Source organism: Poromitra crassiceps (genome assembly GCF_964638095.1).
Source record: "Poromitra crassiceps genome assembly, contig: HAP1_SCAFFOLD_600, whole genome shotgun sequence".
In the NCBI taxonomy this organism is placed as follows: Eukaryota; Metazoa; Chordata; class Actinopteri; order Beryciformes; family Melamphaidae; genus Poromitra; species Poromitra crassiceps.
In genome coordinates, this window is record NW_028151808.1 from 1 (window position 1) to 72089 (window position 72089).

A 72089-nucleotide genomic window follows, 5' to 3' on the forward strand; every position below is an offset into this window, starting at 1 on the left:
ACAGAATTCTTTTTGCAAACACTGAATATCTTAAAAGAAAGAAGGGATCATCTACTTTCAAAGAAAAAAAGTTTGATTCTACCTTCATCCGTTCTTTAGTTATTGACACTTGAATGTAGGTAGTGTTCACTGGTAGTGTTCACTAGGTAGTGTTCACTGAAAACATCTGTCTGTCCCCAAAAAGCTGAGAAAAACTTATTTTTGTAAATGAAGTCATCTTCACAGGTCCTCCTGAACCGAATAAATATCTTTGATGGCGGATACTGGCCGGTGTTGCACTCAACTATGAACCCCATAATGATTTGGTTTCCCTTTCCGGCCAAACATGCCCGAGGTCACCGCTTTTACCGTAGCACCGGTGCGAGGGAGAAATTCACCCCACTCTAGAGTTCTCCTTTTCAGCCCGAGCTCGACGGGAACCGACCCAGCCTGACGGGCTTGGGCGGGGCTGACAATTTATGATAATTGGTCGGGTCGGGCTCGGGCTGTGCAAAAAAAGAAAAGAAAAAGGAAACTGTCCTTCCAGTAAACTAGATTGATACTCTTTGTATTCTCCTTCTCTGCCATGCTACACATGCACACACACACACACACACACACACACACACACACACACACACACACACACACACACACATGCACACACACACACACACACGCACACACACACACACACACACACACACACACATGCACATACACAGCTTAGAATTCTGAGGTTCAGTCTGAGCCCGATGAGACCCGACCAAGCCCGACGGGCTCGGGCCGACAACTTTTGTTGTCCTTTAATCATTTTTCTTACTTCTTTATCTCTGAACATTGAGATGGCACTTACACTGCATTCAAACACTAAGACAAATTCCTCTTTAATGTAATTTGTATATTGTGACAATAAAAGGGATTCTGAGTGATGTCATCAGTGATGCAAAGTTGAGCAATGCCAGTAGAGCAGGCGAGGCCACGCAGCAGCCGAGCTGTGTCACTCACAATTCTGACTCAAACGCAGAACTCAAATACACTTTTCACGTCTGGCCCTAATCCTCTAACGTGTGTTGTGGTGCAAAAAATAAATAAAATTGGAAATGTCAGGCGACACTACTTGGTTGTGAAGCACTGCACTAGAGGCTTACAGCAGACCTGCTTCATGAATCTATGCTGACCTCTGACCTGTGTATTTCTTCCAGAGGACAACCAGTGGTACAGAGCTAAAGTGCTGGCCTATTCCTCAGAGGAACGTGTTTGTGTCGGCTACATTGATTTTGGAAACTCTGAGGAGGTGGAGCTCAGTCGCCTACGGCCCCTGAGTGGCCCGCTGCTGGCCCTGCCCATGCAGACCTTCCCCTGTGCTCTTGCAGGTAATATCCCCATTACTGTCCTTTCAATGTCCTTTCAATGGTTAGAGGTTGTATTGGACAGTAGTGTAGTATAATGTAATGGTTAGAGGTTGTATTGGACAGTACTGTAGTATAATTTAATGGTTAGAGGTTGTATTGGAGAGTACTGTAGTATCATTTTCTCCTGAACGTCTGAACTTTAGCTTTCCTTGCATTACTGTATCTGCTTTAAACTCCTGCCTAAGTTGATTAAAACTGACTTAATATTAGGGATGTCACGATACCAAAATTATGAGTTCGATACCGATACCTGCCTAAGTATCTCGATACCGATACTGAAACGATACCACGGCAAAAAACTAAAACATCAGGAAAAGTATTGGAATAAATAGAGGGGACAAAACATGGAACTTAAAACTTATTTTATTGATTTAACAAGGTAATGCACAGCCATGTAGTCATTTTACTACATGCTGGTAGTACTGCCACCACGTGTGGCGCTGAACATGCTAGAACTTTTATTATCTAGTGTAAAATTAACATAATCTCTCCTGTAAACATATTTTAAAGGAATGTCAACCGTTTAAACTTATAAATAATATAAATAAAATATATTTTCACACAGCTGCTACACTATTATAGCTATTTGTTTTATCCAAAAAAAGTACTCTGTACTTGCAGCTCCTAAGCTTCATTAACATGAAGTGCCTGATTTATGGTTAATCTAGTAATATATATTATTTTCACACATAAATGTAGGCTTATTATGTGGTGTATTCCCAGCCCCCCCCCCCCCCCCCCATACGTGTAGGCTAGGTGTTTTTTACAATGAATTCGTATATCATTAATAATTGGGATTATTGTAAATATTAGGATAGGTGAGATCAGATGACTGCTTACCATGTAAAAGCTTTAATAACACTGGCATTGAGGACCATAGTGTTATTAAATATTGTACATGGTATGCAGTCATCTGATGTCCCCTCCCCTAAACGTTACATGTCATGACTTTCTCCTTGGCAGAGATCTGTGCTCCAGCACATTGCCTCGTGTTTCACTGTAAACGAGTAGGCTATTGTGACAAGCGAACTTTTTCAGTGAAACAAGTTCGCTTGTCACACAATACTCGTTGGACTTATTTGAGGGCATGTATGTTTATCGTTCACGTTCGCTAACCTGTCGGTCTTTAAACTCTTTGAACAGGTCGGGGTGCCTGTCGGCAAGATGTTTAGCCAGGTTCGATGTGTTTGATCCTTTCGCTTGCGTCACGTTGAAGCACCTTTTACACACTGGTTTGGATGTGTCCACGGGCTTGCCTTCGCTGTCGGCAACGTAAGCAAAATATTTCCATATTTCGCTTCGTGCATCTGCTTTTTCTACAAGCGTTGGTCGGCTTGCAAGACTAGAAGAAGCCGCTGCCATTTTCGCTGCGTCTGTCCTGTGTGTCGGGGTGCTGTAGTGAGGACGGAACGACTGTGGCCAGAGAGCGAGCAGAGAGGGAAGAGAGGAAAGTCGACACGCCCCCACATGAAGCAGACAGAGTCAGAGATGAGCTTTTTTTCACTTTTCACGAGTCACCATTGGTTCAAGGCAAGGCTGTGTTGCCTTCACGTGAGGTGGGAGACAGGCTCTCAACTGTAATGCCGCTGTGTCTCTCTCCTCCGCTAACAAACACCACGGTCGCACACTGACGCAACCCATGACATTTTTTTAAGTATCGGTACTAAATTAACGTGGTATAGTATCCTTTTTAACGGCAGGGAACCGCGGTACCATACTAATACCGGTATACCGTGCAACCCTACTTAATATACTCAGATGGTGGAAACTGTTTACGTTTGAGTCTCCCTTTATGAGATCATTGGAGCTATAGATTGTAACAGCAAAAGACCCTTTCTGTGTGCTCTGTGTGCGCGTGTGTGTGTGTGTGTTTCAAACACTCACACTCTGTCTCACACGTGCTCACAGTGATTCCCCCTCTGTCCCCTCCGTGGGGCCCTTTCCAGGTGTGCAGCCAGTTGGGGAGTCCTGGTCAGAGGAGTGCCTGCTGGCTCTGCAGGGGAGGGTTTCCAACCGCATTCTGCGCGTGGAGATCCTGGGAGGGCGTGAGGACAAGGCTTTGGTGGCCATGCTGGATGAGGGCAGTGACCCTCAGGCTAATGTGGCCGAGCTTCTTCTCTCTGCCGGCTACGCCTCGCCCGCCACTGACAGCGACCAGCAGCCACCTGCTGCTGCTACTGGAGAAGCACAGGGTAAACATGCCAAACTGACTTTCTGCTTAACTCATTGAATGCCATGGACGGACATGTTCGTCATTTCAATTAGTAACGTAGAGTGCCAAGGACGGACATGTTCGTCAATTGCGTTTTTTGACGGTGGGGCGTCGATCAAAGCCTTCTGCCTCTCCTGTACAAATATTATAGCTATTGGAGGTCTATAACCTATTTTACAGAACCCTTAGGTGGCGACAGTGCTCTCCAGGTTAACAGAAAGGCAGAGAAAAACAGAGAATAAGTCATTGAGGAAACGGAAATCACATCGCATCCGTATGCATCGATATGCATGAAGCGTTTTAACGTTAGATGTGCCTGCAACAGGCAGCAGCCAATCTGCTCCCACAATTGAGGTCCTCCACTGCTGCGACAGCCCATTCGCATGATCATCGTTATTATTCTCAACTGGAAGCATACAGTAGTAGCCGGTGACAAACACACGCGGAAAAAGCTGGATGTCGCCGCGCACCCTTCACAGTGCAGTCAGAGCAAACTCAGCAGAGAGCCACCTCCCATACAGGGAGGAGTGTGCAGTTGAGGCGAGGCGAGGCGAGGCGGGGCGGGGGGGGGGGGGGGGGGGGGGGAGAGCAGCACACAGCCACACAACACCCAGACAGACCCAGGCAGCAGGACAGGGTTGGCAAACGCAAGCCAGAATATCCGATGCCCACCAGCAGCAAGAAGCTGCAACCAGCAACGCACGCAGGGGCCAGCTAAAATAACCATATATATATGGTTGCAGCTAAAAATATTATTCTGCCAAACAAAATTCCCTGGCCTAAACTGTTTTATTGAAGGAAATTATTTTTGAGGTGTGACTACATTAGAAAAGATTAGCTTCAGAGTCAGTGATGTGCTTGAAATGTTTAATTTCACAAAAGGCCAATTATCTCAGCTTCTAGGAAAAAATTACTGTTTTTGGATGAATCAAGCTATCTTCTCCGGCTCATAACTAAAGAACGGAAAATGGGATCAATAAACTTTTTTTTGCAGATGATAGAATAGAGTCTCATCGTTCTTTGTGTGTGTTCAGTGTTTACAGAGTAATATCACACAATATTCTGTGGGCCTCGAGAAATCACTGAAAACGCTCTGAAACTCTGGCACTGGGAGCGTCCGTTCTCCAAAAGTGGCTGGCACTCAATGAGTTAAAGGAGAACTTACCTCCAAAACACTTTTTTTCAGCTTTTAACCAATATATATGACTTTGGGGGTGATGTGTGAAGAATTCTGGTCAGAATTTCCACATTTGACACCAAACTGTTGCCATTTGACCATTTGTATCATTTTTCAGCAGCATATCTGGCATAAGCGCCCTCTAAAGGTCGAACACTGCTTTTTTTTTTCTTCTCAAATGAATGGGATATTTGGTACAACCTGACGTCAGGTTGTCCCCAAAGACTATGGGATTTCAAGACAATTACTCCCCTACCCCCCCTGTACCCTTTCGGCTCCTCAGAACTCAAAGCCTATTCCTATTGAAGTTTGCTCTTAAAATACTGGACCAAACGTTGTCAAAGTTGGCACATGTCTTAATTATAGTTAGTTTCCCGCTGAATGTGTCACTACTTTATTACCGTAAATTCCGGACTATAAGGCGCACCGGTCTATAAGCCGCACCTTCAAAGTTGACTATTTTTTTCTTATATAAGCCGCACCGGTCTATAAGCCGCGGGTGTTTTGATGTTTAATTACCATATGTAAGGGTTCGTGCACAGAGGGGATTGTCGGAAAAGAGATGGCTGTTTGGGGAAGCTCCCATTTATTAACATTTCAACAAAACAAGTTGCATATTTGCATAACGTATTCAAGTGTTACCATTTAGTGCAATAGTAGCTACAGAACATGTACTGTGCTGTGTAAATTTAGGGGTCCTTGGCATGAAAAAGGTTGAAAACCACTGATCTACATTATAGCCTACAGTAGTACCATAACAAAAAACAAAGCTTACAGCGCTTGACGAGGCAATATCAATGGCTAAATTAAATGTGTTTTTTTTAAAGTGCAAAATAAAGTGCCTGTAACACGACAGTAAGCGCGTAAGCCTAAAGTTGCAGTAACACGGCTGCTTAAAATATACGGTAATCAGCCTACCAGAAAAGTCATTAATCCTCGTCTTCATCTTTTAGGCTAAGGTGCAGTACACGGCTGTAACCAGAAAAGTCAAGTCATTAATCCTCATCTTCGTCTTCTTCCTGCGTACTAAAACCACCAAAGTCCTCATCTTCAGTGTCGGAAACGAACAGGCTCAGGGTGGCTTCGTCAGCCACTCTCCTCTCTCCTTCGTTGTCGCTCTCAAAACCAACGAACTCCTCTTCGTCACTGTCGGAATCGAACAGCCTCTGAAGGCCCTCAGCTGGCGGCGTCCTCCTCTTCATCACGCAGCAGTCCAGCCTTTCGGAACCCGTTGTTGATCGTGGATGTTTTGACACTCCTCCACGCTGTCAGGATCCACTGGCAAACTTGAGCCTTCAGTCGGATCTGAACGGCACCTCGGCCGTCTGCTCTCTGTGTCAACACCCTGATGCCAAGGTTACGTGCTGCTACTCGATTTCCTTCTTTCCTTCTTCTTCTCGCCGCCATCGTCGTAACACAGCCAGTTCTCCATCTTTTGAAGCATGATGTTAGATTACAACGAGCTAGTTGTGTGGCTTAGCCTTCCAAAATGTTGCTGTTAGTTTTTTAGAATGTAATACATAGAATTGGGAATGTTACATTCAATTTCATTCAGACTGTCTTTCTGGCTCAATCGCTGCCTTTTTCCCCCCGGAGCGAGGGAGGAGGGAGGGTGTTTTACCGTAGTGGCTGAGAGAGCGTAGTGGCACAGTGCTCCAATCAGGTCGCGAGACACATTTTTTGCAACATCATCCAATCAGGGTCTCGCTCTCGTAATGTCTGTCTTGCTCTCGTTCTGCCTCATACCAACATCCATAGATTTTGGAGGTTCCCGAGTGGCCGTTTGCTGAAAAAATCCATAGATAAGACGCACCGTTATATAAGCCGCAGGGGCCAAAAAAGGCCAAAAAACGGGGGAAAAGCCGCGGCTTATAGTCCGGAATTTACGGTAATATCTTACCTGGATAAGCTCGAATGATGATGTATATATTATCAGTCCGAGTTGGAAGCAGCTGTCTCCAGCCCAGGCAGGCGGGAGCGGGCGGGAGAGAGTCGTACTGTAAACCTCATGCACTAGCTCCAAGCTCCGGGGGCGCGCGCAGCAGCAGCTGGGCTCTCTCGGTGTGTCTGTGTGTGTGTGTGCTCCTCCACGTTGACTCGTGTGTGTTTTGCTGCGCGGATTGGGTTTGACCGTTTGATCAAGCAAGTAGCTCCTGTGCTCTTAAAATACTGAACACCACGTTGTCATATTTGACATATGTCTTCATTGTAGACAGTTTATCGCTGAATGTGTCATTACATTATAAATATCTTACCTGAATAAGCTCAAATGCTGTTAGAGGATTATCACACCGAGTCTGGAGCCCTTTCTGCCAGCCAGGCAGCAGCTCGTAGGCACCCTGCCTTTTAGAGCGCGAGCACGAGCTGCTGTGTGCTCAGGCAGCGGGGACGCGCGGGCCGAGCTCTTCACATGGAGGTCTGACACTGCCCTGCGCTGCAGTAACTTTTAACAAGAATCACGAAAAGCCCCAAAACGCAAATTAAAAACGGATTTCATTGCACGGTTTATCGCTAGTTGTACGAGGGAATGACGTGGAGAAATCTCGCATTGTGTTACCCCAGAGCGGGGGGTTTCTCCTATTGTGCGGTGTGCTGCTGTAACGAGCCCATGTCACTTTGCTCTCGTAACGTAGTTTGACACTCTGCCATAGAGATACATGCAGAAAAATAATTAAATTTCTAGTTCGCCACTGAATTACCAAATTGATATAACTTTCAACCATTTTCAGATTTTCTGTTTCCATACAGGCCACCAGCGTTGGCTAGTTGTTGATATTTATAAAGATATTGCCCCTCTCAAATAAATTATTTTTGAGGCAGTAGGCAAACTGTAATGGCATCGATTTCCGAAAAAAAATCTTGACTTGAACACAGCCAAAGAGTCTAGTATAGACAAGAGTATATGTCATTTCTTGGTTTTTTCCATAGGTATTTTCAAATCACTGTTCTAATACATATCTAGGGGGTAAATCCTCCTTTAAGCTGTGTTCACACCCAGATATTTATTTTTCTCTCTGTTGCTCGATTCAACCCTTTGGAATCGCTCTGTCGCTGTGTTTAAATCGCTCGTCAACAGGCACAAGAATTGACGGACATCTGGGGGCTATAACGTTACGCAATGTCATGATGTTTGTCCACTACGAGCCACCGTAGTTGTTTACAAGCTACACCTATCAGCGTGCTCCTAACGCGAGCTCTATACCGGTAGTACAGCTCTATACCTGTCAATCAGCTGTCAATGCGGTTTGTTGCCACACAATAAACCAGCGGTTTGTTCCAAGCCAGTGTGATCCTTGACTCACTCTCACACGGCAGCCAATCAGCATTGAACAGCGAGCGACTGATGCCAGCGTAATTTCGCTCGAGTTGGGATATTTCATCTCGGCCGCTCGCTCCCATCTGAATGCTTAATTGAGTCGCGTTGCGCGAATTGCGGGACTTTATTACAAATCTAACAAAACAAAAAAAACTCTTTATCAATTAAAAAGTCCTTGTCTCCCAACTTCCGTGTGTAAATGCATGAAGGCTCGAGTCCGAGTCATGAGTGCCTCAAGTCCAAATCGAGTCACGAGTCCTGAAAATTGGCCTGGAGTCCTGAGTACTACAACACTGATATACAGTATATATCGGATTTGGTTTCTTACACAAGGGCACCTCACCAAGGCTTGACATTCTAACCTTAGGCCACCCTGTTTGCATGAAATGTTCACTGCAATGTCCAACATTTCTGCCATTCATATTTGTAAATCATATTTACAGCTGTCTTTGCCACTGCTTTTAACTGATATTTCCCCCCATAGATTCATAATTACTAACACTGTACTTAGTTCCAGCACCTGAAACTGCTAAATAATGAAGCACATCCAGTCCAAGTTGAGCACATGATTAGACCTGTATGAAATGCATTTTGTCTGTTGACACATGAAATGCCCTCTGCAGTGCCTGGACAAGTAAGTGAGGCCCTGGCGTGGTCCTGTACTGAGCTTCCCTGTGATGGCCAGACAGTGGCGCTGCTGGTCAGTGTCGTGGAGAGTCCTGGATCCTTTTACTGCCGCATCCAAAATCCTAAAGGTACAGTTGTGCCCTCAGCCTACATACACCAGGTTTCTGTTGGCAGTAATATGAATAGTATCAAATTTAAGTTAAATATTAGCTAGTCTTGAGTACCACAGAGTACTTGTTCCAATATTACAATGTTGGATCAGGTTCTTTATGCTTTATTATTTTATTATTATTTATTTATTTTCTGTTTGCACTGTGTGTTCATCTGATCAAGTCCTAGAAATGTTGTTGTGTAATATATAGATCATTTTAACTTGATCAAATGACACTTTGACTTTTCATTTATTTTAATTGTTTTCCCCACTGCTACTACCACCTCCACTCTGCTCTCCTCAACTGACTGAAGTAACTTGGAAACATTAGTGTATAAGCTGTTTTGCTGTAGCAACTGATAGGATTATCAGTTCATCTAGATGTCTACATAACACCTAGTCTCGGCTCCCAGACGTTTGGTGAGCTGCGCCACCAAACGTCTGGGAATTTCACTGTCAGAAACTGTCTGTCCGAGCCCGGCGAGAACGGCCGGCAGCAGACACGCCTACATTTATTATTAGAATTTTATTTGGTAGCGGCAATGCCATTTATCATAGTCCTAACACAGAGCATGAAGCTGATATGCTCCAAACAAAATTTATAGCTGTTGTTTATTTTACAATAATGTTTCCTACCCGGAAGTGGTCCGCTTGCTACTGTGAGTCATCAGCAGGCTCTGTAACGTTAGCCTCGGGAGTCTGGCTTATCGCTGGGGAAAAGACCTCTAGCCGCCGGGGCCGGATGAAACACGTCCTATTAACAGGTTATGTTTGTTTCTAAGTGATTAATATGTTTCTCCGCAAACGCGGCGATGTTTTGCGAGACACTGGTTCTGCATGAGCGTCACTGCGCCCAGAAAGCAGGCCCGCCCACAACACTCATGATTGGTTCTCCGATGCAAGGCTTCCAACAGCGCCACCTAACGTTATGCAAAGATTTAAATAGTAATATTCTCAGTCTTACAGGAGTGAAACGGATTAAGACTGAGGGCTGAGTCTACATAACACCTAATAATAACCTTTTTTAATAGTGCTGCCTTGATGCTGATTATCGTGCATAAATAACTCTGTGATTGTACCTTGTGTGTGTCTATCAGAGGATCAGATTTTGATGGAGCTGGGGGCTGAACTGAAGCAGCACTGTGAGGCAGATGCCCCACCATTCCAGCCTAAAGTGGGAGAACCCTGCTGTGCCATGTTTCCCGGTGAGACTACCTACTGACCCACTGCTTGAGGACACCAAACCAAACAGACATCAGTCCTTATCATTATAGTTTGGCACATGAATCTCATTTCAAACATGCAACACATTTCCTGTTTTCAGCTGCCCTCATCACGGAGCACCTGGCCAAAGCTCCCGGAGAGACCGAGCAGCCGCCTGCTGCCGCTCCCAAAGAGAGCCGTGACAGCACTGTCTCCAACGTGAAGAACCCAGAGAAAATGATGGAAAAGGAGCAGGTCCCACCATCTAATCGGACAGGAGACAGCGCCAAGGATGCTCCAGTTGAAGAGCCGACTGTGGCAACACCATCAGCAGGTAAGCTAGGAAGTCTTAAAGATGAGACTCATGCCATCAGTGTCTCCAGTATGTGACAGATGCAAGGGTGCAGAGGGCTCCTTATCACATCTTTTTTGGTTCTGCCCGCATTTAAATGAGTTCTGGCACAAAATATTTCAGTGGTTTTCCTGGGTCTATGAAAAAGACATTCTTCCTGATCCAGAGTTAGCACTTTTTGGTTGTTCAGAAGCCGCTTTAAGCTACCCAGTAGAAGAACAAGCAGCACTGATGCTGGGCATGGTGGCTGCCAAAAAAATGATTTTGACAAACTGGAAGTCCCCTGCACCCCCCTGTTTTCAGAAATGGCTTAACGAAATGATCATAAATATACAGATGGAGAGAATACGTTATTATTAGAGATGGGAATAGATAATTTTTTTTAATCTAGATTAATCCTGGTCATTAATCTAGATTAATCTAGATTAAAATGGGTCATTTGAAGTCTGTCGAAGCCATTCAAAATATGTGTGTGCAACATAAATAATGACTAGAAGTAAGTCCTTGTGAACAGGTTTCTGTTTATTCGGTTGTTCACGCCCCCCCACAGCAGCCAGGATGGGGGAGGCAGACATAAATGTCCGCGCTTACATACCTGTTCCATTCTAAAGTGATAATCATCATGGCCTGCTCAATATAAGTGGACCCTGCTACCAGACAACTTTGAGAATAATAATATATATAATAATAATAATACAGTGGAGCTGCTCAGTGGCCAGCAGATCAGACTGTGGTTGTACTGGACAGCTTCCAGGTATGAATGTGTGTGAATGTGAACAGGGCGCTCCTGAAAAAGAGAGCATTGCTCTCAGTGAGACTCCCCCTGTATAAATAAAGGTTAAAAATAAATAAAAAATAGATTAAATAGATTAACGGCGATATTTTTTTTTATCGCGCGTTAAGAGTCTCGCGTTAACGCAGCCGTTAATGGCGTTAACTATCCCATCTCTAGTTATTATAAATCTAAAGGGCCAAATAAATTCTTGAAAATATGGGGTCCATTTGTTGATTATCTGAAAAGATAAATAACCACCTTGTAATGTCACAACTCATGTAACCACCTCCGTTCTGTATACCTGAGATTGTAACATTCTGAAACATACCGCAAATTCAATTAGTAATATGTCTGGTAACTTTTTATTTTATTTTTTGTCTTGTTTTTTGTTTGTTTTTCTTGTCCTTGTTATTGCTGTCGTGGCTGTCATGTTACTGTTGTTTAAATTTTATGGTTGTTTGTCTTAAGTATTAATATAAAACTGAAAATAAATGGGTTGGTGAGTGATCATTTTCCTGAGCCCAGTTGTATCTGAAGCCTGATTTTAAATGATTTGTTGTTATTTGATTTCAGCAGCTTCTTTCCCAGTGGACTGGAAGACAGTGGAGCTGCCTCACCACGAGACCTTCCAGCCTTGGATTGCAGCCGTCATTAGTCCTTCCCTCTTCTACGTCCTGAGCTCGAGCCAGGGTCAGAACACTCGCTTAATTCTCTCTGTGTCTCTCAAAAAGACACAACGTCGCAGTGATCACTTTCCCATGTTCTCCTCTTATGGTTGCTCTGTGTTGTCGTGTAGTGGACATGGAGAAGCTTCGGAATGTGATGATGGAGCTGGCTGTCTACTGCAACGCCAACCAGGCCTCCAACTCCGCCTCCTCTGGCCAGAGACCAGCGCTCGGAGCTGCCTGCTGCGCACAGTTCTCTTGTGAGGAATACACACTCACCCTTCATTAAATACACACTCACCCTTCATTCAATCTCTCATGATCCTATCTCATTACTTTCCACATTGTCTTTCTGCCAGATTGACATACCTGTGCAAACTGCTCTGATGGTCAATATGGTTAGTTATTAGCCTGGTAAACCAGCTGGTCACGTAAACACACTGCTCTGATGGTCAATATGGTTAGTTATTAGCCTGGTAAACCAGCCGGTCACGTAAACACACTGCTCTGATGGTCAATATGGTTAGTTATTAGCCTGGTAAACCAGCCGGTCATGTAAACACACTGCTCTGATGGTCAATATGGTTAGTTATTAGCCTGGTAAACCAGCCGGTCATGTAAACACACTGCTCTGATGGTCAATATGGTTAGTTATTAGCCTGGTAAACCAGCCGGTCATGTAAACACACTGCTCTGATGGTCAATATGGTTAGTTATTAGCCTGGTAAACCAGCCGGTCACGTAAACACACTGCTCTGTTGATCATTATGGTTAGTTATTAGCCTGGTAAACCAGCCGGTCATGTAAACACACTGCTCTGATGGTCAATATGGTTAGTTATTAGCCTGGTAAACCAGCCGGTCACGTAAACACACTGCTCTGATGGTCAATATGGTTAGTTATTAGCCTGGTAAACCAGCCGGTCACGTAAACAAACTGCTCTGATGGTCAATATGGTTAGTTATTAGCCTGGTAAACCAGCCGGTCACGTAAACACACTGCTCTGATGGTCAATATGGTTAGTTATTAGCCTGGTAAACCAGCCGGTCACGTAAACACACTGCTCTGATGGTCAATATGGTTAGTTATTAGCCTGGTAAACCAGCTGGTCATGTAAACACACTGCTCTGATGGTCAATATGGTTAGTTATTAGCCTGGTAAACCAGCCGGTCACGTAAACACACTGCTCTGATGGTCAATATGGTTAGTTATTAGCCTGGTAAACCAGCTGGTCATGTAAACACACTGCTCCGATGGTCAATATGGTTAGTTATTAGCCTGGTAAACCAGCTGGTCATGTAAACACACTGCTCTGATGGTCAATATGGTTAGTTTTTAGCCTGTGCAATAGAGAGCTGCAGTAACGAGTCCGGAAATCATCGATGCTAACAGCCCTGGTTCTTCACAGTTTTCGCCTATGGGAGTTTTGAATGGGTTTTTGGCGCGATGCTTCTAATAATCTCTCTGAGCAACGCTGGCTTAATCAAACGCGAACCAGTGTTTAGTAATATCATCTTCACACACGAGGACCACTTTTATGAGTTTTGAAGCTTTTACCTGCCGTTAAAAGGACGGCTAGCTAGCAAACGGCTAAATGAGACTACACTGTTATGTCGATGGGGATATATACATCAATAACGTCACCACTCAAAGGACGAACACGGAAATTCTCTTCCCTCACCTGGTTCAGCCCGTTCAGCCCGGGGTAATCAGTGCACACATCAACAACAGTCCAGGTTGAGTGGTGACGTGACGTGGAAGCCTATGCGACAGTGTGTAGTTCTGGATTAGCTTAGCTCGAGCATTTTACTTCTAGGGCTCGCATTTACGCTACAAAACTAATGAAAGTGGTCCTCATGTGTGAAGATTATCCGACGGAACTCTGGTTCGCGTTTGATTAATCTTGCGTTGCCCAGAGACCTTATTTGAAGCATCGCGGCAAAAACCCATTCAAAAATCCCATAGACAGAAACAGTGAAGAACCAGGAAGTTCGGGACTTCCGTGTTCTGACTACAAAAATACATCATCCCTGCGGCTCTCTATAGCAGCAGAAAGGCTAAATGACAATATAAGGCTACTAGCTGGTTCAAAACAGACACACACACACACCTGCCACCATTAGGCTGTGAAAAAGAGGACCCCTTTGTAAATGTTTTTTTTCCCCTCGCCAAAATGTAGCCTACATTTGGAGTGTTATTTAGCTATCTTCCTGACAAGCTAGCATGACATGGTTGGTACAAATCGATTCATTAGGTCGTCTAGTTTCATAGGATACCAGAAACTTCACTCTGGCTTTAGAACTGAGCCTGCTGCTGTCTCTAAAAGAAAATGTTCAAAATTGTGATATTTCCCAAATAGTGCAACATTTCCGAACATCGGCTCAATATGGCTACTCAGGGTTCATGTGTATTTTGTAAAAACAGTAAAAAAATATATATATATTGCAATTCTCTGGCAGACATGTAGCTTTAGCTAATCGCTCCCTGCTAACATGAGCTCCTGTTGCCAAATCTCAAGATGTTGTTGCTGAGACAGAGACAGGTCTCGAGCAAATTAAAATTTCTCCTAATCCGTCTGTCTGAAAAATGCTATTTTAGTGTCAGAATGTTCAGAAGATATGTGGCTTGTGGAAAATGGGATCAAAACAAGTGACGTATCTCTCCGTTCACCACCATTCATATATTTGTAAGACACTGGTGCGCATAGGGCCTGACCAGAAGGGGAGGGACTTTAGCTCTCTATATTCCATCGATCTGTTTATCAATTAGTATTGAACTTTTCACCTTGAGGCAGTATAGGTGGTGTTGGTTGTTAACCACCCTGCTCCCTCAGCTGGTCAAGTTCCTGCCCCAACACTTTTAACTCGTACCACTTTCCTGTCAGGCTAACAGACGTACCCTGAATGTTCAAATAGAAGGGACACTTAGCCTTTCCATGAAGTACACTAATGAGGTGAATCCAGTTAAAAGCCAGTATCCTTATTAATTAGGTAAAAGGGATACACCACTTTTTTCGAAGTTTTGGAAGTTTATCGCCATAGAATGGAGGCTAATGGTACAGCTGTTAAAAATCTGCCAAAACACACATCTCACGGCACCAAAATACATGTTGTGCTTCGGGTACTCACCACACGATGAAATATTAATCCAAAATGCACATAATCTGTCTTTTTGGAAGGAAAAGAGGTCGGCGGCCATGTTTGGAAAGTAGTGCCGGCTACCTGCATCCCTAAACGTAACATATTTAGTGTTTTATTTGTTGGTACTACAGTACCTCTACTAGGGATGTTCATCAGTTATCGAAAATCGATAATTGATCGTTAACACATTGAGTGCCAAGGACGTCTGTGCACGTCCTAAAAAAAGTAACGAGGAGTGCCAAGGACGTCTGTGGACGTCCTAAAATCATAATTCATATTATTCCATAATTCTGCTGTTTAAGGTCGTACCCAGCCAGTGAGCATGAATCCCTTCAAGGGATCACACGGCGCCACCTTAAACATCTACACGGGAGCTGCGCCACCCACCTCAGATCCTTTACTTTGTGCAGGAGAAAGCGGAAAAAGCCGTGATCAAAGGGGAAACCGATGCATGCTGCAGCCAGAGCCATATTGATTGCTCTGTCTGCAGCTGACAGTTGGCTGCATCCGCACCCACAACTGAGCTCTTCTGCTTCTGTCTATCTGTCTGCATATAGTTTCTCCACACGATTCCCTGCCAGAAAGGCAGCACCCGAAGCCGAACGGCCAAACCTTTTCCTTCAGTCCCGTAACTCCCGTTTGCCATTTCCTTGTTGCGCTGGGATCCACCCGGGGCAAAAACGGAGGAAGCGAAAACAGACTGTGTGCGTGTGGGGAGGAGCCCGCAGCTCAGGGGGGGGGGGGGGGGAGAGGGGGGTGCGGCACGCAGGCTGCACAGAACCACACCACGCCACCACATCAGAAAACACCAGCCAGAGTCAGTGAATGTGCTTGAAATTAGAGTGCAAAAAGTATTCATAAAAGTGACTTTATCTTGAAAAGTAAAAAAAAAAAAAGCAGAAAACCCTTGAAAGTGCTCTTCTTTCAGAGGCTGTCATTTCATAATGGAACTGTCTAGAAACAAAATTTCTTCTTTGAAAGAAGCAGGAGTGTCCAATGTTTCATTAGAGTCCAGCCCTGTCAATATAGCCCTAATAGAAAAGATTCTATAGCTGTTTTCAACTGAATGGAAGTGAATCTGGCACAGGCTCCAGACAATTTTACTGAAGCGCTGTGGCACTCAATGTGTTAAGGAATGGAATCGATCATGTGGAATTCTTATCGATTTTGTTATTATTAAAAAAATATATATATAATAATATTTTTTCGGACTAGGTTTGGGTGGAATTCGTTCCTCCTCGCCCCACTCCATTGCACAGCCGACTAACGTGAGGTGGAGCTTCATATAGTCTCTAGTTTTCTGGCTGGGCACGGGCCTTTGTGCCAACAAAACTGTTTTAAACATGGGGAATTCACACCGGCATGCGCCGGGGACAGCAGAGTGTTGTAGAGGAGACACATTGAAATAAAGAGTTAATTGAGGAGAACACGTTGTCTTTCGTATTTTCTGCCATTGGCATTCATTTTGTAAAAAAAAATATATATATATATATATATATATATATATATATATATATATATATATATATATATATATATATATATTAACTCATTGAGTGCCAGCCACTTTTGGAGAACGGACGCTCCCAGTGCCAGAGTTTCAGAGGGTTTTCAGTGATTTCTCGAGGCCCACAGAATATTGTGTGATATTACTATGTAAACACCGAACACGCACAAAGAACGATGAGACTCTCTTCTATCATCTGCAAAAAAAAGTTTATTGATATCATTTTCCGTTCTTTAGTTATCAGCCGGAGAAGATAGGTTGATTTCAGCAAAAACACATGTTTCAATTTAGAATCTGAGATATTCAGCCTTTTGTGAAAGGAAGCATTTCAAGCACATCATTGACTCTGAAGCTAATATCTTCTGATGTAATGACACCTCAAAAATAATTTCCTTCAATAAAACAGTGAAAACAAAGGAATTTTGTTTGGCCAAATAATATTTTTTAGCTGCAACCAGCAGCGCTGGCCCCTGCGTGCGCAGACCCTACACCTTCTTGCTGGTCTTGATTTACTGCTGGTGGGCATCAGATATTCTAGCTTGTTTGCCTGTCTCTGCATCGAGCCTGCTGCCTGGGTCTGTGTTTACTGTCAATGGTTGTATGCTGTAGTGCCCTGCGTGCCCCACCCCCCTCCTCCCCCCCTCCTGTCTCTGGGGCTCTGCTGCGAGTGCGTTTGCTCTGCGTTTACTCTGCACTGAAAAGTGCGCTGCACCCCGCTTTTTCACAGCCTGTCGCCGGCTCCCAGCTGAGAATAATCTAACTTTTCAGAAAGACGCTGGTGTCGGCAACTAAATCATATGGAGGGGCTATCGCAGCGGAGACGGAGGGGCTCAATTGTGGCAGCAGATTGACTGCTGTTCACAGGCACAGCTAACGTTATGCTTCATGCATATCGATGCGATTTCCGTTTCCACATGACTTCTTCTCTCTTTTTTCCTCGCCTTTCTCTAATCTGGAGAGCACTGTCGCCACCTAATGGGTCCCTAAAATAGCTTTTACACATTCAACATCCACCATACTTTCACAGGAGATGGATCTGGCTTTGATCCACGTCCCACCGTCAAAAAACGCAATTGACGAACATACTCGTCCTTGGCACTCTACGTTACTAAACGAATTGACGAACATACTCGTCCTTGGCACTCAATGAGTTAAAAAAATATTATTATTAATATGATCAATAATCGATAATTGATCGTTAATTTTCCCCGATTTTCGATTATGGAAATTTTTCTAAATGAACATCCCTAACCTCTACAAGTTAATAACAGACTGAGGTGAAACCACGGGAGTCCAGAGTTGCTACAAATATACATTGTGAGGTGGATTAGTTTTCACACCATGGTTTATGAGGAAATTGCATGCAGGGTTTAATAAACATTGTCAGCGGGGGGAAACCCCTTCTTCAAACAGTCATCCCCATCGCTCAATATGATTACAGGTAAGAGTCCCTATGAGGAGAGACCAGCTGATCTCCCCCTCCCCCCCCCTCGCTCTGTCTTTTTCTCTGTCCCTTTGCCCCCCATATCTCTCTCTCTCTCTCTCTCTCTCTCTCTCTCTCTCTCTCTGTGTCTGTCTCTCCATCCCCCATTTTTATGTTTGGTCTCTTCTTCGTTGGTCCCCACCTGCAGTCGTTGCCCCCGCAGACCCAAGCCAGTAATTTGATGTCTGCTAGTAGATATAATGACACGGTGTGCATGCAGCCGAGCATAGGAGCGGCTCTTCTTTTAAACACAGTCTACACAGACTGGAGACCCCGGCTTGCATTCCGCAGCCCAGCTAACAACAGGGTCGCTTTTAATGGACTTTTCCATGCTGTCCTTTCACAACGGAGGCTAGTAAAGCCTCACTGATTTCCAATGGCAGCTGTGTCGGTGGAGTCGTACCTCCGAAGGTTGGGTTCAAGACTTTTTAGAAGCCTATCCTAATGAACATTAATGACATTGACAGCATCCAAGGTGTTTTCACCTCTGTTTTTCTTCTCGTACATTTCTTAGTTGTGCAAGTGCATGTTGTTATCGGCCCACATTTCCTCCAAAATAGCATGGGAATACATTTCAAAGGGTTCTGGGACTTATTCTTACTATAGCTTCGGAAACAAAAGGGTGCATGCAAATTTGAGGGAAGCAGTTTCTTTTTCTTTCACACAGGTACACACAGGAAAGCACTGTGTAATTAAGAATAGGAGATGGGCTTCTAAATGTTGTGAACTTGTCTTTTAAATAAGCTTTCACGTGAATTGGGGGCGGGGGGGTTCTACTCACCAAGTGCTCTGCCCAGCAAAGAATACTCACTCTGGAGACTCAGAAGAAAGCACTTTACACAGTGCTAGGCAGAAGAAAGCACTTTACACAGTGCTAGGCAGAAGAAAGCACTTTACACAGTGCTAGGCAGAAGAAAGCACTTTACACAGTGCTGCTAGGCAGAAGAAAGCACTTTACACAGTGCTAGGCAGAAGAAAGCACTTTACACAGTGCTAGGCAGAAGAAAGCTCTTTACACAGTGCTAGGCAGAAGAAAGCACTTTACACAGTGCTAGGCAGAAGAAAGCACTTTACACAGTGCTGCTAGGCAGAAGAAAGCACTTTACACAGTGCTGCTAGGCAGAAGAAAGCACTTTACACAGTGCTAGGCAGAAGAAAGCACTTTACACAGTGCTAGGCAGAAGAAAGCACTTTACACAGTGCTAGGCAGAAGAAAGCACTTTACACAGTGCTAGGCAGAATATGGTTAGTTATTAGCCTGGTAAACCAGCCGGTCACGTAAACACACTGCTCTGATGGTCAATATGGTTAGTTATTAGCCTGGTAAACCAGCTGGTCATGTAAACACACTGCTCTGATGGTCAATATGGTTAGTTATTAGCCTGGTAAACCAGCTGGTCACGTAAACACACTGCTCTGATGGTCAATATGGTTAGTTATTAGCCTGGTAAACCAGCTGGTCATGTAAACAAACTGCTCTGATGGTCAATATGGTTAGTTATTAGCCTGGTAAACCAGCCGGTCATGTAAACACACTGCTCTGATGGTCAATATGGTTAGTTATTAGCCTGGTAAACCAGCTGGTCACGTAAACACACTGCTCTGATGGTCAATATGGTTAGTTATTAGCCTGGTAAACCAGCTGGTCACGTAAACACACTGCTCTGATGGTCAATATGGTTAGTTATTAGCCTGGTAAACCAGCCGGTCACGTAAACAAACTGCTCTGATGGTCAATATGGTTAGTTATTAGCCTGGTAAACCAGCCGGTCATGTAAACACACTGCTCTGATGGTCAATATGGTTAGTTATTAGCCTGGTAAACCAGCCGGTCACGTAAACACACTGCTCTGATGGTCAATATGGTTAGTTATTAGCCTGGTAAACCAGCTGGTCACGTAAACAAACTGCTCTGATGGTCAATATGGTTAGTTATTAGCCTGGTAAACCAGCTGGTCATGTAAACACACTGCTCTGATGGTCAATATGGTTAGTTATTAGCCTGGTAAACCAGCCGGTCATGTAAACACACTGCTCTGATGGTCAATATGGTTAGTTATTAGCCTGGTAAACCAGCCGGTCACGTAAACTCACATTTCATTTCGTTCTGTGAGACCGTCTGGCCCCAAGCTTTCTCCCAGTGTATCGCAGTGGGCGGGTGTACTTGCCTTGACAGACAACTCCTTCAGCCAATCAGCGTCGGATCCAGTCAAACCCAAATCCACTCGGGAGAATGTCAAAAACATATTTTCCGCCGAGAAACTCTGCGGTTGCGGCGATTCTCCTGTACTTGTTTAGTTGTTGTTATTGAGTCTATTTCTGTAATAACTGCACTTTATGGCTGTTTAAACTAGACAAACGCTGACATTACTCCTCGAGACGATCAGGCAAGGAGGCGGCCATTATTGTTTTGTTAGTGCAGTGCTAGTGGCGTTCCTGATTGGCCAACTTGCACTAGGGCTGCACGATATATCGTTTACACATCGTCATCGCAATGTGCGCATGCGCGATAGTCACATCGCAGGACGTGCAATGTCAAAAGCAAATTAACTCGTCATGTTGCTTGATAAACTCTCACTTTAGGGGTAGCCTACTGAGTGAAATGCAGGTTCTCTCAAATGAGAGAGACACCCCACTACTGTACTCACTCATTTAGTGCTTAGCTTCAACACAACAAACATGCACAGAGAGCTCAATTTAATTATTTGTGCTTATGTTGCGTTGCTGACAGTAGCCGATGTGATTGCGGAGGCGGACTTGTCCACAGCTTGCAGCGCACTAGCATACAGCAGACTGGCTGCTGTAACTCAACATGTCCGTGGAGTGGAGATATTTACTCTTGAAACACCAAAAAGCAAGACCGCAACTTATAATGACACGAAGGCTAAAGTGATTACTGAGAAGTTGTCCGTGTATCACTGCGGCTGTCTCTCCCCTTCATTCTCTGATGTTGCATCACATGATAGCAGTTACGGTAGAGTTAATCATACATAGCGACTCATTTACACAAAACATCTCAGTGAAAATAAAAAGACAAGAGACATATCTGGGCAATTAAATGTATATTTATTACTTTTCACGAATGAATTGTTTGTCACCGGTCGGCTGCATGTGAATCCACGTCTCTCTGTACTGCCCTGCGTGCGCTCAAAAACCGGAACTCCCCAAATGCGGAGTGTACCACTTGGTAGTTTCTGGAGGGGGTTTCCGGGGGGTCAGACCAAGTGTGTAAAGTGGCAGGGGTGTTTCATTGTTGATTTATTGAAACGTTAGAAGAACGAAAGAAGTTGAAAGCAGTAGGGGTGTCACAATATATCGTCCCACGAAATTTCGCGATAGTAAAACGTCACGATATGTATCGTTGAGATGAAATCTCATATCGCAAAGATTTTTTTTTTTTTTTTTTTTTTTTCAAAAAATAGACTAAGAAACGTCTTTGTTTGTTGAAGTTCAATGTGTGGAAAGTAGTTCAGTTGAACAAGTCTCTAAAGAGACACGAGAAGTTATACAGGAGAGAAACCATTCAATTGTTTTTCTGGCAAAACTGTTTACTTGACAGGAAAAACTGAAGATGCATAAAAAATAGATTAAGAAAAGTCTTGTTGTTTGAGTTTGAAGAAAAACTGAAGATGCATAATGAGAATTTATACTGCTGAGAAACCTTTTAGTTCAAAGTAAATCTAAGTGACGGTGTAACTCATTCTATTTCAAGATAAGCCTTATCTCCAATCTCATGTTTTTTCTAGTTGTTATTGTAATAACAATTTCCCACAACAGCATGTTTTGTATTTGTGCATTTCAAATAAAATACTACTTTTCCAGTCATATATTGTCATTATTCAAGTTTAAAAAAATATTGTTAAAATCGTATCGTATCGTATCGTTATCGTGAACCCAGTATCGTGATACGTATCGTATCGTGAACTGAGTGTATCGTGACACCCCTAGAAAGCAGTGATTATAATCAATTAAATCTAATGTTTTTCTGCAAATAGCATCATTGGGAGGTACATTCTGGCACTCAATATTAGGGGTGGGCAATATATCAATTGTATATCAATATTGTAATATGAGACTATATGGTCTTAGATGTTGGATATGGTGATACAGCATAGGCCTACATGTTGTCTTTCCCTGGTTTTAAAGGCTCATTACACTAAGTGAAGTGTAGGCTAGTGACATTTTAAAGTAGAATGTCATAACTCATCAATGTGTATGCACCCTGATAGATGACGCTCTGAGGCCTACCAGTAGGCCACAGCCCAGTGGTTGAGAAACATTAAAATACCTAATTTCACCTCCAAAATCAGATGGACTCCTCTACAAAATCACCGCAATCATTCTAGAAGCATTATTTTCTTTAAAATAGAGCTATTCTGGTAATCTGGTGAAAATCTGTATTTTTTCATATCGCAGGGGTGGGGAATATCGCAATGTCAGTTTTTTCCAATATCGTGCAGCCCTAACTTGCACTGTCAATCACAGGGCACTGAGCGCAGTCGCTGATTGGCTCATCCACTTTGCAGCTTCTGCTTAACGCCCTCCCAGGCCTTGGGGCCAGACCATCTCGCAGAACCAAATGAAATGTGAGTTCACGTGACGTGCTGCTTTACCAGGCTAGTTAGTTATAGCATAGATCAGCTGCTATACCAGGCTAGTTAGTTATAGCATAGATCAGATAGATCAGGGGTTCCCAAACGTTTCCGCCCAAGTACCACTACGTACAAAACCAACTTTCCCAGGGACCACTTCCACTGAGTATACCAACGCCCCCCCCCCCCAGCAGCAGAAAGGCTGAATGACAATATAAGGCTACTAGCTGGTTCAAAACAGACACACACACACACACACCTGCCACCATTAGGCTGTGAAAAAGAGGACCCCTTTGTAAATGTTTTTTTTCCCCTCGCCAAAATGTAGCCTACATTTGGAGTGTTATTTAGCTATCTTCCTGACAAACTAGCATGACATGTTTGGTACAAATCGATTCATTAGGTCGTCTAGTTTCATAGGATACCAGAAACTTCACTCTGGCTTTAAAACTGAGCCTGCTGCTGTCTCTGAAAATGTTCAAAATTGTGATATTTCCCAAATAGTGCAACATTTCCGAACATCGGCTCAATATGGCTACTCAGGGTTCATGTGTATTTTGTAAAAACAGTAAAAAAATATATATATATTGCAATTCTCTGGCAGACATGTAGCTTTAGCTAATCGCTCCCTGCTAACATGAGCTCCTGTTGCCAAATCTCAAGATGTTGTTGCTGAGACAGAGACAGGTCTCGAGCAAATTAAAATTTCTCCTAATCCGTCTGTCTGAAAAATGCTATTTTAGTGTCAGAATGTTCAGAAGATATGTGGCTTGTGGAAAATGGGATCAAAACAAGTGACGTATCTCTCCGTTCACCACCATTCATATATTTGTAAGACACTGGTGCGCATAGGGTCTGACCAGAAGGGGAGGGACTTTAGCTCTATATTCCATCGATCTGTTTATCAATTAGTATTGAACTTTTCACCTTGAGGCAGTATAGGTGGTGGTGGTTGTTAACCACCCTGCTCCCTCAGCTGGTCAAGTTCCTGCCCCAACACTTTGAACTCGTACCACTTTCCTGTCAGGCTAACAGACGTACCCTGAATGTTCAAGTAGAAGGGACACTTAGCCTTTCCATGAAGTACACTAATGAGGTGAATCCAGTTAAAAGCCATTATCCTTATTACCGTAAATTCCGGACTATAAGGCGCACCGGTCTATAAGCCGCACCTTCAAAGTTGACTATTTTTTTCTTATATAAGCCGCACCGGTCTATAAGCCGCGGGTGTTTTGATGTTTAATTACCATATGTAAGGGTTCGTGCACAGAGGGGATTGTCGGAAAAGAGATGGCTGTTTGGGGAAGCTCCCATTTATTAACATTTCAACAAAACAAGTTGCATATTTGCATAACGTATTCAAGTGTTACCATTTAGTGCAATAGTAGCTACAGAACATGTACTGTGCTGTGTAAATTTAGGGGTCCTTGGCATGAAAAAGGTTGAAAACCACTGATCTACATTATAGCCTACAGTAGTACCATAACAAAAAACAAAGCTTACAGCGCTTGACGAGGCAATATCAATGGCTAAATTAAATGTGTTTTTTTTAAAGTGCAAAATAAAGTGCCTGTAACACGACAGTAAGCGCGTAAGCCTAAAGTTGCAGTAACACGGCTGCTTAAAATATACGGTAATCAGCCTACCAGAAAAGTCATTAATCCTCGTCTTCATCTTTTAGGCTAAGGTGCAGTACACGGCTGTAACCAGAAAAGTCAAGTCATTAATCCTCATCTTCGTCTTCTTCCTGCGTACTAAAACCACCAAAGTCCTCATCTTCAGTGTCGGAAACGAACAGGCTCAGGGTGGCTTCGTCAGCCACTCTCCTCTCTCCTTCGTTGTCGCTCTCAAAACCAACGAACTCCTCTTCGTCACTGTCGGAATCGAACAGCCTCTGAAGGCCCTCAGCTGGCGGCGTCCTCCTCTTCATCACGCAGCAATCCAGCCTTTCGGAACCCGTTGTTGATCGTGGATGTTTTGACACTCCTCCACGCTGTCAGGATCCACTGGCAAACTTGAGCCTTCAGTCGGATCTGAACGGCACCTCGGCCGTCTGCTCTCTGTGTCAACACCCTGATGCCAAGGTTACGTGCTGCTACTCGATTTCCTTCTTTCCTTCTTCTTCTCGCCGCCATCGTCGTAACACAGCCAGTTCTCCATCTTTTGAAGCATGATGTTAGATTACAACGAGCTAGTTGTGTGGCTTAGCCTTCCAAAATGTTGCTGTTAGTTTTTTAGAATGTAATACATAGAATTGGGAATGTTACATTCAATTTCATTCAGACTGTCTTTCAGGCTCAATCGCTGCCTTTTTCCCCCCGGAGCGAGGGAGGAGGGAGGGTGTTTTACCGTAGTGGCTGAGAGAGCGTAGTGGCACAGTGCTCCAATCAGGTCGCGAGACACATTTTTTGCAACATCATCCAATCAGGGTCTCGCTCTCGTAATGTCTGTCTTGCTCTCGTTCTGCCTCATACCAACATCCATAGATTTTGGAGGTTCCCGAGTGGCCGTTTGCTGAAAAAATCCATAGATAAGACGCACCGTTATATAAGCCGCAGGGGCCAAAAAAGGCCAAAAAACGGGAAAAAAGCCGCGGCTTATAGTCCGGAATTTACGGTAATAAGGTTAAGGATTAATATGTTAAAGAAGGGCTACAACTGAAGAATCAGAAAATATCCCTTAATGTTCTGTACATTCTGTACATTTGACCTGATGCATAGTGTTGTTCCTCTATCACAGGTTAAGACTGAATACAACAAAACTGATGGCACTTAGTGATGCGATTATTTGACAACGTAACATATTTAGTGTTTTATTTGTTGGTACTACAGCACCTCTACAAGTTAATAACAGACTGAGGTGAAACCACGGGAGTCCAGAGTTGCTACAAATATACATTGTGAGGTGGATTAGATTTCACACCATGGTTTATGAGGAAATTGCATGCAGGGTTTAATAAACATTGTCAGCGGGGGGAAAGCCCTTCTTCAAACAGTCAGCTTAATCCCAGGGATCCCCATCGCTCAATATGATTACAGGCAAGAGTCCCTATGAGGAGAGACCAGCTGATCTGCCCCCTCCCCCCCTCCTCGCTCTGTCTTTTTCTCTGTCCCTTTGCCCCTCCATATCTCTCTCTCTCTCTCTCTCTCTCTCTCTCTCTCTCTCTCTCTCTCTCTCTCTCTCTCTCTGTGTGTGTCTGTCTCTCCATCCCCCATTTTTATGTTTGGTCTCTTCTTCGTTGGTCCCCACCTGCAGTCGTTGCCCCCGCAGACCCAAGCCAGTAATTTGATGTCTGCTAGTAGATATAATGACACGGTGTGCATGCAGCCGAGCATAGGAGCGGCTCTTCCTTTAAACACAGTCTACACAGACTGGAGACCCCGGCTCGCATTCCGCAGCCCAGCTAACAACAGGGTGGCTTTTAATGGACTTTTCCATGAGGGTCCTTTCACAACGGAGGCTAGTAAAGGCTCACTGATTCCCAATGGCAGCTGTGTCGGTGGAGTCGTACCTCCGAAGGTTGGGTTCAAGACTTTTTAGAAGCCTATCCTAATGAACATTAATGACATTGACAGCATCCAAGGTGTTTCCACTTCTGTTTTCTTCTCGTACATTTCTTAGTTGTGCAAGTGCATGTTGTTATCGGCCCACATTTCCTCCAAAATAGCATGGGAATACATTTCAAAGGGTTCTGGGACTTATTCTTACTATAGCTTCGGAAACAAAAGGGTGCATGCAAATTTGAGGGAAGCAGTTTCTTTTTCTTTCACACAGGTACACACAGGAAAGCACTGTGTAATTAAGAATAGGAGATGGGCTTCTAAATGTTGTGAACTTGTCTTTTAAATAAGCTTTCATGTGAATTGGGGGCGGGGGGGTTCTAATCACCAAGTGCTCTGCCCAGCAAAGAATACTCACTCTGGAGACTCAGAAGAAAGCACCACAGTGCTAGGCAGAAGAAAGCACTTTACACAGTGCTAGGCAGAAGAAAGCACTTTACACAGTGCTAGGCAGAAGAAAGCACTTTACACAGTGCTAGGCAGAAGAAAGCACTTTACACGGTGCTGCTAGGCAGAAGAAAGCACTTTACACAGTGCTAGGCAGAAGAAAGCACTTTACACAGTGCTAGGCAGAAGAAAGCACTTTACACAGTGCTAGGCAGAAGAAAGCACTTTACACAGTGCTGCTAGGCAGAAGAAAGCACTTTACACAGTGCTAGGCAGAAGAAAGCACTTTACACAGTGCTGCTAGGCAGAAGAAAGCACTTTACACAGTGCTGCTAGGCAGAAGAAAGCACTTTACACAGTGCTAGGCAGAAGAAAGCACTTTACACAGTGCTAGGCAGAAGAAAGCACTTTACACAGTGCTAGGCAGAAGAAAGCACTTTACACAGTGCTGCTAGGCAGAAGAAAGCACTTTACACAGTGCTAGGCAGAAGAAAGCACTTTACACAGTGCTGCTAGGCAGAAGAAAGCACTTTACACAGTGCTGCTAGGCAGAAGAAAGCACTTTACACAGTGCTGCTAGGCACTTTACACAGTGCTAGGCAGAAGAAAGCACTTTACACAGTGCTGCTAGGCAGAAGAAAGCACTTTACACAGTGCTAGGCAGAAGAAAGCACTTTACACAGTGCTAGGCAGAAGAAAGCACTTTACACAGTGCTGCTAGGCAGAAGAAAGCACTTTACACAGTGCTAGGCAGAAGAAAGCACTTTACACAGTGCTGCTAGGCAGAAGAAAGCACTTTACACAGTGCTGCTAGGCAGAAGAAAGCACTTTACACAGTGCTGCTAGGCAGAAGAAAGCACTTTACACAGTGCTGCTAGGCAGAAGAAAGCACTTTACACAGTGCTGCTAGGCAGAAGAAAGCACTTTACACAGTGCTGCTAGGCAGAAGAAAGCACTTTACACAGTGCTGCTAGGCAGAAGAAAGCTCTTTACACAGTGCTGCTAGGCAGAAGAAAGCGCTTTACACAGTGCTAGGCAGAAGAAAGCACTTTACACAGTGCTAGGCAGAAGAAAGCACTTTACACAGTGCTAGGCAGAAGAAAGCACTTTACACAGTGCTAGGCAGAAGAAAGCACTTTACACAGTGCTAGGCAGAAGAAAGCACTTTACACAGTGCTAGGCAGAAGAAAGCACTTTACACAGTGCTAGGCAGAAGAAAGCACTTTACACAGTGCTGCTAGGCAGAAGAAAGCACTTTACACAGTGCTGCTAGGCAGAAGAAAGCACTTTACACAGTGCTAGGCAGAAGAAAGCACTTTACACAGTGCTAGGCAGAAGAAAGCACTTTACACAGTGCTAGGCAGAAGAAAGCACTTTACACAGTGCTGCTAGGCAGAAGAAAGCACTTTACACAGTGCTAGGCAGAAGAAAGCACTTTACACAGTGCTGCTAGGCAGAAGAAAGCACTTTACACAGTGCTGCTAGGCAGAAGAAAGCACTTTACACAGTGCTGCTAGGCACTTTACACAGTGCTAGGCAGAAGAAAGCACTTTACACAGTGCTGCTAGGCAGAAGAAAGCACTTTACACAGTGCTAGGCAGAAGAAAGCACTTTACACAGTGCTAGGCAGAAGAAAGCACTTTACACAGTGCTGCTAGGCAGAAGAAAGCACTTTACACAGTGCTAGGCAGAAGAAAGCACTTTACACAGTGCTGCTAGGCAGAAGAAAGCACTTTACACAGTGCTGCTAGGCAGAAGAAAGCACTTTACACAGTGCTGCTAGGCAGAAGAAAGCACTTTACACAGTGCTGCTAGGCAGAAGAAAGCACTTTACACAGTGCTGCTAGGCAGAAGAAAGCACTTTACACAGTGCTGCTAGGCAGAAGAAAGCACTTTACACAGTGCTGCTAGGCAGAAGAAAGCTCTTTACACAGTGCTGCTAGGCAGAAGAAAGCGCTTTACACAGTGCTAGGCAGAAGAAAGCACTTTACACAGTGCTAGGCAGAAGAAAGCACTTTACACAGTGCTAGGCAGAAGAAAGCACTTTACACAGTGCTAGGCAGAAGAAAGCACTTTACACAGTGCTAGGCAGAAGAAAGCACTTTACACAGTGCTAGGCAGAAGAAAGCACTTTACACAGTGCTAGGCAGAAGAAAGCACTTTACACAGTGCTAGGCAGAGTTAAGTAGAGACATGTTTATTATTCCAGAGGGGCAACTTGTCTTGCAGCTAACTAATAAAAAGCATGCGTTAAACATTTATTTTTTATTTTTAAATTGTATGACATACATACATACCTACATAAAGGTAGACCAACATTCATGTATAATGTATTTCTAAGTAACCATAACTCTTTCTGCTCAAAGGGCTGCCAAAATACAAAAAACGGAAACTAGTGATGTTACTTGTTAATTCCAGTAACGTTTGTTGTTTCCCCAGCTGATGGTAACTGGTACCGTGCAGTGGTCCTGGAGGCCGGTGAGAATGAGCTCACTGTCATCTACGCTGACTATGGAAACACTGAGACGGTGCCGTACTCCAGAATCCTGCCCATCCCCCTGGACCTGCTGCAGCTCCCTTTACAGATCACCCGCTGTGCCCTCATGGGTAAGGCAATAAGACTTTTGCTCATTTTTCATATTTGAACCAAATTTTAATCGCAAAAACAAAGCCTAGAACTAGGGATGCGCGATATATCGGCAATCATATCGGTATCGGCCGATGTTAGTCATTTTTTAACATATCGGTCGTATCGGTATCGGTCAGATGTTGCAATGTTAATATCGGTTATCATTATCAGCCAAATTCTTCACATTGATATGAAATAATGCAGTAAATCTATGATTTATGGGCTTTTCCAAAGGCTTTGCGAATAAAGAAATGCATAACTTCTTCAAATTCAGTGTTAACATGCGTTTTTCAGTATGTACAAAATGCGACGATCATAAAAATGTGGGTTTTATACAGATCATATCGACATCGGTAAATATCGGTTATCGGCCATAACGGCAATGTTAATATCGGTTATCGGCATCGGCCAAAATTTTCATATCGGCGCATCCCTACCTAGAACATCTGTTTCAGTATTTTTATTTCCAAGAAGATGCTAAAAGAAAACATGCACAGGATTAATGTGAATGAGTACATTTTCACCGCAACATTGTCATTTTGTTTGGTGTTACATTAGCACAAAAGCAGTTGTAAAGCAGCTGTTGCCCTGCAGTTAGGAATCACGTTTTAGATGTGGGATATCTGTTAGTTTTGCATGTGGGAACTGCCTCCTATGGCAGTAGGCACTGATCTTTATCCCATCTGTAATGATCAGTCAAGCCTTAAGTAAAGGAAGTTTTCCTCTCAATTATTTTATTTAAACGTTAAAAAAATTACAATAAATGACAGCCATCTAACGCAATGGTTTCATTAACGAATGGAGATGTTGACCATAGAGCAGGGCAAAATCCAAAGAGGCAATGGCACATTGTTGTAATCATGATTAAAATAGATTTAGGAAAAACACACAATGTGTGGACCAAAACAGCTCAGCAGGCACAATAGAATATCAAAAATTGAAAAAAATACAGCCTGACGAAAACCCAACGGTTGAAACGCGTTGCGGTATTTATCTTGCCCGTATCACCTTCATGAAGATGTACTCTGTTTTGTTAAACTCTTTGTAGTACACAGGTACAATTACTTCCAATTAAATTTTGTCATTTAAATTCCTAACAGCTCCTTTCTTCAATTTTCAAAATAGATTTAGTCAACATGCATACCTGAATTCATACACTCTAGTCTGCATTGAACATCTGTTGCCCTGAAACTGGTGTCTGAAAATAGCATTCAGACTATTCTTGACTGCAGTTATCATTAATTGCAAAGATAAATAATTACAAGTTGAAGGTTTTTACATTAAAATTGTATTATCCAGCTCTTCTGTAATCCAAACTGGACTACAAATTGTCCTTGTAGTTGCTTTATTAAACATGTACCCCCCCTTCCCCCCAGGTAAAGAGCACTTCCCTGCGGTGTGGCCAATGGAGGTACTGCTGCTGTTTCAAAGGTTGCTGTCGGAAGGCGTCCTGGCCTCCGTCCAGACCTTTGACGGCTCCACTAACCTGCTCTCAGTCAACCAGCGCACAGAGGGAGGTGGAGGGCACATCAATGCCATGATCCTGGATGGGCTGCAGGCCCAGGCCGAGAGTCTTCCTAGCCCAGCCCCGACCCTCCAGGCTGACGACACTGACAACAACACATCTAGTGGAGCGTTAACGAGCAGGTGTTATGTTGGATCGGTGAAACGCTGTTCAGAGACAATAATATGGACTCTGCCTATAAGTCTGAAGTGTGCATGAAAGAGATACATGTAAGCTGTGACACTTGTGAAGAATTGCCCCTAGCTACTAGACGTGCTTTGGGCACTATACCATCAGGGGTTTCTTTCAGTGTACACACCCATCTGGTGGATACCTTCTTTTGGCCAATATCTTTTACCTCATCAAACACCCCATTTTTCTCCCAGTTACTAATTTCGTCAAGTTTTGCATTGTTAAATGAAACATCCTCTGTGACTAACACATCATTTTCATGTATAACAGAGCATAGTACATCATTGTCAAGTTTTGCATTTTCAAATGAAACATTTTCATGCACAGCAGACTCAGAGCATAGTACATCATTGTTCAGTGGCACAATCTGAAGATTGTTTACCTGAGTAAGATCAGCTGACCTCTCTGTACCTGCAATATCAGGGGGTTCTGAGTACTGTAGGTTGTACCAGTTCTTGTGTCTGCCTGTTGCCTTTCCTGCTCGTCCCATCACTTTTGCTGTGTGAGGAATACCAGTGTCGTTGTCCACATAGCTAATTTGTTGTCCTGTTTTTAGCATTATAGAGCCTCCTACTCTTATGCCTATTGGCTGTGGCTGCTCATCCTGATGATCGCCACCATCAGCATTAGCTATAGCATTGTTGAGGAGCCCTGCAACATAACCAGCATCATTATCATCCTCTATGTCACTATAAGTTACCTCCATCACTGTCATTTTGCGGTGGGGGCTCTGGGCCCTCAGCACTAGCCCCGCCCCCTTCACTGTGATCACAATTAGCCCTCCTCAGCCTAGAGTGGTGAACCCTGACATATGTCCCACCATGACGTACAAATATTACTACCCCGTCTTGTCCTATCACGACTCCAGGACCTTTCCATTCAACACAGTCTGTTCTCCGGTTTCATACTTCTCATCTGTTGGACGGAGCTGCTTTCTTAGAGCTCTCCTTATTCTCTCTGAGCACTCTGACTCTGTGAATGCTTTCCTTGCTGTGTGCAACGCTGTTATATGTTGTCCTACCCATGCACTCATCGTGGTTCCTTCTAAAGCCGGTGGCTTATCGACTAGTACAGAGGGAAGATTTGGATTCTGTCCAAATACCAGTTGGTATGGGCTGAAGCCGTGCACATTCTGCATTGTATTTTTCGCCATGAGTGCCCAATCCAGGGCCGTTCTCCAGTCGCATCCGTTGTCGAGTTTAACTTTCAACAATATCTCCGTGAGCGTTTGGTTATGGCGCTCCAGCAAGCCATTGCTCCAGCAGAGGTGAAGGCAGCACCTATAAAGAATACCTGAGCCCAGGTAACAGGGCACAGCGACACCCCATGGACAAATAAAAATATGACAGCATAGAAACTAGGGCTGTGGCGATTCACTTAACTCCCGATTCGATACTATCACGATTCTTGGGTGCCAATTCGATTTATATTGCGATTCTTAAGTATTGCAATTCTACGATTGAAGTATACGAAGTTGAATCATACGCTTGTAGATACTGTATATTATATCATGAGTAGGGCTGGGCGATATAGTTAAAAAGTATTTATCGATATAACATCTTTCATATCAGTCGATATCGATAATTATTGATCATGTGTGCTGGTTAGGTGTGTGTGTGTGTGTAGTGTGTAGTGTGTAGTGTTTATGTCTTGACTTGTGTTATCTTATCCTCAGCAACCCACAGCCAGACATGGAGAGGTCAGGCACTTCACAGCAGTCTGAGCCTGTAAGAGCGCTCCGGGTGAGCTGACAAAACAAGGAGAACTACTGTGCTTTACTTTCAATATTATATTTGAGACTGTCATTGTTCAGTTAATCTTTCAGTGTCATGTTATTAAGCATGTCTGTCTATTGTGCATGCACCTGTATGTACCTGTGTCTAATTATTTTGTGTGTTTCTCTGCTGTGTGTGTGCGTGCTTGCGTCTATGTGGATATGCATGTGTCCTCTGCCAGGCGTGGTGCCTGCCAGGCTACCACACCCAGGAGTCTGGTCCACTACACCGCAAAGTGTTCACCGTGACCTGCAGTCACGGTGAACACTTTGTAGAAACAGGTACAGTGCACAATATTTCTTTTACAATTTCTGTTTTCAGTGATACGCAGATCTTTGTTTAAACATGCTTAGGGGAAATAATACAATTATTATTTTAAAACTATAGAAAGCAACAGCAAAAACATCAACAAGTCTCAGGAGCCTCTAATGGACAGAAATATAAAAATCACATTTAACAATGGAACGAGTAAGCTAGCTATCTATGTACAGCACAGATGGTATATGATGGTGGAATATCATGATGCAGAATAATACTGCTTGCTTTTTCTTATCTGTTTGAGAATGAAATGTTATGATACTGATAGCTTGCATGTAGCAAGCCCCTGTGGTTTGTTCTTGAAATGACAAAAAATGAAAACCAAGTCATGATGTCTCATTTAGATGAGCTCATAGAACAACGAAATCACGTTGAGAGTGACAGAAGAGAGATGGTGGAAAAGTTGCGGGCTAGCGAGGGAACAAGGTATAATAAGACCTACCAAGCCATTAACCCAGATATGTCTGTTCACCTGCTCTATACCAGCAATGCACCATTGATTGACCATCAATGGTCAATCAAGAAGATGCTAAAGATGCTGAGAATAACGTTCACCCGGTTCAGGTTATCTGCTCACAGATTAGGCATAGAAACAGGGAGATGGAGCCGTACACCACCTGAACAACATATGTGCTGCTGTAGGACTGGCGTGCAGAATGAGGAACACATACTTGTGTGTCCTCTCACACAGCAGATTGGGACAAGTTATGGGCACGACTCTACCCAGCTGAGCTCAATATTTAGTAACACTGATAGAGGAAAGTTGAACATGTTACAGGCTTGCCTAGCAGTGTTCGAGCACCAGCAAGTTCTGGCTGACTGATGTCGGTGTCTGTATTGTAATGTTTATGTTGTAATATATTGTATTTGTGATTTAATTGTTGTATTGATGATGGAGTATTTCTATCTTGTAATTTATTGATTATTTTTATTTTTATTCTTTGGACCCCAATATTTTAATATTGTGTCAATAAAGTAACTAACTAACTAACTAGCACCATCCTCAAGCGTTGTGCAGTTGTAAATGTGAGGGGGGTTAAAACGGAGTAGAGGCCAGGGCCTCCGGGTAGTTTAGCGGCACGCTCGCGCCCCCGTGTTACCTCCGGCTTGGTCAGGCGTCCATACAGGCACAATTGGCTCGGTTTGCGGGTGGGAAGCCGGATTAGGGGTATGTGTCCTGGTCGCTGAACTAGTGCCTCCTCTGGTCGGTCGGGGCGCCTGTTCGGGGCGGAAGGGAACTGGTGGGAATAGCCTGATCCTCCCACGTGCTACGTCCTGCCGGTGAAACTCCCTGCTGTGTCGAAGGAAGCATGGTGCAAGTCTACGGCTCTCCCCAGATCGGCAGAGGGGGTGGGGCAGCGACCGGGGCAGCAGGGGGAAATTGCCCAAGTACAATTGGGGAGAAAATGGGGGGGAAATCTGAAGAAAAAAAACACCAAACAAACAAAACTCTGAGTACAGGCCTGAAAGTGAGTTTTTGAAAGTCACAAATCTCAGTGCCTGGTAAAGCAATTGTTGAATCACTGTTACTGGTGTATAATGTTAATTTTGTGATATAGGACAATAGATTTGTACTTAATGTACCTTTTGGTATTCTTATTTGATATTTTAGCCTTACCTAATGAATCAATTTGTATCTGTGGACTCCACTCCTAATTTCCTGTTCCTCTTTAGGAAGTGGATCATCCAAAAGGGGCGCGAAGAGGGCCGCAGCAGCGAAGATGCTGTTGCGTATGGTGAGAAACACAATCTCTCTGTGCACTCAGACACCAGCTGACAAAGCTCTTGTGATGATCCTGAAGTATCTGGATCATCATTAGAGCACCATCACTTGCTAGAGGAGAGGAATGCACAATTCTAACATTTGAGTTCTAAAGCTTGTGGCATACTCTTCGCGCCCAGCCAAGCGCATAGGGCGCGCGCCGATTATGACGTCATCGCACGGGGCGTGTCGGGGGGGCGAGGCCTGAGCGCAGCGCGGCGCGTCCATGGAGATTTTTCTATCAGCGCGTCGGGTTTTGCTGCCTGTGCCTGTGAGATCTCCGTGGTATGCTATCAGCGGATATCTGCTGTGATTGAGTCCTCACTGTCGTAAAGTCGCCTTTGAAGCATGGCGTTCGATTATAACGAACTACCGTAAATTCCGGACTATAAGCCGCGGCTTTTTTCCCGTTTTTTGGCCCCTGCGGCTTATATAACGGTGCGTCTTATCTATGGATTTTTTCAGAAAAAAAAAAAAAAATACAAATAAAATCTCTCTTTTTTAGCACTCTTTCTAACTATAAATCCACTTCTGTTTTAATTTCCTCTCTTGCCCTCTTTTCACCACACCGCGGACACTGTGTGCACTGTAAAAATAAACAACGGTGGTGTTGTGTTATGTTGTTTTGTTGAAATGTTACGGTAATACGGTAAATGGGAGCTTCCTCAAACAGCCATTCTCTTTCCCGACAATCCCCTCTGTGCCTGACCACTTACATATGGTAATTACGGTAAGCAAACGGCCACTCGGCCATCAACTCCCTCCCCCGACTACCAGGAGAAAATCACAAACTTCGGCGAATTCACACAAAGGAAGATCAAGGAATATTCCATCGAACCGGAGCAGATCATAAATATGGATGAAGTGCCTTTGACGTTCGACCTGCCACTCACTCGGACTGTTAACAAGAAGCGCCCTGGAGGATTCTTTCACCAAAAAAAAGCTTTGCTCGTTCTCGACAGCATGAGAACGAGCAGTAGAAGCAACACTCTCACTTACCATGGGGAAGGTACGACGCAGCTTTCAAGTTGAAAGCAGTCAATCTCGCATTAAAAGAGGGAAACAGCAGCCGCGCGTAACCTGGGCATCGATGAGTCAATGGTGAGGCGTTGGACGGTGCAGCAGGAGGAACTGTCTCAGCACGGAATATTATAGGAGTGTGAAAACATCCACAATCACCAACGGGTTCCAAAACGCTGGACTGCTGCGGGATGAAGAGGATGACGACGCCACAGCTGGCGCTGAGGGCCGTCAGAGGCTTCAGAGGCTGTTCGATGCCGACAGTGACGAAGAGGAGTTCGTTGGTTTTGAGTGACAATGAAGGAGAGAGGAGAGTGGTTGACGAAGCCACCCTGAACCTGTTCGTTTCCGACACTGAAGATGAGGACTTTGGTGGTTTCAGTACGCAGGAAGAAGAGGAAGACGAGGATTAGTGACTTGACTTCTCTGGTTACAGGTTTGCTGCACATATAGCCTATTGTTGTGTGATTTTGTCTGGGGATTAGTGACCTGACTTTTGTTTTGTTTTGTTGAAATGTTAATAAATGGGAGCTTCCCCAAACAGCGATCTCTTTCCCGACATTCCTCTCTGTGCACGAACCCTTTCATATGGTAATTAAACATCAAAACACCCGCGGCTTATAGACCGGTGCGGCTTATAGAAGAAAAAAATAGTCAATTTTGGTCCCGCGGCTTATAGACCGGTGCGTCTTATAGTCCGGAATTTACGGTAGTTGTGTGGCTTAGCCTTCCCAAATGTTGAGGGTCGTTTTTATGCCTCCGCCGGCGATAGCCAGGCCGGAGGCATTATGGATCCGGGTTGTCCGTACGTACGTACGTCCTTCCGTCCGTCCGTACGATGTTTGTTATCTGAGGAACGCCTGGACGGAATTTCATCAAATTTGCCTCAAACATCGACTTAGACTCAAGGATGATCTGATTAGATTTTGGTGGTCAAAGGTCAAGGTCACTGTGACCTCTCGAACGCCATTTTCAAGCTTGTTAACGCGATATCTGAGGAACGCCTGGACGGAATTTCATCAAATTTGCCTCAAACATCGACTTAGACTCAAGGATGATCTGATTAGATTTTGGTGGTCAAAGGTCAAGGTCACTGTGACCTCTCGAACGCCATTTTCAAGCTTGTTAACGCGATATCTGAGGAACGCCTGGACGGAATTTCATCAAATTTGCCTCAAACATCGACTTAGACTCAAGGATGATCTGATTAGATTTTGGTGGTCAAAGGTCAAGGTCACTGTGACCTCTCGAATGATCTCGGGGGAGCCTCACTAGCCTCAACCTCAAAATCCAAGATGGCAGGTCCACGCTTCAACATTAGTGAACATTGTAGTAATGCCGCATTCCATTTAAACTGTGAGCGTGGGATTCCACAGTTGAGGGACATCACACCCGAGTTGTCGGCGTTCCATTCAAACAATCAGGAAAGCAGCCAGGGTTAGCTCTAGCCAGGGTTAGCTCTAGCCAGGGTTAGCTCTAGCCAGGCTAGCTCTAGCCAGGGTTAGCTCTAGCCAGGCTAGCCATTGTTAGCAATAACAGTTGATAACAATGCATTTTGTGGTATTTTGTGCATACAGCAGCAACATGTCCACACAGGTAGAAGTTAGATAGTACTGTGTCTGTGTGTACAGCTGATTTAATGAGACACAAACAAGACAGAAGTGCTAATAAACAGTATTTACTATCAGGCGCGGACTGCATAATCGGGCACGTCGGGCAAATGCCCGGTGGCCTGGCCTGGCCTGAAAAAAAAAATATATATATATATTTTTTTTTTTGGTGCCCGCAGTCAGGCCACTCACTGAACAGCAGGCCAGGCGCCGCCTACTGGTTTACTAGTGGTTTTATTACTTTATTCAGGGTTAAAGTGGGTGCATCTCATTGTAAAATTGGACTGGGCCCAAATTGGGCTTCAAACGGCCCAAATCTGGCTTCAAACGGCCCAAATTGGGCTTTAAACGGCCCAAATCTGGCTTCAAACGGCCCAAATTGGGCTTCAAACGGCCCAAATCTGACTTCAAACAACCCAAATTGGGCTTCAAACGGCCCAAATTGGGCTTCAAACTGCCCAATTTTTTCGCCGCCGCCCTTCGGACGCCGGCACGCGCGTCGGCCCATATCGGCCTGGCCTGCTTGGTATCTAATGCCCGGCCTGAATTATGATCCCAGTCCGCCCCTGTTTACTATGATTATAACTAGGCTGTGTAGTGGATATTTGCATTGACACATGCAGGGAAAACAGTGAAGCAAGTGTACACCATGTCTAAGTAACGTCACAGCGATGACAAGTGTTGGTCCTAGACCTAGAACGTCCTTATCTCAGGAAACAGAAGGTCTCCACAGAACAACAGGGGGGCCTCTGTGACTTCCTGAGTATGGGAAGTGATGGAACTTTACATGCGAAGCTCAGTATAAAATGTCTTGTGTGTGACGTGTTTTCACAATAAACTAGATCTATCTTCACTGTAGCCAGTGTTGTCTTGTGTGTCGAAGTTTTCAGCTTCTACTGTACATGTTGAAGTGCGCAGCAGCCATCTTGAATTTTTGAGGCTGAGGCTGGCGAGGCTCCCCCGAGTTCGGCGGAGAAAATCCGAGGACAGCTCCCAGTTTAAATGGAACGCAGCATAAATGTTTATTAGCACTTCTGTCTCATTTGTGTCTCATTAAATCATTGTACACACAATACTGTCTAACTCATATCTGGAGACATGTTGCAGAATGGGTCAGGTCCCATTGGTGGACAGATCTCTCTCACCCAGTGCAAGTGCAATGGCAAAATCTAGCACTCAAAATCTCCCTTTTTTTCATTTTTATTATGCCTCCGCCGGCGAAGCCAGGCCGAAGGCATTATGGATCCGGGTTGTCCGTCCGTCCGTCCGTACGGATGTTTGTTAACGCCATATCTGAGGAACGCCTTGATGGAATTTCATCAGATTCGCCTTAAACATTCACTTAGGCCCAAGGATGATCTGATTAGATTTTGGTGGTCCAAGGTCAAAGTTCAAGGTCACTGTGACCTCTCGAACGCCATTTTCAAGCTTGTTAACGCGATATCTGAGGAACGCCTTGACGAAATTTCATCAGATTCGCCTTAAACATTCACTTAGGCCCAAGGATGATCTGATTAGATTTTGATGGTCAAAGGTCAAGGTCACTGTGACCTCTCGAACGCCATTTTCAAGCTTGTTAACGCGATATCTGAGGAACAACTTGACAAAATTTCATCAGATTCGCCTTAAACATTCACTTAGGCCCAAGGATGATCTGATTAGATTTTGGTGGTCCAAGGTCAAAGGTCAAGCTCACTGACCTCTCGAACGCCATTTTCAAGCTTGTTAACGCGATATCTGAGGAACAACTTGACAAAATTTCATCAGATTCGCCTTAAACATTCACTTAGGCCCAAGGATGATCTGATTAGATTTTGGTGGTCCAAGGTCAAAGGTCAAGGTCACTGTGACCTCTCGAACGCCATTTTCAAGCTTGTTAACGCGATATCTGAGGAACAACTTGACAAAATTTCATCAGATTCGCCTTAAACATTCACTTAGGCCCAAGGATGATCTGATTAGATTTTGGTGGTCCAAGGTCAAAGGTCAAGGTCACTGTGACCTCTCGAACGCCATTTTCAAGCTTGTTAACGCCATATCTGAGGAACAACTTGACAAAATTTCATCAGATTCCCCTTAAACATTCACTTAGGCCCAAGGATGATCTGATTACATTTTGGTGGTCAAAGGTCAAAGGTCAAGGTGAGCTCTCGAACGCCATTTTCAAGCTTGTTAACGCGATATCTCAGGAATGCCTTGACGGAATTTAATCAAACTTGTCTCAAACATCGACTTGGACTCAAGGATGAACTGATTACATTTTGGTGGTCAAAGTTCAAGCTCACTGTGACCTCTCACACACCCAATTTCCAAGCTCTGTAACGCAACATCACAGGAGCGCCTTGACGGAATCTCTTCCAATTTGCCTCAAATGGCGATTTGGACTCCAGAATTAACTAATGCGGAGGCATAAGTCCGCGTTGCGGTCGTTCTAGTCTTTCTTTCTTTGTCTTTTTTTAGGCAAATGTTTTTGGACAAATACAATCTACCAAATGGACCGTACTTGACTAGAAAGTAGGGATGCACCGATATGAAAATGTTGGCCGATACGATAACCAATATTAACATTGCTGTTATGGCCAATAACCGATAGTTACAGATGTCGATATGATCTCTATAAACACACACACACACACACATATATTTCTACGATAATAAAATGTGTACATAGTGAAAAACACATGTAAACACTGAATTTGCAAAAGTAATACATTTCCTTATTTCCAAAACATTTGTAAAAGCCCATAAATGATAGATTTACCACATTGTTTCCTCTCAATGTGAACATTTTGGCTGATACCGATAACAAACAGATATTAACATTGCAGCATCGGACTGATGCCAATGTGTTAAAAAATGACTATCATCGGCTGATACCGCTATGATATAATGATATATCGTGCACCCCTACTAGAAAACTTGAATAATACACCAACAAACTATAATCGGTTATTTTCTATACATTCTGGAACATGGTGCAAATGGTGTTAGCATTCTCCATCCACATACTGTTTAACATTAGCATTTGAGCTAACACTATTGTAACAAACATTACCAACGTGATTAATAAGGCATATTTGGGTGATGTACCCCCAGCCTGCCAGCTTTCAAACCATGTCAGGCTAATTTGAATTCAATCTAGCTAAAAGCAAAGAAACGTGCAGTGCATTGTTTGGAGGGTGGTAGGAAGTGAAATGCTTCTGCATTTTCTTTTCAAAATCACCTGCCAAATCCCACTTTAACCCCTATGCACGCAAATATATCTGATTACTAAGGGGCATGTTGGCAATCTGGCTTTTGGATATTTTGCCTACATTTTTTGTGTGTGGATGGATTATTAATTCTCCGTATGCCCAAATTCACATGCTCTGTTAATTAAATAAAAAAAATACATAGGGAGATACATCCTGTTAGTTGCGTGTGTTGATCAGAGTTGTGATTAAAGGGTTGGGTGGGCAGTGGGCACTGGAAGATTTTCAGATTTCAAAGTGGGCCACCGCCATGCTTCAATTTGGGATCCCCTGGTATAGGGTATTTGGGAGTGAGAATGCATCCTAAAGCCCTGATGCTATCATTTCAGATTGGGATAATGGAGCGTAGAGAGAGGGAGAGCCAGATTCTGGTCATGTCTGCTCAGATGACCACTACACGTTGTCCTCATTCGTACAGCCAGTGTTCAATCTCCTCTACTCTCCTTTTCCCCCGCCACTCTGCCCCCTCCCATCACCGTGCAGGAAAACCAGACGACACTGGAGTCATTCCAGGCTGAGTGTCGAGATGTTCTGCACAGACTTCTGCCCCATGTGCCTCTACCCAATGAGCAGGTATATTTGCTCTTCTAAGCGGTACCCTCATTACTCCTTCCCTCTGGTGCTGCTCTTGTCCCTGTTCCACTGATGTGTCTCTTCACCTTTCCTGTCTAACAGAACCATAAGGAATGGCTACACAGGTTTGAGGCGGCAGTAGCACAGTCCAGTTCCACCCCTGCATCAGGGGACTCTGAGGTAATTAAAGTGGAAACTTGATCGTTATTCCTCTGCTACTGAGATTTAGGGCGAAGGTAGACTCACCATGGATTTACCACACTACCATACTTTTCTCTTATCAGGGACTGGCTGCGAAGCTGAAGGAGTCAGAGGAAACCCAAAGGATTATGCAGAAAGACTGTGAGACATACAAGAAGGTTTTGGCAGAGACGGTGAGATGAGGTTTTTGTGTCAAGTTCATGGTTGTGTGGTGGTAATGTTTGTGGAACTAAGCTGTCATACCTGCCGTGTCCACAGGAGGGCATGCTGCAGCGCCTCCAGAGCAGTGTGGAGCAGGAGGCGTCTCGCTGGAAGGTGAAGCTGGACGTATCGCAGGGAGAGCTGAAAGAGGTATTGCATTCAGGTTAAGCTGCAAAACGACTCCCACACTGAATACCAAATCACTGTAGGTGTATAAATCATTGCATCTTGTGCCCTTTTCGTTGCATCATTCTTCTTTGTCCTAAATACTGGAACATGTCGCCTCCCAACTCAAAGCCCACCTCATGTCCAACGACCTGTTCCAACCATTTCAATCCATCCTCCTCGACCTCACTGCAGCTTTTGACACCATCAACCCGTCACCACATCATTATCCTCTACGGCCTTGAATCCTCCCTCAACATCACTGGTACTGCCCTCTCCTGGCTAAGGTCATACTGTATCTCACAAACAGACCACAGTTCATCACAATCAACAACTGCACCGCTCCTCTGTCCCAAGACATCCCCCAGGGCTCGTGCTTGGTCAACACATCCACAACCGCTGACGGCCAAATTCCACTGAGTTCGCTCCGTCTGCGCTGCGGTACGGCTTCGGAGCCGATACGTTTCCACTCTAATCAATGTGTCAACTCCGACCTACTCCGCTGCGTTGCGTGTCTACTCCGTCCCAGCTCCGACGATTCGGAGCTCCGAAGCAGATACGCAAGGCTTCTATTTTTCACGGATGTCGGAGCAAAGCCGCAGCAAGTTGGGCGGAGCTAGGCCTGGAGTCAACAGGTCTAGAGGTGCTTACAGCATTCAATATCAAGCCAGAGGACAAACATGTATGAGGAAAAGTTAATCATTGAAGTGGAAAACCACAAAATAATATATGACACGACACATCCTTTTCACAAATTCAAAATTCATCTACCAGAGCCTCTACCAGAGGAGACTGTAAAATTCCACATAGGAGAAGTACTGTAGCTTTGGCCAGTCAGCCTTCTCCTACAGAGCAGCACATACCTGGAACACTATACCCGTAGAACTGAGAAACATCTTTCATCACAACGCTCTGAAGAAGGCTCTTTGCCGAAACGCGTAAGCGTTTTGTTTTTGTGTGATGTGAGCCAATAAATCAAGTGAAATGTGAGTATTTTGTCCTCCTTGACTTTGAAAACTGAGATGTGCTACCCTTTCAGCCTTTTTTGAACAGATTTTGGATTTTGGGTTTGGCACTCCACTGAGAAACCCATTGTTGAAGCGCAACCTTCTTTTTCTAAACAATCTTTCATCACATCTTTCAACTCCTTCTCCAACTCCATAAAACATTGTCTATTGAACAATCAAACATGCATCCATACTCCAGGATAGCATTTCTCGTTGTTTGTCATTGTTTGTCTGCTTTGTACGGCATGCGGTTTTGTCTGTGCTTTTGTCCGTGCTTTACAGTAAACCAGGGGCTGCATAATTGTGCTTATATGCTTTTGTCTGTTTTTATGTGCTTATGTGCTGTTGCTCTGGCATGTATTGTATAGAATATGCTAATGTAATCTTGCATTTTCTTTTTTATATGTGCTCATGCATGTTCTTTTTATATGCTATTAATGTGCTTGTGCTTTTCTTCTTTTATATGCTTTTGTCTACTTATGTCTTCTGTACTATTGCATGTGTTTGTTAATGTTTCACATATAACATCAACCTGCCAGGGACTGCAGATGAAAATTAGCCTGTATGGCTAAATCTGGCACATTTACATGATGGACTCACGTGCTCATGCTAATTAATGTGCATTGTCCCTTTTCTTAAATAAATAAACAAACAAACAAACAAGGACAACACCAAGCAAATCCACCCCTCCTCTGCTTCTCCAGTTGGGAACAATGATCTTCTGCCTGTTTGTTGTTGTATTTATCCCACATACAAAGTGTCTCGCGCAATTTCACCGCGAGAACTTGTCGGTCTCGTCACTCCAGCTGTCTGGCGGAGCGGAGCCGTGACGTGACGTGCTCTGCACGCAGCCGTTGAGTGTTGGCGGAGCACGGAGCAAAACCGGAGCACAGCCGCAACGCAACGCAAATGCACTCAGTGGAATCCCGGCGTGAGTCTTCTTCGACAGAATCCTCTCCTTCAAACACCACGTAAAACAAACAGAACTGCCTTTTTCCACCTAAAAAAACATAGCTGGCTACTCTCCGCCCATCACTCTCCTCCTCTGCTGCCGAAACGCTGATCCATGGTCTCATCACATTCACAATTGACTACTGCAACAGCATTCTTTATGTCCAAAATAAACTCCAGTACCTCCAGAACTCACTGCCGCTATGATGCCAAGTCTGTCTCCATCACACTCAGGACCAAGCGCCGGACCTTGGATGCCCAGAGAATTCTACGTAGTTGCCCCCTCTCTCTGGAACTCCCCAAACACACGGGGGGCATGGTGGTGCAGTGGTAGCGCTGTCGCCTCACAGCAAGAAGGTCCTGTGTTCGATTCCCGCCTGGGACGCTGTGGGCGCTGAGGGTGTGTCTCCATCCCCGAGTCCTCAGTGCCTACTGCCCAGATGGGCTCTTCAAAAGGGCCTTTCTGTGCGGAGTTTGCATGTTCTCCCCGTGCTCCCCTGGGGTTTCCTCCGGATAGGAACCCCCCGCTAAAAACATGCACAAAAAACACTGAGACTGCACACAGCCGTCCATGTTCAAATCACTAATCAAAACTCACCTTTTCAGAACTGCTTTTAGTGTGATTGTTGCATGTTGTGTTTTTAGTGTGTATGTTATTTCCTATGATAGATATATGTAAATATGTTATATGTAAAGTGTCTTGAGTACCCTGAAAAGTGCTCTATAAATAAAATGTATTATTATTATCCTAGATGAACCTGAAAGTTACAGCACTGGAGCAGGAGATTGAGAGACTAAGTGATGGAGCAGACTTGGAAAACGTCAGTGAAACGCACTTCTTCTAAGACTTACACTCTCATATCTTGATTTAGAATAATAATAGTTATTAATTTTATCATTGCAGCTATTTATTTTTTTAATTGGAACATGTGTACATCTCATAAGTGTGCATCTCTGAATCTCTGTTGTGCTCCATAGTTGAGAAGAGACAAGCAGCACTTGGAGTCTGAGTTGGAGAGGGCAGAGCATGAGAGCGCCACCTATGTGACGGAGGTCAGAGAGGTGAGCAGAAACAGGGCGTCCTCACTGTGTTACTCATGATCCCCGGTCATGTCATACTGTTCATCTTACTGTGGCATAGGGACGAGCTCTGTTGGGTGGGTGTCTGTTATGTTTGTCATATGTGTTTCAATGGGTGGTTATGACATGCTCTACAATACATTGTTTAATTGGGGCATATGTAGTTCACACAACAATGAATATTTCACTATTGTTGAATTGATGGTGCACATGCATCTCTAGTTATGGTTTTGCGTTGTCCGTCCGATGTTCGTGAATGCGATATCTCAGGAACACCTTGACGGAATTTCTTCCAATTTGGCTCAAACGTCAACTTGGACTGAAGGATGAACTGATTAGATTTTGGTTATCAAAGGTCAAGCTCACTGTGACCTCTCGAACACATTTTCAAGCTCATTAACGCAATATCTCTGCAACATTGTTTGTTGTTTATTAAACATCTTGAGGAATTTCATCAAATTTGCCTCAAACGTCCACTTGGACTCCAGGATGAACTGATTACATTTTGGTGGTCAAAGTTCAAGGTCACTGACCTAACGAACGCCATTTTCTCGCTCATTAACATGTTGCGGAATTTCTTCACATTTTGCTCAAACATCAAAGTCTGGACAGACATGGATGTCGACTGCTCACTTGTTGGTGGAGGCATATATGTGAGGTGCGGTCGTTCTAGTTACCACTGGGTCAGTACATCAAAGGACGTGTTTCAGCGACCGTTGCATATCTGTTCCATCTGTTGGTGCTGTGACCTTTGACCTCCTGATTGGTTGCCGGTAATCAGTGGTGGGTGCCTGAGGTAGGGTCAAGAAGACAGAGGTCCCAGTGAGGCCAGCACCATGGGCAGATCTTTGTCTGAACAGAGATGGAAAGTTTTTCAATCATGTCTAGATAGTTGTCTGCACACTGCCTGTGGACGTCAGATGAGAGGGGGGGTGACACCACTTTATCCAGCGTGAGACCCTGCCCCTCTAAGGGTCTCTGCACGCCCCTGAGCAAAAGCAATAGTAATGTAACGAGTAACATAGCTAATTACTTTTGATACCAAGTACAGTAATAAGTGAAGTAATTGTATTACTTTTTAAAGGAGTAATCTCTCTCTCTGTGTGTGTGTCTCTCTCTCATTCTGCATCTCTTTCTCTCCTGTGTTTGAAAAATGTCTTCAAATGTGCTTATCATGACAGAAATTATCTAGATTGACAACGTATTCACGAACGATAGAGTGAGTCAAATAATTAACAGATACTAGACAAACAATTGCACTGATTCTGCACATCAACAATTGCATAAAAGCAATTCAGTACATAGAGTTGAAGTCAATGTATAACGATACAGGGACACTGGGAGGGATGGGGGAGCACTTCTGACAAGACAACATTTGCCTGAGGTATAGGTCAAGACAGAGGTCCCAGTGAGGCCAGCACCATGGGCAGATCTTGTCTGAACAGAGATGGAAAGTTTTTCAATCTGTCTGCACACTGCCTGTGGGTGTCAGATGAGAGGGGGCGTGACACCACTTTATCCTGCTGTGGGACACAGCGAGTAAAGACCTGACCGCCCTGGAACTCTGCTGTCTGTCAGTTGATCCACCACCTCTGCTGATCTTGGGAGAGTTGTAGAGTAGCACACGCTTCCTCCGACACATGCGCAGTTGCCAGCCGCTTCTTTTCACCTGACAGTGAGGCGCATGGGAAGATCACGCTATTCCCCCCAGTTCCCCTCCCCCCGAACAGGCTAGCCCCGACCGACTAGAGGAGGCGCCAAGTGCAGCGACCAGGACTCACACCCCAATGGCTTCCCACCCGCAGACACGGCCAATTGTGTCTGTCGGGAACGTCTGAGCCGGAAGTAAGAATTGAACCGGGATCTCTGCGGTGGTGGGTGGGTAGGTGTCGGTGATGCGTCAGAGATTTTCGTGTTCTTTATTTGAATTAAAAGTTAACATTGTTACCAACACGAGGGTCGCATGTTGCCCCCAGCTTGGTCGGGCGTCCATAAAGGCACGATTGGCTGTGTCCGTGGGTTCGAAGCCGGATTATGGGTATTTGTCCTGGTCCTGGTTGGTCAGAGCACATGTTCAAAGCAGAAGGGAACTGGTGGGAATAGCGTGATCCTGAAAAGTCAAATGGAACTGGCAGCACTCACAGGTGAAGTTTCACAAAAAGCTTTAAATCCACATAGAGCAGTAAACAAAACAGACGCGTTTCAGCCTGTGGCCTTCCTCGGTGTAGACTTGAAGCTGTGAGTTCTGCCAGTTCCATTTGACTTTTCATGTTTTGTTGGGCCGGCACTCAAAGTATTTAACACTGAGTTGAGCACACAATTTCTTGGACTTAATAGCGTGATCCTCCCACGTGCTACGTCCTGCCAGTGAAGCTCCCTGCTGTCAGGTGACAAGAAGCGGCTGGCAACCAGTGTTGGGGGGTAACTCATTACAAAAGTAACATATTACATGTAATATATTACTTTTAGCAGTAACTCAGTAATATAACTTATTACTTATAGGATTTCAGTAATATTATACCAGTTACTTTGTCAAGTAACTCAAGTTACAAATTGAGTTACATTTGATAAAATCAAAGCACATATTTAAAAAAAGATAGTTATTTTCTAATCAAACTGTGTGTGTAGCGAAGCTTGTGGGCTTGCTGGGGGCGAAGCTTTTGGGCTTGCCTCGTGAAGTGTGCTGGATCGTAGATGAGGGCTCACGGGCCGTGATCGGTCAGAATCACAGATTAGTCGTGGCAAGGGTTGACATTATGAAGGAGAATAGGGAAGGAAGGGTACAGCGTCACAGAACGCTTTGTTTATATACCCCGTTGGTGATGTCACAACGTCCAAGGAGCTATGACATCATCGGTGACCCCGTAAAGTCCCGTCTGCCATCACAGTCAGCCTAGACGTCTGACATCGCCGATGACCTCACAGGTGAACTCTGACGTCATCATTGATGATGTCACGGCGGTGTCATCGTCATTACGTCGTTGGCGCGCCGGCTCGTGGGCATCGACTGCCCCAAGAACAGGCCTGACGGTGGGCCATTATGGACCCTTTTCTACAGTGTGTTTTTATGCAAACAACCACTATAGATGACAATAACAAAGGAAAATAATAACATTTAGAATTTTGGATTGTTTACACTGATTTTAAGGCGGTTGAAATTATTTTTCGGGATGGTTCCGGGGCGGTAATGTCATTCTGCTGCTGCTGTTGTTTTGGTGAAAGTAATACAAAAGTAGTGTAATAAGTAACGAGTTACTCTACACAGAAAGTAATATTGTAAAGTAACTTATTACTTTCAAATGAAAGTAACTAGTAATATGTAGTATATTACATTTTGAAAGTAACTTGCCCAACACTGCTGGCAACTGCGCATGTGTCGGAGGAAACATGTTGCTAGTCTACGGCTCTCAGATCAGCAGAGGGTGGAGCAGTGACCAGGGCAGCAGGGGGAAATTGGCCCAAGTACAAAGAATAATAATTTTGGAAAGTTAACATTGCCTGTAAGGTAGGGGTGTCACGGTACACAAAAGTCACGGTTCGGTACGTACCTCGGTTTTGGGGTCACGGTTCGGTACGAATACGGCACGGTACGAAAACGGGGAAAAAAAGCAACAAATCCCAAATTCTGTTTTTTTCCCTTTGAATATGTCTGAATTCTGCTTTTTACGCTATTTTTACCATCAGAAATAGTGTCTAATATGTGGGAATGAATAAATGTCCACTATTTAATAAGATCTAGGCAATCCACACAAAAAGGTTTTACTCTAGAGCAGTGATTTTCAAAGTGTGGGGTGCGCCTCCCTCTCAGATGTCTGTATTCCAGCTGTTTGACAGGGCAAAGGCATTTCCCCCCACTTTAAATCTTTATTGTACACAAGTTTGTAAACAGAGCGCATGTGAGTAGCCTAATACTCCCACCAACCCCTCCCCCTGTTGTATTTGTTTTATGTAGCATTTGCGTTTGATGTAAGCACTAATTTGGAATCCTATCTAAAAGCGGCCACTAGGCGGCAGTGTTTCTTTAGTCAACGTCAAAATACCTACATGTTCAGAAGAAGAATAAAACGGCAGAAGAAGAAAAACTTCTAAACCCTGTTGAAAGATACCCCCACTGTCTGACAGACAACGGGGTGGGTTTCACTTTTCCAGTAAGTACGGGAAAGAAGGGTTTGAGACTTTGTGCGCATTTCACAAAGTTTTCTGAGCTCCCATAGTAAAAGCCCAGCTGGCTGCTGCAGTGGAGCTCGTTGTACTGGTCAGCTCTCAGTGCCAATGTGCTGACCTGTGTGATTGTGACCAGGGTGGAGCTGGAAAAGAGCCTGAAAGCCAAGTTAAAGGTCCCATTCCGTGCAAAAGCTGTTTTTACTTGTAAATGCATATATACTGCTGTCATCCCTCCCTGTAGTGGTCACAACCTCAGAACTGCCAGAGTTAGATTTGTCCCTATCCAGCTTCCCCCTGCAGTCTCCTTCAAGCCACGCCCCCTAATGCTCTGTTCCCCCAGCAGTGGCGTGCCTGACCAAGTTGGTGCCCTAGGCAAGATTTTTGCTGAGCTCCGAGCAGGTAGAAGGGACGCGGCCGCGCAGGGGGTGGGGTGGTATGGATTAGGGACCATGGTGAAAGTGCTGCAGCCCAGGCAGCCAGAAAGCCAGAATTAGAAAAATGATTTCACTATTATTTAAAGACTTAAGACGTTGTTGTGCTTATTTTTTGTCTACTATTGTAAAATAATAGTAGGCCTATTATCATGAAAAAGTTTTTTTTTTTTTACCCTCTCTGGCGCCCCTAACGGCTCAAGCGCCCCTAGCATTTGCCTAGTTCGCCTAATGGACGGCACGCCACTGTCCCCCAGACGGGTTAATGTGACGTCACGCGGGTCCTTAAGCATACTGCGCGCAGTCTCTCTCACACAAGCTACCTGCGCCATTTTGTCTATAGCCACAAAATTAACACTTCTAGCTGGAGTGACGCCAACTGTACGTGATCCAGCAACTGCGGAGGTGCATTCGGTAAGTCTAGGCATTTTGAGATGTCCTCTTCAGCGTAGCAACCGTTAAGTTAGCGATAGCTCGTTGCTAACGTTAGTTGTGGACACAACCTAGCGTGCTGGTCCACAGACGCTAATCTGATTGGCCTGGGGCGGGCTCTCCCTCAGCGGCCAATGGGAACTGTTCGTTCTGAATATATTATAGAAACAGACCATTCTTGGTCTTGGACGCGACGAGATGAGGAAGTGACAACTCCGTCAGAACAAACGGGGTTGCTATATTTTCGACAAATTAATCCAGAATCATGTTTTATGGACCAGAGACACACGTTTTTAAGAGGTTACAGCTGCACAAATTGGGACCTTTAAATATTCGCAGATAAACAAATAAAAGTGAATAATCTGAGAGGTTATGTGTAAATCGTCCCAGCTGATTCCCAGGCTTTGTACTTTGTACAACAAAAGGATTGAGACTCAGATGTATTTGATATAAGGGTTTACTTTGACTCGGTGTCTTCCTCCCTTTCTCTTCAGTTGACAATAAATCAGTGAAAAGAGTGAAAAGATAACATTATATAATGTTATCCGCAAAAAAACACATCTGTTTTGAAGAATGCAGAATAGTAAGCTTACTATCTCTCTGCCTGGCCCCGTTCATTTTTGAAACTCTCCAATGGGATTTTGAACAAGATTCAAGGATCCATCAGTCACATAGCTTCCTCGACACGTAGCCTTACAGTAGGGGTGTCACGGTACATGTATTCGTCCCGTGAATACATGTACCGGACAAGCATGTTTACCAACCGTTTGAACATTTAAATTGAAAGTAGTCGGCCGAAAACAACGAGAGTTTGACAGCATTTATTTGACAACACGCAAATTTAAACCTGGCGCCTTCCCGAAGTGGTACGCAGAAGTAAATGTTGCTTACATGGTGATGTCACGGTGATTTGGTCTATAGCACAGAGGTTTGCAAAGTGGGAGGCGGGCCTCCCCAGGGTGGCTCATTGAATGGAAGTGAAAAATATTGCCGTACGTATTTACATTAGTTATCAAAAGGAGATCTCCTTTGGTTAAACAGATAGTTCAGAGACAGACAAACCGTAGTTTGGGAGGAATTTTAGAGTCAGAAACAAATGCATGCCTTCAGACAGACCTTTCTTATGCATTTGTTTTAGTCTGAGGTATTCCAAACAGCAATATCAGGCTATCTTGGCTCAATTGTTGAGTGTCTCTGGGGGAAAATAAAATAATAATAGGTACTGTCCAGTAATTAACTAAGCAAGTAAACTGGGGGGCACAGTCTCAGACTTTGAAACCCCCCATATATATATATATATATATATATATATATATATATATATATATATATATATATATATATATATATATATATTGTAGCACAGTATACAAGCAACTGCAATGCTTCACTGAAAGCACATTGAGTGAGGGGCATTTTGTCTGGTGTGTTTCTTTGCATGTGTGTTTTTCTCTGGGTCTGTCCACCCATATCCATACAACTGCTGAAGATAGAGAAGCATGAAACTTAAAGAAGAAAATCAAAGATCAAATTGCAAGTTTACAAAATAATGATAGTTAACTGGTTCTTCTCACTAGTCCAAAACTAGACTCCTCCATCAAGGTTTTGGTGTGTGGTGAGATTCCTGAACAAAAATGTCCTGGTAAACATGCAGGGAGGTTCTTCTTGTCAGGGTTCAGGCAGATACCACACCGCTATATCTCCAAGGAAGAGGAGAGGGAATCAGAGGGCTGAGACAGGACCGGTTAAACACATTTTGAAAAGTATGCATGATGTGATCATGTATGCCTATTGCCTCCTTCAACAACATAAACAAACAAAGGAAAGAGGACATTTGACTATCTAATGTCATTGATATCCGCCATATGTTCCTCTGAAACTCCCTTTCAGTTTAATCATTGATCCACTTATGAAAAACTCACCTTTAGAAAGACCTTGAATGGAATGTTTAAGTGTATTACTGAAATGTCATTCTGAGCATGTCGCAAGGGAGCGAGAACCAAACATATATAAGTTCAATTCTAGTTTTTTTGCTTTGTGACAGTCATCATCATGCATATGCGAGCTACAAGGCCAGCTTGGCGAGCTGCAGTGCGGGCGACGCGGCCGAACTAGCGAAGGAATCGAGCGCTAGTAATGCAAATCTCCTATTCCAAATTCCAAACAATAGCCAGGCCATCATCCACTTTTCTCTTGATAGTCTGATGCCGACTCTTCTAGTAAAAAGGCTTATTTTCAGTTGCTTTCATAAGTTTGAGAGGTGTTATTGGCTTAACTAGGAATGAGTAACAAACTGGCACATAAGCACCGCAGGCAGTCACACGCAGCCCCAGAAATGGACTCAATCCAAAACAAAGTGAGTTGTTTTTCTCTCTGCTTCTCTAAAGGCAATCACACTTGAAAAATAAATGACCTCAAAATAATCAATATGAAGCTGTGCATTTGAACAACAACCCTGAAGACCGTCCTTCCATCAGCCTGCTTTATTTATCCCATGAACCATCAGGCAGCCTGATGCAATATACTGTATGTTCAAGGGCCATTTCTGATATTTCACTCAGATTATATTTAGAGCATTGTTTACCTTTTAAGCTGTGTTCATACCAAGATATTTATTTTTCTCTCTGTCGCTCGATTCAACCCTTTGGAGTCGCTCTGTTTAAATCGCTCGTCAACAGGCACAATAATTGACGGACACCTGGGGGCTATAACGTTACGCAATGTCATGATATTTGTCCACTACGAGCCACCGTAGTTGTTTACAAGCTAAGCCTATCAGCGTGCTCCTAACGCAAGCTCTATACCGGTAGTACAGACTTCACTTCATGTCAGCTGTCAATGCGGTTTGTTCCAAGCCAGTGTGATCCTTGACTCACTCTCACACGGCAGCCAATCAGCGTTGAACAGCGAGCGACTGATGCCAGTGAAATTTCGCTCGAGTTGAGATATTTCATCTCGGGTGACGAGCGAATTTTCTCCCTATCGCTCTCTCTCTGTCGCTCGGACGCCCAGCGATTTTTCTCCCGGGCGAATATACGCTCAATCGCTCGTTTGCATTGACTTTGTATGTAAACTCAATGCCAGCGAAAAACTTGAATAGGTCGGTGTGAACGCACCAGATAGTAGGGTCATCTGTGGCACTTCCGTGACCGTGGAGAGCGAAGGTCCGTTTCTCAATGGATTTGTCATCTTGGAGGGTTAATAAACAAATTTAGCCGGGGTGTATTTTTAAAAAAGGCGGGGAAAATATTTGAGAGACCAAAATCCAAAATGTCTGCCGTGGAAATGAACTTTTTAATGGTTTGACCTACAATGATGCACAATACATGGTTTCAGAGCTTATTCTGGTCAAGGAATACATATTTGGTGTTTATATAATGATTTGACTTATTTTTTACCTTCAAATACAAGATGGCTGCCAATTTTGAGCTCTAAAAGGCAGTTTTTTCAAAATCGTCATAGAGCCTTCATATTAGGCTTGAATGACAGGTCTTCTCATGATGAGTTGAATAATATACAGTATAAGTACACAGAAGTAATCTCTGAGGTCATTAAAGTCAATGTTTGTGTGTAAACAACAGTTGCTGATTTGCGGTTTCCCATTAAATAGGGTAGGCTACTGAGAATATGGTGTCCAGTTCATCCCATCACATTTTCATAATGAACCAAAAACAATTTTGCACTATAGCCTAACATAAAATAGTATTCTGTATGCAAAGCTAGCAAGGTTAGTTGCTTGAGCTGAATTTAAAGGTCAACTCAAAACAAACAATGAAATTAACTTTGAAATTAAAACTGAATCCTAGGCTATTAAATTTCATCAGCACACAGTAAAGGAAACTTGTCTTTGAACTCAGCTGACTGTCTAGTCCTAATCCCTGTTGTGCAATGTCCCTTTTCAGTGAAGTTTTAGTTTTTGTTAAGAGTATGGACTTTTAATCTTGACCTTGTTGGTAGGCAACGGCCCTTTTTCAGTCAAGCATTTTCAGATTAGCCCAGTCAGTCTGTGAAGCAGTCAGTGTCAGCACTTGCGCGAGCTCGCTTTTTCTCTAACTAATGTTAACATTACACACTTTAAGACACTTTGTTTGAGGATATAAAAGGAGGTACGGTGGTGTAGTGGTAAGCACTATCGCCTCACAGCTCGAAGGTCGTGGGTTCGATTCCCACCTGGGACGATGTGAACGCTGAAGGAATGCGTGCCCGTCCGCATGTCCTCGAGTGCCCACCGCCCGGGTGGGGTCGTCAAAAGGGCCTTTCTGTGTGGAGTTTGCATGTTCTCCCCGTGCCTCCCGGGGGTTTCCTTCATATAGGAACCCCCTTCACCAAGTCAAGTCAAGTCAAGTCAAGTTTATTTATATAGCCCTAATTCACAAGCATGTCTCAGAGGGCTTCACAGAAAGTATGTCTAGCTAATTCTAGCTGACACAACAGTAACAAGAATATACAGAATAAAGATAACATTTGAACAATTGATAATATAGAAAAATAGAAATGAAGAGAGAGCAGGAGAAGGGAGAAGAGCAGGGGGAATGTGAGAGAGTGATGGAGTGTTGGAGGGTATAGGAAAAACATGCAATATCCTGGTTGCTAATGTGGTTCCTCCTCTGGTCGTTAAGGGCGCCTGTTCAGAGGGAGGGGAACTGGTTGGAATAGTGTGAACCTCCCACGTGCTATGTCCTACCGGTGAAGCTTCCCCTGTCAGGTGAAAAGAAGCAGCTGGCTAACTGCCCATGTCTCGGAGGAAGCATGGAGCCAGTTTCGGCTCTCCCCAGATCGGCAGAGGGTGGAGTAGCAACCAGGATAAAGAAATTACGTTAGCACTAATGGGGGATAAAAATGGGATAAAAAATCGGGGGGGGGGATATATAAAAAAGAAAAAGAAAACTTTGTTTGAGGTTATCAACGTTATTCACTAGTCTAAAGATAGTTCTACCATCAAGAACATATAAAACAAAAGCAAAAACATTTTTTTTTTGCAGAAGTCATCATTGATATTTGGTGTTAGCTAACGTTAGGTAACGTTATTATTTTTAGCTAAAGTTAATGTTATCTGTCTCCACAATTCTGTCAACTGACATATGCATTTGCTTTTGAAAATAAACAGCGTATAACAGCAATATAATATAACAGTAATATAATAGCGAGTTGCTTTCCCTCCCAATGAAAGACAAAGCACACAATGTCCTATGAATGTGTCCTAAAATGTGACAAGCCTTGCAAGCCCACCGATACAATAAATCAAGGCAAATGGGACAGCTTACAATTAAAAGCCCAAGACTGGTCAGGACTTGATAAATTTGATGATGTTTACACCACCACCTCCTGGGAAGATGGGGCAACCAATCGGTACATGCATTCGTCATGTTATATTTCTATTTAATCTTCAGTTATGCTTAAGCAAGCCAGGCTGTTTATTTTCAAAAGCAAATGCATATGTCAGTTGACAGAAGTGTGGAGACAGATAACATTAACTTTAGCTAAAAATAATAACGTTACCTAACGTTAGCTAACACCAAATATCAATGATGACTTCTGCAAATAAAAATTGTTTTTGCTTTTGTTTTATATGTTCTTGATGGTAGAACTATCTTTAGACTAGTGAATAACGTTGATATCCTCAAACAAAGTCTCTTAAAGTGTGTAATGTTAACATTAGTTAGAGAAAAAGCGAGCTCGCGCAAGTGCTGACACTGACTGCTTCACAGACTGACTGAGCTAATCTGAAAATGCTTGACTGAAAAAGGGCCGTTGCCTACCAACAAGGTCAAGATTAAAAGTCCATACTCTTAACAAAAACTAAAACTTCACTGAAAAGGGACATTGCACAACAGGGATTAGGACTAGACAGTCAGCTGGGTTCAAAGACAAGTTTCCTTTACTGTGTGCTGATGAAATTTAGTAGCCTAGGATTCAGTTTTAAAGGTCCCATTCCGTGCAAAAGCTGTTTTTACTTGTAAATGCATATTTACTGCTGTCAGCCCTCCCTGTAATGAGTGGTCACACGCTCAGAACTGCCACAGTTGGATTTGTCCCTATCCAGCGTCCCCCTGCAGTCTCCTCCAAGCCACACCCCCAAACGCTTCGTTTGCCCAGAGGGGAATTGGGACGTCACTAGCTTCCTCCTGCATACTGCGCGGGTCTCTCTCACACAAGCTACCTGCACCATTTTGTCTATAGCCACAAAATTAACACTTCTAGCTGGAGCGACGCCAACTGTACGTGATCCAGCAACTGCAGAGGTGCATTCGGTAAGTCTAGGCATTTTGAGATGTCCTCTTTAGCATAGTACCGTTAAGTTAACGATAACTCGCAACCTAGCGTGCTGGTCCACAGACGCTAATCTGATTGGAACTGTTAGTTCTGAATATATTATAGAAACAGGCCATTCTTGGGAAGCGACGAGATGAGGAAGTGAGAACTCCGTCACAACAAACGGGGTTGCTATATTTTCGACAGATTAATCCAGAATCATGTTTTATGGACCAGAGACACACGTTTTTAAGAGGTTACAGCTGCACGAATTGGGACCTTTAATTTCAAAGTTAATTTCATTGTTTGTTTTGAGTTGACCTTTAAATTCAGCTCAAGCAACTAACCTTGCTAGCTTTGCATACAGAATACTATTTTATGTTAGGCTATAGTGCAAAATTGTTTTTGGTTCATTATGAAAATGTGATGGGATGAACTGGACACCATATTCTCAGTAGCCTACCCTATTTAATGGGAAACCGCAAATCAGCAACTGTTGTTTACACACAAACATTGACTTTATTGACCTCAGAGATTACTTCTGTGTACTTATACTGTATATTATTCAACTCATCATGAGAAGACCTGTCATTCAGGCCTAATATGAAGGCTCTATGACGATTTTGAAAAAACTGCCTCAAAATTGGCAGCCATCTTGGATTTGAAGGTCAAAAATAGGTCAAATCATTATATAAACACCAAATATGTATTCCTTGACCAGAATAAGCTCTGAAACCATGTATTGTGCATCATTGTAGGTCAAAGCATTAAAAAGTTCATTTCCACAGCAGCCATTTTGGATTTTGGTCTCTCAAATATTTTCCCCGCCTTTTTTAAAAATACACCCCGGCTAAATTTGTTTATTAACCCTCCTAGATGACAAATCCATTGAGAAACGGACCTTCGCTCTCCACGGTCACGGAAGTGCCACAGATGACCCTACTAAGAAGGCTTAGCGGCGGCTGTAAAAATTCAGCCGCCGCTAAGCCTTCTGGGAAATATCCGATAAAGGGAGGGGAGGGGTGGATGGGAAGAGTCAGCTGTGTGGAGCCCTGAGGATGTTGTACACGCTGTTCTCCGTGTCCACTTGTTGCTGACGGTGGTAATAGAGGAGCATTATATTTTGCTGCAAGATCCCCAACAGGCTCAGTAGCTACTGCCATGATTGTTATTGTTGCTGGTGGAGAGAGGTGGGGCTATGGCGTCATCGTTTCAGGAAAGATGCGTATGGGTTGTAAACACGGAAATGCAAGGGTGGCGTCTTCAGATTTAATCACTCTGGGACCCGGTTTGAAAAATTAGCGTATACTCCCAGAACGTATAGTCCCAGAACGCGGTTCCATCTGGACGAAACGTCTATATGACAAAAAACTTTAGCGGATACACCTAAACTCGTCTCCGTGTGGACATGGCCTCAGTTGTCCTCGTTTTTCTTGTCTTGAAGCCTGATAATAAACCTCTTGGAGAAAGAGACAATCACAAGATAAACTAAATCCTTTCACCATTTTCATCCTCCGTGTCTGTAACGTCCCTCGTCTGTTCAAACAAAGCAATGAAAAGGAGAGCGAGCATGCAATCAGATGCAGATCAGTGCCACCATGTTCAGCTTCTTTTTCTCGCGATATGAGATTTCATCCCAACGATACATATTGTCACGTTTTGATATCGCGATATATCGTGGGACAATATATTGTGACATCCCCATGGGCAATATATCGATATTATATCATTATCGTAATATGAGACTAGATATGGTGGTAGATTTTGGATGTGCTAATAATGGTGATATGGCATACTGTAAGTGTTGTCTTTTCCTGGTTTTAAAGGCTGTATTACAGTAAAGTGATGTCATTTTCTGAACTTACCAGACTGTTTTAGCTGTTCTATTATTTGTCTTTACCTAGTCATTATATCCACATTACTGATGATTATCTATCAAAAAATCTCATTGTGCAAATATTTTGTGAAAGCACCAATAGTCATCCCTACAAGTATTTTTTTTTAGGGTTAGGGTTAGGGTTATTGTGGGCGTTCCTACAGCCTGTATGGGTGTTCCCAGACATGCCGACTGTCTCTATATTGCCCAGCCCTATCTTGTTACAATCAAAGTGCTTGTGACATCTTACATGTAGCTTTGACTTACAACTGAACATTTAGCATTTAACATTTAGCACTTGAAAATGCCTACTGTACGTACAATACAATTGTAGGTAGGTATTTGGAGATAACAGAGAAACTATGATCAGAACAGTCATTCTTCTACTTGTCAATTTTGCCGGGGACCTGATGGAGCCCTGGTGGTCCACGGACCGCACAGTGAAAACCACTGGTAGAGCTGGGTCAGCTTACTGTGGTGTGGCTGGAGATCCATTCAGTAACCTTCTCAGTAAAAGTGAATAGTGTCATGATTTTCTTCTTCTAATCTTTTTTCATTCTCTCTCTCTCTCACACACACACACACACACGCACACACATGCACACACACACACACACACACACACACACACACACACACACACAGCTCAGACACAGAGAAAAGACATTGTTCAACACAGAAATGTCTACTGGCTGTGAAACCACATGTCATGACCAGGCTGCTGTGAGGAACAGCTGATTGGCTGGATGTGAAACCACATGTCATGACCAGGCTGCTGTGAGGAATCAGAATCAGAATCAGAAAGACTTTAATGATCCCCGGGGGGAAATTGGGACAAGTTGCAGTTGCGCGCACTCAGGCATGAAATATCCACATAACACAACATAGCATAACGCAGTATCACACAGTATCGCCCTAAACGTAAAAAACAGTCAATACAATAAAATAAAATTGAATAAAATAAAATTGAATAAAATAGAATAAAATAAAATAAAGTCAATGGGATAGTAAAAGTAAGTAGAATTGTAGGACAGCATTCAATAAGTAGTTACAGTTACAATCTATGTACAGTACGTGTCAAATTGCAGTTATTGCACTCTGGAATTAAATTAAATCAAATTGCACATTACGTGTGACGTAACTAAGGCACAGCTATCCAATCGGCTGATTGGAACAGCTGATTGGCTGGATGTGTTGGAGAAGCAGGTTTAAATCCCGTTGCAGTAGGTGTTCTTTTAATTTGTGTTGCCTTGTGGAAAAATGCCACTGCCTAACTTTGGAGCGTTATTCAGTCCCTCCAGGACTGTTTTTTTCCAGGGGGTTTTTCTTATCTGAATTTTTTGCGCCAACATTGTGGGAACTGGCAAAAATTGCAAGATGAGGAAAAAAGTTTAAACAAAATCTTCTTCTAACTAATGACAAACCTAATGACAACTTTTCTCAAAAATTGCAATGGAATTTGCTAAGTTTTATGTTATTTTAACACGTTCACTGCCAACGACGTGTTAACACGTTTTCAGAATCCAGCTGTTGACTGCCAACGACGTAACAACACGTCGTCAGAATCGATTTTTTTTTTTTGACGGTGGGATGTGCATCTAACCCTTTTACATCTCTTATATAGGTATTGGACATGTACAACGTGTACAACCCATTCCACCGACCCACTAAGTGGTGACAGTGCTTTCCTGACTAGAGGAAGGCAAGCAAAAAGCAGTGTGACTGAAGCCATTCTCATGAAGGTGGATTGGCGAAGGCGCTTTCGTTTTCGCGCTGATTGCTGGCGGTGCGGGATTGCAGATTTGCATAGTGGATTGCGGGTGGGACACACTTTGAAACACGCAGCATAAATATGACCAGAATCGCAAAAGCTTTATCAAAGCTCTCAACCAAAACTCCAAGAAGCGAGCGAGTCCAACCAGACTTCCTCAAAGAGCGGCCGCACAGACAGGCTCACAGCCGCACAAAGCAGCAAAGCAATGAGACTGGTGACAAGCTTGTGGTGCAGCAGGCCATTTTGCCTTGCAAAATAGCACCAAATTGGAAACAGCCATAAAAGGCTTTTAGAATGGGATTTTCAACCCATTCTTTTTTGTTTCTTTTTCGCTATAATTTAGAGTAATTTAATTTCTATTCAGAAATTTATTTGAGAGGTCGAGAGTATGAGAAAGTGCATTTGCACAGGTAGGAAAGTGCTTGTGACACGGCGCTGCAGCCAAGAAGAACGCCCACGGAGGGAGGAGTTGGAAGCAGAGGGAAGTTTACTGCTGTTATGGAGGAAATTACTGTTCAAAACTATTGTTTAGGTCTTACTGATGCCAAAAATGAATGGTTAAAGTGACTGTTCTATCGAATTTCACAAAAAGCCGTTTATCTCTGAATATTTTTTCTGACGCTGAAACCATGCTGTATTCAACTGCTAATGCTTACATAACTACTAACTCTACAAACTAACTCTTTTAGACAGAGAAAGCACACATTCTATTAGTTCTTTTTAGATGATTGGTGTTCACGAAGTCCTAACAGAAAAGAATCCTCGGCTCTTGTAAAATGAGCCTAGAATCCTCAAAAAAAAAACTGGCAGAACCTACCTACAGCATTGAAAAAAGGCTGGCAGTCAATGTGTTAATACAGTAAAATTGCTTGAACTGGCAAAAATTGCAAGTTGATGAACGTGTTTTTGTGGAGGAATCGTGTGTATTTAGCATAGAATAAGCTAGCATGACATGTTTGGTAGCAATGGCCAGAAACTCACTCTTTTTAGTTAGGACTGGACAATATAGACGGTTTTAACTTGACAACAAAAACATTCTAAATTGAACCCCAGCTCACTTCCTGTTGCAGTGTTTGCTATGGACATAAAAAAAAAAAAACATTCAAGTGCAGGACTGACCATTCCGTGAAAACCGTCTATACAGCTGAGCGGCGAAAACAAAAGTAACGATGTCGAGTGAATATTTCTGCAGTTTGCCGAATGCTGTGGGGTTGTGCTCTGGTGAAAACTGTCTATACTGTTCATAATTAAGCTCAAATCTATCCAGATCACTGTCCCTACTAGGTGTGCAGCCTAATCAAGGTTACATCAGAACTCTGTGAAGCCAAGTGAAGCATCCCGTGATGTTATACTGTGCTAAATATCATCACGACTGGAATGCCTCTTGTCCAAGCAAATTGCTCTGCCGGAACTAAGTGTTTTTATCAAATAAAAACAGAACAAGGTGAATGTAACTGTGCTGACTGTGGCTCTTCTCTGTAGGGTCCAGATGGAAGACGAAGGTCCGCAAGGCTGAAGGTACGCAATCAAATAACATACAGTCTACAATAACTACTCAGTCTACACACCCTGCCTTGTAACACACAACGTGACCGTGTGTGTGTGTGTGTTTCGCAGGGTGCGAGCAGACCACCAGGCGGTGGAGTCCCAGGGTCCTCAGGGTCCCAGGTAACTGTACAGGACGTCCTGCCACAGATAAACTGAGATCAACAAACAAACAGTACAAAGCATAAACTGTATGTTTACATGGACTGCAATATTCCGATATTATCCCGATTAAGACAATACTTTAAATAAAACACAGCTACTGTAGGTTAGGTTAGGTTATCTTTTATTTATCCCCATGGGGAAATTCATCCTCTGCATTTGACCCCTCCTCTACTAGGAACCTTCCTAGAACTAGGAGCAGTGGGCAGCCACAGTGCAGCACCCGGGGACCAACTCCAGTTCTTTTTGCCAGTACCTTGGTCAGGGGCACTGACAGGAGTATTAACCCTAACATACATGTCTTTGATGGTGGGAGGAAACCGGTGCACCCGGAGAAAACCCACACAAACACGGGGGGGAACATGTAAACTCCACATAGAAAGGACCTGGGACAGACCGGGGTTCCAACCCGGGACCTTCTTGCTGTGAGGCAACTTTGCAATGTACACACAGGTAGAAAAAGGCTTCTCTGTGCATCTCCCAGCAAAATGCAGCTGAATCAAGTGCTTCACAAGGAGAATTTCGGGTATTGTTTAACACTTGGTTTATGTTAAACTAGTCACCCACAACAGACATTTCTCAGATTGTCAGCAGTCAGGCAGCAGTGATGTCAGAGGGCTGTGGAGTCCCTCAGGGCTGGATGTGGAGCTCTGGAGATCTGGCTGCTCTGGGCAGTTTTGGGCAGTATTTTAGTTACTGTAGTACAGTATAATTTAATTAATTTCCCCACTAACTAGTAGGGGTGGGACAAAATATCGATACTCACGGTATCGCGATATTTCCACTTGTGATACGTTATCGATCCACTGGCACCAAGTATCGATATGTTTATTATTTTTTTTTTTTCTTTAATAAACAGGCTAAAATATTATGCTGTGTGTGGTAGTTAAAACATAGTTTCAAGTTGACGTTTATTTATGTTTGTAGTTGAAACAAAAACATAAATACTGTAGGCTACATGAATGGAAATGTTTGATCATTAATATCTACTTTCAGAAATTATATAGGTAGGTAGGTTATATAGGTTTTCTTGTTTTGATAATAATAATAAAAAGACTTAATGTGTAACTTTTCCTCCGTGGTATCGAAAATAGTATGAGTGAGTGAGTGAACTCTGAGAGAGTTCATGTCAATTCTGCTAATAAATACATAATACCTGCTTCTTGCCTTTTAGGGGTATTTTTTTCTCTTCAGTTACACAGATATCGTGATGTATCGTAGGTTAAATTTCTTCCAATATATCGATTATCGCAGAATCGCTGTATCGTGATAATATCGTTATCGAGGGCCAAGTATCGTGACCATATCGTATCGTGAGTTACTCCACGATTCCCACCCCTAGTAACTAGTAATGTAAGCAATTACAATTTCCAAAAAGTAATGATATTACAGTTACTAATCTAAGTACGGTAACTTCAAGTTATTGTATTACTTTCTTCAGCACTGGCACAGCGCTAAAATGAAGTGTGGACATAGGTCTGGCTATGCGAGAGTACTCCAGTTGCCAGAATAGTTTTTTTTGTCCTACTGTAGGTAGGCAAATAAATAAAAAGGTATATAGTTTGGCTGATTGTTGACTCCTCCTGTGAGGTTAATTATTGTTCCAATAAAGTGGATTCAGTTCTGAAAGGAGCTGGCTAAACATGTTTTAAAGTAATGTAGTAATATAACAAGTAACCTAACTAATTACTTTTGATACCAAGTAATAAGCAAAGTAATTTGATTACTTTGTATGCCTCCGCCGGCGATAGCCAGGCCGGAGGCATTATGGATCCGGGTTGTCCGTACGCCCGTACGTACGTACGTACGTCCGATGTTCGTTAACGCGATATCTGAGGAACGCCTTGACGGAATTTCATCAAATTTGGCTCAAACATCGACTTAGACTCGAGGATAATCTGATTAGATTTTGGTGGTCAAAGTTCAAAGGTCAAGGTCACTGTGACCTCTCGAACGCCATTTTCAAGCTTGTTAACGCGATATCTCAGGAATGCCTTGACGGAATTTCATCAGATTTGCCTCAAACATCAAGTTCAAGTTCAAGTTTATTCATATGCCCCAGAAGGGCACTTTGGGTTGCAGCAGAGCAAAAAACAAAACAGTCATAAAATCACACAAGACTCGAAATAAAAACATGAAAACAAAGTGCAGACACAAATAGACCATAAAACCATAAAAACCATAAAGGACCATAAAACCATAAAAACAAAATGGAGACACAATGGACCACGACATAGTGCAAAGTAAGTTCAGTTCAAAAGTGCCAGTGTAGTTTAAAGTGCATTAGAGGCCGATAAGTGCAAATACGATAAGTGCAAAATGCAAGGCAGTCTAAGAAGGAGACTTAGCCACACAGCGCTACATATTACAGAAAGTAAGTGCTACAATATAACTATTGTATAGGAGAACACAAATAAATAAAAACATCAAATAGATGTTACATTACTGTATATTCTCTTAAGTAGCATTTAAAGCTCGAATCGAAGCAGGCACAAAGGAATTCCTATATCTATTTTTCTTGGCCAAGGGAGCACGAAGACGAAGGCCAGATGGAAGCAGCTCATATTCAGAGCACAGCGGATGGGCATTGTCTGAGCAGATAGCCCTTGCTTTTTTCAGCAACTGCAAGTTGAAAATGTGGTCTAGGCTCCTAAAATGGATTCCGGCTATTTTAGAAGCCGTTTTCACGATTCTCCCTAGGGAGTTCCTATTCTTGATGTCGAGGCTGCCATACCAGCAAGCAATAGAGAAGGTGATAACAGATTCAATAAAAGCGCTGTAGAACAATTTCATCAAGGTATTGTCTACCTGGAATTTGGCAAGTTTCCGGAGACAAAAAAGGCGCTGCTGACCCTTTTTGCACAGCGACTCTGTGTTTAGATCGAACTTCAACCTGCTATCAATTACAGTGCCCAGATATTTATATTCAGTGACCAGGTCAACTATCTGACCATTAACAATACTACCTTTTGGAACAGGGGGGGAGCGTCTAAAATCAATGCAAATCTCTTTCGTTTTTGAAACATTGAGTTGCAGAAAGGCATCTTCACACCAGGATACAAAGTCATCAATGACTTGGCCATGGCCAATTTCATCATCGTCAAGCAGGCTGACGATAATCGAATCATCAGCATACTTGATAATGAATCTATCGGCATAGCGACTACGACAATCATTGGTATACAAAATGTACAGAAACGCAGATAAAACACAACCCTGAGGCGAGCCAGTCGAAGATAGTTCGACTATGTTCGAATATGTCTGAATACTGGGGTTCCTAAAGAGTCTTGGAATTGCATACATTGGGTATGAATGGAAAGCTGAGACTCTTGTTGATTCAATGAGCACAATTGTATTCTGTGTGATAATGATAGTCCCCATAGTAGCCATTTCATTGTCGTGAGAACATTTTTCGAAACTTGACCTCAATGTATAAAATGCCCTATGCTGTGACCTTTGACCACAGCATAGAACTCATGTGAACTCTACAACCACAAACTAGAGACCAATGGCATTGGCTTTCCTAGGGTCATTTTATCAATAATATTCTATAAATGATAGAATGAAACGATAAGGTACGAGAGGCCGTGGTATATCGCTATTATAACTAGGGATGCCTTTATCGATTAGTTTTCCTGTCGATTACCCTTAAATTCTGAAGACGATTAGTCGATTAGTCTATAAGCAAAAAAAGAAATTAATAATAATAATAATCAGGACGCCATCTAAATTGACCATAATTTAATCTATGTCAAAACATTCAACATGCAATTATTACATGTATTTATTTGCATTATCGTGCACACAGGCAACGACTTTCTCTTCCAGTTTCCAGTCACTGACTGCTTCTCGCAGGTGTGCTGCCAGATTTTCACCGCTATGCCTGTCCTCCATGGGGCGGGTTTGTAGAACACAGCTACAGAGCTGTCCACGTTCGTTGATGAAATGACAGGTTATTGTCACGTATGCTTCTGTTGCAATGGACGTCCAGATGTCTGACGTTATTGCCACACACTGTGCCTCCTCTAACTGCTGTTTAATGTACTCAGTCATTTTGCCATGGCTCACCTCCACTCTGGATGTTATCAAGGTGCGCCCCGGCACGGTGTATGCGGGCTCGACAAAGTTCATCAACTTGCGAAAGCCTTCGCCCTCGACAAAGCACAGTGGTAGCATATCGCGGGCAGTCATCTCAGCGAGGAGTTGTGTGATCGTTTCGGACCGGCGAGGGTCACATCGTCTGCGGGGTTCTGCAGTAAAAGCTGTGATACTGGTCTGCCTGCATCATCTCCTCCACGCAAGTTTACGTCGAGATGCTTGTTCTGAAGGTGGGTCCTCATTGCAGTGGTAGAGTGGTTATATGCAAGCTTGAGAGAACATAGCCGACACACAACCTTGTTGTCTCTTTCTTCATCAAAGTATTGCCAAACTTTGCTAGTTTTCTGTCGCGTGGCCATTGTTGCTCCTCCTTTGTGTACTTCTCAACTCCTGTCCTCTGTGTGCGGGGAGGGGGGCGGAGGGGCAGTTGCCTTCAGTGACCCTGGGAATTCTACTAGCGCATGGATGACTGACGGTGAAAGACGCAAAAAATAAAAATAAAATAGTAAAATAATTGTCGATTAGTAATTTTCACTCCGACTAGTGAGTGTGTCGACGATTAATCGATTATTTTGCGGCACCCCTAATTATAACTATAATGGCTATTGTCCAGTCAATGACAAGGACCACACTTATCCATTTCATATTGAGACTGAGAATTATAAATTCATTAAATTACAAATGGCTCATACAGTATGCCATTTTAATGTAGAAACTACTACACTACTAAGTTAAATGTTGTGTGTTTGGGGCAGGGTTGTGGTTTGTTCTACCTCGTGTAGGGGTATTTGGACCTGAACTAATTGTGCCCTTCCCCCCCCTTCCACCACCACCTTTGAAATCAAACTCCCGCCCCTGTGCACAGCACATGGGGAACAGGGCTGAGTCAGGCAAGTGTAAAGGCTTCGGCTGCACGTGGGACTCAGAGACGAGCTATACATCTTTGGAACGAGGAGACTCTTGGCTTTCGAAAGCCGTCTCGTTTGGAGAGAAAAGATTCACTCGCAAAAACAAATCACCACATAAACGCAGGCATGCAACGTTTTCTTGTTTTTGCTACATGGTGATATTGTTGCTTGGGGTTGGAATTATTTTTCGTTTGAATACAAATGCTTGTCAGAGTCTTGTAGCCACGTTTCTTCCTGACATTTTGGTGTGCTGTATGTCTCCCTGCCTGCTTCCTAAGCTGCTGTAGAGAGTCATTTGTGAGAGATGACAAGGGCTCAGCCCGCCGGCGGGCCCGCTAGGGGGGAAGAGGTTAAAAAAAGAAGAACCAATATGCTAACTGTTGTCAACCCTGTTACTTGTATAATATTCTAAATATAATTTAAAAAATGAAAAGACACATGTAAAATAAACAAATTTTATGCGTTAAGTAAAAAGTACCAGTAATCCACTCAAAGAAATTTGGGTATTATTAGTTTGTTTACATAACTTTTTCTTAAACAGAAGATGCTGTGAAAGTGCCAAATATAAATGGGCATATTCATCCATGGGAAAAAGTAAACTCCTCAATATTCTCACTTTACAAACACACTTAGTGTAACAAGGGAGACTTTATCTTTCATAATATATCAGATTTGTTCTAAATATGGATTTAAAACCTTTTCAAACAGTAATTGTTATGTCGGTAACAGGGTTGACAAAACACAGATATGCATCATGTTTATATGTGAAAAAATAAGATAGCCTGAGATGGCACGGCACATTTTCCTGAGAGGTAAGGATCCACTTAATCCAAAAAGGGGCTTAAATACTTTTAAAACAGTACTTTGAAAATCAAACATCAAGAATGCAAAATGCCAAGTTTTCCGATAAACACCCATGTGGGTGGACAATGCTAACACCATTAGCACCATGTTCTGGGACATGTACAGTAAAATAAAAACTGATTTGGGTGGTCTAACCTAACCTAATCAAAAGCGTCCGCTTGTAAAACAAAACAAAAACAAACAGGGGCCACACGGAGTGAGGTCGGGGGCCGCATGCATCCCGCAGGCTGCCAGTTGCCCACCCCCCGACTCTGAACCTTGTTCTCCTGTGACACACCATTGTTGGCGTGGCTGACGTACATTTGAAAATCATGACCCATCACTAATGTATGTGTATACCTAGAAGCACTATCCACCGGTCACTATTGTTGCCATCAACATGTTTACTCATTATATGACCACAGTGAACAAAGTTGAATAATTGCAAATGCATATACCAACACTAGACACCTTCAAGATTATGTGTGCCAAAAAATTGTTGTCCTATATTTATGTTAACATACTTTAATAACCTTTTGTTTGGGAGCGTTGATGCAGCCAAGCTCTTCGCCTGGTGCAACCAGGAAGTAAACAGCTCTGGTCATGTGACAATTTACACTAAACATGTGACACTGCACATATTTCATTAAGACCCTTTATTCTTTCAATAGGAGCTGTATGAAGGGGTTCACCAGTGGGAGGACAGCTGGAGACTCTTCCAGGAGCTGCAGGTGAGCACTCTTTCCAGCAGAAAAGGAAGCTTTTCCCCAACACCAAGTCAAGGCGAGTGTAGCGAAGCTTGTGGGCTTGCCTCGGGTGATGCGTGAAGTGGCCTGGGCCTGGCCTGGCTGGGTGTAAGGCAGCCAGTGACCAAGAGTGATCGGTCAGAATCGCAACCCATTTGTTGGGAAGCTTGTGGGCTTGCTGGGGGCGAAGCTTTTGGGCTTGCCTCGTGAAGTGTGCTGGATCGTGGATGAGGGCTCACTGGCTGTGATCGGTCAGAATCACGGAGATGGAGATGGGGACCGAGATGTCGGTCCTGGGACGCGGTTGAAATACCACTGGTGTCCTGGCTGGGTGTAATGCAGTCGGTCACCAGGGCCTGGCTGGTTGTAAGATAGCCAGGATTCAGTTCGGGTCCGGATTTGGTTGTGCTAATAGTTGACATTATGAAGGAGAATAGGGAAGGAAGGGAATACGAGATACAGCGTCACAGAACACTTTGTTTATATACCCCGTTGGTGACGTCACAACGTCCAAGGAGCTATGACATCATCGGTGTTATGTCTGACATCGCCGATGACCTCACAGGTGAACTCTGACGTCATCATTGATGATGTCACGGCGGTGTCATCGTCATTACGTCGTTGGCGCGCCGGTTCGTGGGCATTGACTGCCCCAAGAACAGGCCTGACGGTGGGCCATTATGGACCCTTTTCTACAGCGAGACCTCTCCTGAACTTACCCAATCCACAAGAAGTTGCAGTATTAAATTAGACAGGATATGGTACAGTATAACTGTTATGCTGCCATCTTTTATCTAATTTAATTGCCTCTAGTATTAACATAATATAGCTATTTTCAATTTGCTTAATCAAAATACTGGAAATTGCAAATGGAGAGGACTTGAAAAACATGGACATGCGTCAGTGTGCTCATTGAGTCATCATAATTGCTTAAAGTCGAGGTGAACCCATTCGTCACGTGCATCTGAGTCCGTTTCAGTCTGAAAACAAATTGAGAGGCGGACCATATACGGTGTCGATAATTTGATTGAACTGTAGATTGCTGTTATCAATGAAATCTTGAAAAATGAACTTTTGATGTGAAAAACGAAATTATATTTTCGTGATTTTTTTTTTGGCATACATTAAATGGGTGCACTGCATACCCAGGTATTTGAACTAAAAGAAAAGTCATTTTTGGGTTCAGCTCGACTTTAAATGACTGCATGTTATGAAAAAGTGTTTAACTAAGGTCTGGCTGTCTTTCTCATTCCCAGAACAAAGTAAAAGATCCTAAAAGATTGACAAACAGAGGAGCGAATCTGCTCAAAGAGGAGAAACAGGGGGCTGACCTGCTGAAAAGCTTGCCAAGGGTAAGATGTGATGGCCATCTATCTATTTATTTATTTGTATTCATTTGTTAAAAATATATCTAATAATATCACTTTATATGTTTTGTTTTGTTTTAGCTTCAGAAGAAACTGAAAGCGCAGATCGATGCCTGGGAGAGTGAGCAGGGACGGGAGTTTCGGCTCTTGGGCATTAACGTTATGCAGTATGTAAAGGAGCGGTGGGCTCTGCATCACAGTGAGAAGGAAGAGGAGAAACGAGTTAGGGTAAGCAGCATGTTGTTCTGTTTGATTTAATTGATCCTTTATTTAACCAGGGTAATCACATTGAGATTTCCATCTGTTTTTCAAGACAATTGTTCATCAAGAAGGAAACCTGGGTACTTAGAAGATGACACCGCCTCTATCATCTTGTTTTGCAGTGTAGTAATTTGAGGCATAGTAGCCCACTGGAAATTGGATTTAGAAAAAAAGCGGATGTAGAAAAAAAAAGCATCTTCAAACTGGGTATGTATGTTTTCTGAGACGTGATGCAGCCTCTCTTTTTTTACACATCCCAACAGCACGATAAGAGGAAGAAACAGCAGGAGGAGGACATGCTGTATGGGACAATGGTCCCCAAACGCAGACGCTACGACGCTCCCACGGCCAAGGTTCGCAATCACACTTCCTGTCTTCTTAACATAAACCCAAAGCATGGCTTACGTTTCTGCTAATAATCTTTTTTTTTTGTCTGCCTAAAAATGCCAGAGTGTACGCAAGCACTAAATCCTCCCTCTATCCTCTATCCATCTTTTACCAGCTTAACGCCACCTCCACCATCTCTAGTGCCAACTCTAACAGCACCGTGCGCTCAGGCTACGGTGGAGCCGTCTTTCGCTCGCCTGTGTCCCGCCCCCTCTCGACAGCATTGTCTCTTTCCAGAAATCATGGCCCGGTTACTCAAAATAATGCACAGACTTTGTTGTGAGCAGTTTCATGTAGGAACTATTTTCTTTTGCAGTTTTGCTTATATCTCAGCTTTCAGTCTCAGACGCTGAAACCATGCTGTACTCAACGGCTAATATCTACATAACTACTAACTCTACAAACTAACTCTTTTAGACAGAGAAAGCACACATTCTATTAGTACTTTTGTGAACTTTGTGTTCACAAAGTCCAAGCAGAAAATAATCCTCTGCTCTTGTAAAATGAGCCAGAATCCTCAAAAAAAAAAACTCTGGCAGAACCTACCTACAGTAAAAAAAAAAAAAGGCTGGCAGTGAATGTGTTTAGATGACTTCGAATTTAGCTTTTAGAGCTATGAGTTCTCCTTTTTATGCCTCCGCCGGCGAAGCCAGGCCGAAGGCATTATGGATCCGGGTTGTCCGTCCGTACGTACGTACGTACGGCCGGCCGTCCGTGCGGATGTCCGTCCGTCCGTACGGATGTTTGTTAACGCGATATCTGAGGAACGCCTTGACGGAATTTCATCAGATTCGCCTTAAACATTCACTTAGGCTCAAGGATGATCTGATTAGATTTTGGTGGTCAAAGGTCAAGGTCACTGTGACCTCTCGAACGCCATTTTCAAGCTTGTTAACGCGATATCTGAGGAACGCCTTGACGGAATTTCATCAGATTCGCCTTAAACATTCACTTAGGCTCAAGGATGATCTGATTAGATTTTGGTGGTCAAAGGTCAAGGTCACTGTGACCTCTCGAACGCCATTTTCAAGCTTGTTAACGCGATATCTGAGGAACGCCTGGACGGAATTTCATCAGATTCGCCTTAAACATTCACTTAGGCTCAAGGATGATCTGATTACATTTTGGTGGTCAAAGGTCAAGGTCACTGTGACCTCTCGAACGCCATTTTCAAGCTTGTTAACGCGATATCTGAGGAACAATTTGACGAAATTTCATCAGATTCGCCTTAAACATTCACTTAGGCCCAAGGATGATCTGATTAGATTTTGGTGGTCCAAGGTCAAAGGTCAAGGTCACTGTGACCTCTCGAACGCCATTTTCAAGCTTGTTAACGTGATATCTGAGGAACAACTTGACAAAATTTCATCAGATTCGCCTTAAACATTCACTTAGGCCCAAGGATGATCTGATTAGATTTTGGTGGTCCAAGGTCAAAGGTCAAGGTCACCGTGACCTCTCGAACGCCATTTTCAAGCTTGTTAACGCGATATCTGAGGAACAACTTGACGAAATTTCATCAGATTCGCCTTAAACATTCACTTAGGCCCAAGGATGATCTGATTAGATTTTGGTGGTCCACACCCAATTTCCAAGCTATGTAATGCAACATCTCAGGAGCGCCTTGACGGAATTGCTTCCAATTTGCCTCAAATGGCAATTTGGACTCAAGAATGAACTAATGGCGGAGGCATAAGTCCGCGTTGCGGTCGTTCTAGTCTTTAATCTGGTAGAAGCATTTTTCAATCAAAGGTGAAACGACACAGATATGATGGTTTATAGTGAGACTTACCCTGCCCACCCCATTCACTTCAATAGAACTGGCCCCAATGCAAAATTCAAACGCTGTGACGTGAGTGTTGTCTTATCCTTCCTTTTTAGCATCCTTGGTTGTACTGTCTCTCTCCTTAGCTTAGTATTGACCCCTCTGCTCTCTCGTCTCCCTTCCCTCCTCCTCTCCCCTCTCCTCTCCTTCTTTCCTCTCTCCCATCCTCCTCTTCCCTGTCCTCCTTTCCTCTCTCCTCTCCTCCTATGCTCTCCTCTCCCCTGTCCTCCTTTCCTA

General features: G+C 43.6%; 1 protein-coding gene across 1 annotated transcript; it reads left to right on the plus strand.

Moving 5' to 3' along the window:
- Window positions 1-1184: 1184 nt before the first annotated feature.
- On the plus strand, window positions 1185-44802 carry LOC310771402 (tudor domain-containing protein 1-like; the record flags this gene model as incomplete). The annotated part of the gene is made up of 18 exons (XM_083664024.1): window positions 1185-1355; window positions 3341-3586; window positions 8723-8854; window positions 9975-10082; window positions 10202-10414; window positions 11781-11897; window positions 12004-12132; window positions 28982-29149; window positions 30548-30818; window positions 32543-32609; window positions 32824-32923; window positions 34635-34691; window positions 41022-41176; window positions 41279-41356; window positions 41461-41550; window positions 41636-41728; window positions 44454-44522; window positions 44680-44802. Coding segments are annotated over 18 exons (2387 nt in total), but the record flags the coding sequence as incomplete, so codon positions are not given.
- Window positions 44803-72089: the final 27287 nt, after the last annotated feature.